Genomic DNA, 72089 nt, shown 5'->3' with positions numbered 1-72089 from the left:
ATATTAAACTAAATAAAAAAAATATTTTGATGGTTGACCCATCGGGTCAACCAAACTATCAACAGACCCACTAAATTGGTTTTCAACCATTACCCAACCCATGTAAATTGGGTCGATAACAGTTTCCAATATTTACCAAAGTTGGTTAGATGGTTGGGTTTGTTTTATGGCTGGTTTTTAACCAACCCAACTAACGCACAACCCTAATAATAGTAATTGAAAGAGTGGAAAAATTTACCTCAACAAGTATCCTGCTGGAATTAATTAAAATTACCTACAACTATTAAAATATAAATAAGCAAAATAAAAATTAAAACAATAATAATTAACAAAAAAAATGAGACAAGAAAACTTACGGTTAGGAAGAAGGGAGCAAGTGTGAAGTGTGAAATGTGTTAAGGGATAAATATATATATTTTCGGCCCAAATCGCAGCCAACCCGTTGGATTGAGATGGATCGAACAATCCTTAAAAGGCGTCACATGAATGACGCGGTCAACTGTCTGACAGGTCATAGCGCGTCATTCAAAACGACGCCTTTTAAGGGCAGATCGATCTTTTGATCTGTTCTGAACCGTCCGATTAAGAAGAAAAAATCGGAGGGATGGCCCTTCATCCAAGCCCAATCCAACGGCCCTTATAAAACGTCATTTGAAATGACACTTTATTGTATTTCTGAAATCAATCCAAAAAACACCTCAATTTTCAAAAAAATTGACTGAAATATATTAGAAAAAAAATGCCCCCACATCTCAACTTGACACATGGCAGTTTTTTAAAAGGCGTGATTACAAATGGCGCATTATTGTATAAGTGAAATATCTTGGAAATGTGTCCTAATTTTGAAAAACATTGTTCCACATGTTGTAGAAAAAAAAAATGGCCCATATTTTGGGTGAAATACAATTTGCACTCATGTACTATCGTCACTATCACATATACCCCCATGTACTATGAAATGCGACAAAACAGCCCATCATCTTACCAGCCAACTCTAGTTTTTGCAGTGTAGTTACATTTTTACCCTTACTCTTATTTGATAGAAATTCAATGTAACATGGGGGAAAAAAATTCGAACACGTACATAAAAACAAAAGTGGTTCCTGAAAAATATGAAATGTAGTGTTTGGACCTAAAATATGAATTTTGAGAATTTTAACCACCAGAAGACATTTTTAAACCGAGTAACTTATTTATAAATTAAAAAATATTTTTTTGTTCAGAAATTTTGGTTAGAAGAAAGGATTGGGAACGAAAATTATGAAGAAATTAGGAAGAAAGTGATCAGTACAAATGAGTGAAGAACTATGCATACTTTTTATACACAATCAAAGGGGTATTTTGGTTATAAATTTTCCTACAGCTATTGAAAGGGACAACTTTTGTGACATGGATGGACGGTCGGGGTTCTTTTGTCGCATTTCATAGTATAGGGGGTATATGCGATAGTGATAATAATACATGGGTGCAAATTGTATTTGACCCTAATATTTTTACAAAAATAATTATTGATATATACATATAGTAAATATATACTATCTATGATTATATCTTCTATTATTATATATTTTTTTATTGGAAATTTGCTAGACACCCCTTATTTTGGACTGATATAGGTGGAGATCCTAGTTGCTAGAGGAATATATGCATAAGTCTTTTGACAAAAAAAAAATCTAAATAAAATAAAATAATTAGTATATAGACGTAAACACCCTCAATAAATAAGAAAACAAATCTCATATCTCTCTCTCCAATCTCACGTTTCACTCTCCTTATATTTAATTCCTAATCTTTCTCTCCCTCTGTATCACACGCCTTTCCCCCTCTCTATCTCGTGGTTCTCTGTTATTTTTTTTTCTTCATTTTTTTTATGAAAAAATATCCTAGAAAATGAAGAAAAAGGGGATCTTTTTAGATTATGAGATGATTTTCTGGTCAAAGAATTAAGAAATCCAAAATTCTAGCCAAAATTCGCATTGTGTCTTCCATATGTAGAACCTTCCGATCGTTTGTTGTTAGCAATTTCCGTTAGCAGGTTGGTTTAACGTTGTTTGTTATTTGAAGAATTGCGTTTGATGATGAGATTCGATTCCTCTAGTTTACAATTTGTAAGGTATGTCTTAAGTTACATTTTTAGAAACACTGTTTAATGTTTTTGTTTTTCCAATGTGTTCCATAAACAAGTTTTTTGTTTATGTTTTTAATGATGCTAATTTTTTTTTAATTTGTTGTTTGCATTTGGCGAAGTCATACGTAGTTTATTGATTGCAATTCAATAATGCAACTTCTGCTGATTTTTTTTTTTTCAGTTTGATGTTTGTATTTGGCAAAGTCCTAGGTAGTTTTTGTTTGCAATTAATAATGCAAATTCTAGAGAAAAAAAAAATCAGTTTGCTATTTGTATTTTGCGAAATCATAGATATTTTGTTGTTTGCAATTCAATCATACAAATTCTAATTTTCAATTTCTTATTTGCAGTTCACGGTTTATTTCGTTTTTAGAGTACGAGTTTGTAAAATAAATAGTATACTTTTTTTACAAATTAATTTAATTTTTTATTTAATATTTGAAAGAGAGACGTTTGGGTATTTGTTTTGATAGAGAAATATTTTGGGATTTGATTTGATTTAATTTAACGATATTTTCGGCATAATAAAATTATTATTTTATTTAAACATGGAGATTTCGGCTTAATCCCATTTTGCACCCTTGAAATATACTATTTTGGCACTTGCGCCCTCGAAATAAATTAATAGCACTTTGCACCCTCGAAACACAATAAATCATGCATAGTGCACACCAAATGAATTTTTAAAGTTAATAAAGGTAATTTAATATTTTTAGAGGTATTTTTTAGGGTGACAAATGTCAAATCCTTTTTTTTATTCATCAATTAGTTTGAAATTATAAAGTGCAAGAATAAAAATACATCTCATCAACATATTTAAAAATTATATCCTTTATGACAAAAATATTTTACGAAAAACAGTCATTCAACTATTTGTTTTATCAAGTTATCTGAAAATCATATTTATTCTACATATTTTTACATGGTATTTCCACCACTTGCAATAAAAGATCCATCAATAAATAATTTAGTGATAAAAGTTTATTTTATTTTATTTTGTAAGAAAATATATTTTTTTAATAAACCGGTGTGATTTTTATTTATTCGCACTTTGTGCGCTCGAAATTAGGTTGGAGGATGAAGAAAATAACAATTTAATTTGTTATTTCGTATTCCAGGAAAAAAAAAAACTAATAGAAAATGAAATTGCCTTTATTATTCAATTCATGGTGCATTGTGAATGATTTACTGTTTTTTAAGGGTGCAAAGTCGTATTATTGTTTTTTAAATGTGCAAAGTGCCAAAATGCTCCATTTGAAGGGTACAAAGTGGGATTAAGCCAAGCAATTCCCAAAACAAAACGTTTGACAATGGACAAATAACAGCTTTCAAAGTACTCTATTTTTATATTAATATATATATATATATATATATATATATATATATATATATATATATATATATATATATATATATATATATATATATATATATATATATATATATATATACATATGTACATATATATATATCCACCTCAGACCCTAGGTCTCGAATGCAACAATCTACTCATCGCCATAATGCACGAACTGGGCGACAAGTCCCACGTTCACCTTCAAAAGGCAACGCCTCTCGCCAACGAGTACCTCCACACAATGCTGGAGATGATGAAATTAACAGTCGGGTATCTCGCTCAAATCACCTCCCCCATATAGGTAATCCTATTGGTGGAAGGGCAATACCTCCAATAAGGCGCAATCCCTTCACTGTCGCAATAATCAATGAGATACTACCCCAACGAGTAAAGGTCTCGAGTCTACCGCAGTTCGATGGAACTAGTGACCCACAAGAGCACCTTGAAAAGTTCTACGCCATAGCAGATCTATATGGCCCAACTGATGCGGCAATGTGCAAGATGTTTCGCACAACGCTCTCCGAACGAGCATTGAGCTGGTTCAACTCCTTGCCCACTGGGTCAATTGAAGCTCTCTCCCAACTAACGGATCGCTTCACCACCATTTCGCTATCAATAAAAAGTACGCTAAGACTCCCGCGTACCTCTTCACTATCACCTAGAGAGAGGGCGAAACCCTCTGCAACTACATTCAACGATTTGTAGAGGCAGTTCACAAAGTTCCTAACGTGGGAGAAAGCATGCTCTCTGGAATCATTCAACAAAACTTGAAGGAAAGTAGATTCAAGGAATCTATTGCAGGAAGACCTCCAACCACTCTGGAAGAGCTACTAAGTCGCGCTGAGAAACACGTGCGCATCGAAGAGGCTTCGGCTCTCCCTCCTCCCAAGAGGAAAAGAGATGAAGATCAATTCAACACCCGACGATGAGATGGCCGACGACAATCGTCGACATCTCATTGACAATCTCCTTCTACATCTCTGGACTTCCAATGATGTCAATGACACTTGGAGTCTCTAGAGCTCGTAACATTGTTAGTGATCGCATCATCCTAAACTAGGGGGCGATCCTACCTTAAGGATGATGCATCCCCTCACCTCTCTACATCAATTGGACGAAACCCCTACATCAGCTACTTAGTACGAGTTTAGTTATTTTGAGCGATTCACTCCTTATTTTTCTAGTCACATTCGCCTCAATATGCTTGTAACCTTCACATTTTCAAGCAATGAATAAAGCTAATTAGTTCCCTTACACTCGGTGTTATTGCTCTGCCTCTACATAATTATTTGCTCAAGTCAACCTTAACCCTAGGAACACTTAGAGATGTTATGATAATCTATATAGCCTGGCCATCTTGATTTCATAAACTTTTCTATCTGTCTTCATTGGGTCCTACATTTAAAATGTGGTCACGGTCTTAACATATTTACGACCCATGAGGTCTAACAAGGGGCGCGATTCCCATCAAAAAATCTTGAGAGTCTGATCCCCTCATCAACTACATCACGCAAAATGCTAAATGTAAACACATACAAGCAACGCGTCAAACCAATGACAATGTCATACAAAATAAACGTCAAATGAAATAGTAACGGGCAAACCCATCTACTCAAAATATGAAGACAAAATGAAGAACCTACAATTCTGCGCCCATCGGGCCACGTGCCATAAAAAAAGTTAGAAAAAGAGAGAAGAAGAAGGAAAAAGAAGAAGGTGGAAAAAAAAAAAAAAAACTGCACTGTACCAGTACCGCCGTCGCGCGGAACCTACCCCCATCCCCACGCGACACGCCCCACCCCACCCCACCCTACCACTCTCTCTTTCCCCCATGTGGGGCAGCCCTCCCTCTCCCTCTCTCTCCTAACCCACGCCCCCTCAATTCCTCTCCCTCTCTCTCTCTCTCTCTCTCTCTTCTTTTCTCTCACCCACTCCCCCCACGTGGCCCGCCCCACCTACCCCTCTACCCCTCTCTCTCTCTCTCTCACTCCCCCCACGTGGCCCGCCCCACCTACCCCTCTACCCCTCTCTCTCTCTCTCTCTGTCTCTCTCTCTCTCTCTCTCCTCTCTCTTGCCCCACACCCCACTCCGTGCTCCGTGCATGGCTCCACCCTCACAAACCGAACGCGCGGCTCCACGTCGGGCGGAGCCAAGCCGCGCGGCTCCTCTCTCATCCTCAAGTCGGGTGGCTTGGTCTACTGGCTCTTGCGCGATTTCTTTCTTCGGTGCAATTTTTTTTTTTACCGAAACAAGATTCCAATCACCTTCCCTACGTCCACGACACAAGCAAGAAGATCGATATACAAGTCTACTCTCGACACGATCCGGTACCTCTCTCCAATTCGCTCCCACATTAATTCGAGAGTGGGGGACTTAATGATATGCCTATTGGCCCAGCCCAATAGACCCATATTTACTGGGCCACATGACTAATTTAATAGATGGAGGTCCAATCACATCCAAATAAGGTTGGGCCCGATAAATTGATCTCGACCCAATCAATAAAGTATAAATATAACTTTAGTTCATTTAATTAAGGTACGCTATTATTATTCAATCAATTCTTTTATTCGAATTCTCTCTACAATTACCGACTATCCGCACGTCTGACTTGAGCGTCGGAGGGGTTTCCACCGGATCAACCCCCAGCCTAGTTCACGTGTTCTTTGTTCGCACGTATCTCAGGGTGATCTAGCACGTGATCAGTGATCCACTTTGCTCTCCCAACTCCCTCAATCTCAACTACTTAAGGTGATATATTTTCAACAACATCAATATATATATATATATATATATATATATATATATATATATATATATATATATATATATATATATAGTAGATATACGTATAAGTGTAAAACTTTGTTAATTTTGAAATCATACAAGGAACTGTAACTTCAGTATAAAATGTAATTGATGCATTAACATGCCATTAAGGGATTTGGTAGACATAATAAATTAGGGCGAATGGCAAAAAGGCCCATCACATGGGACTTAAATGCATTTTGGTCCACGAAAAAAACATTCTCGCAATTAAATTCATCCCCATGTCTTTAGTCTAAAATACCCTCCATAATATAATTCTTATCAATTCCATCCATTATGCTCTAACTTCCTTAATATTACACATTGACCCCGGATTTAAACAAATATATCACATTAACCCCCGAAAATTGTTTTTTTACAGAAATTTTGTTTTCCGACCAAATTCCGGCGTTGACCGCCGGCGGTCTCCGGCGTAGACTTTTTTTTTTGTTTTTTTGAATTTTTTTATCTTAGAAAAAAAATATTTTAATTAATATTACTGTCTTGGCTACTAAATTAATGTCTCGAACAATAATATTATGAATATTATTGTCTAAGATAGTTAAATTACTGTTGGAGACAGTAATTTAGCAGCCAAGACAGTAATATTAATTAAAATATTTTTTTGTAGAAAACAAATTTAAAAAAAAAAAGTCAATTAACAGTTAAATTACTGTCTCCGACAGTTAAATAACTTCTTGAGACAGTAATTTAGCAACGAATACAGTAATATTAATTAAATTTTTTTTTTTAAGAATAAAAAAGTCAATTAGCAGTTAAATTACTGTCTCCGACAGCTAAATAACTGCTGGAGACAATAATTTAGCAACGAATACAATAATATTAATTAAAAATATTTTATTTAAGAATAAAAAAGTCAATTAACAGTTAAATTACTGTCTCCAACAGTTAAATAACTGCTGGAGACAGTATTTTAGCAACAAATACAGTAATATTAATTAAAATATTTTTGAAGAAAAAAAAAGTCAATTAAACGTTAAATTATTGTCTTTGGCAGTTAAATAACTGCCGGAGACAGTAATTTAGCAGCTAAGACAGTAATATTAATTAAATTGTTTTTTTAAGAAAAAAAATTACAAAAAAAAAAAAGAAAATATATTGGGGTTTAAATCATGAAATTAGAGTTGAATTGAGTTTCAATGAATTTGGGGTAATGTTGGTATATTTAAAAGGATTTTGCTTATTTACAAATAAGTTTGAATGAGCTGGATTTAATTGAAAGACAAAAAAGTTGGATGTCCCTTTTTTAATTAAGTACCCTTGTCATGGGCCTTTTTGTGATTTACCCAATAAATTTATCTTAATATATATCTTAATAAATTAATATAATTTGCATCCCTGAACCACGTGGGTTGTCTGAAATACCTCCTTGAACTATAAAATATAACAAAACGCACCCTTGTCATTTCTGATCAACTTTGGAAAACTAACACCGTTAACTTCTATGTAAATTTACTTATTTGCCCTTAAATGCTTTTAAAAATTTTGTACCAGCCCTACCCAACGTTTCTTTCTCCCATCCAAGGACCTCCCCGCATCACACCCATCCAAAATTGATTGACCGGCCACATGATCCACAAATGGAAGCGGCGAAAGTGGCATAAATGCTTGTTGAGGCCCCCTTTGAGAGGCGCCATTTGGGGACGAGGAAAGAGCTGGGGTGGACAACTGAAAATCTGGGCGGGGCAGGGGGCAAATCGTCTGAAAGTGTAGAGTATGTGGCCCAAATTAATTCTTTGTCAATGACCCATTAAAATTCCTCCTTGCAACACTTATGAGCAGCCACACACAATTTGAGCCAAAAATTAAAGTTAGCCCAATCTCACTGGGTTTTCCCTTTTCTCTCCTTTTTCACCGTTTTACTACTCTCGTTTTTCTAGCAGATTCGTTTGCCAATCTGCCCCTTTTTTCTCTCAACAAATCTTTCTTATCCTCAACAAATCTTGGTGATTTGTTGCCTTACTTTTCGTGAGTTTGGTGGAGGATATTGGGCGTATAAGTGCACCCTATTCCTTTTCTGTGTAAGGGGGACAAAAAATAGAGTCGAGAAAAGCGGAGAATACTTCGTGTAATTTTGGGAGGAAAAATTAGAGTGAAAGAGAGAACCTTTTTTGAGAAGCAAAGCTCGATTCTTTCGATGAATTCGAGCTTACTTCTTTAGGGATAAACCGGTAAGATTAGGGTTTGAATTTGGGTTTCATTTTCTTTGTTTTTCGTTGGAATACACTGTGTGTGTGCGTGTGTGTGGCTGCCATGAGTGTCTGGAGGCCCCACGTGGATCATGGACGAGGACTCGGAGATTGAGGGCTGAGCCGGAAATCGACGACCGCCGAAGCAGCCGTCGAAGAATTTTTCGTTTGCAATTCTGTGTGAATTGCTCGGTTTTGTCTCTTACCCTTATTTATTTTTCAGCATTAATTAAATTATGTTTTATTCTAGGTTAATTGAGCATTAATATTTTATTCTTAAAATATTGTGATAGATGATTGCTTCTCATTCTGTTTTCTATTAAGTTACAGATGTTTACGCCTATTGTCTTCTTTAATGTTTTTTCTTAGGATTAATATTTTATTCTTAAATTACTTCCGATAAAATATTATGGCTTTATATTAATTGATTATTTCTATGGCTATGTGTATTGTGTCTTCTCCGGACGGATACCCAACAGTGGTATCAAGCCACGTTAAGGGTCCGTCCTGAGCGGCGTACGAAATCCTGGTCCAGGGGTTTCGCTCAGGTATAAATTTCTACTCTTGGTGAATTGATTGATTCTTTGTGATAATTATACCTGTTATTGGTGAATCTTGGTAATTCTTTTATTTATTGCTTTCCCTAATATTTTGTGTGAATGTGTGTGATTCTTTATCTTTGTGATATTTTAAAATTGGAATCTTTGTGATTCGATTATCTTTGTGATTTTTTTTTAAATTTGTGAGTCTTTGTGATTCGATTTTGCTAAAGAATATTGAATCTTTGTTATTCTCCTGTGTGTTGATCCATATTTGATAATATTTCTGATTTTTGCTATCTTTGTGATACTTGGAATATGGGATCTATGTCTATGTTATCTTTAGCTCCTTTCGATGGAAATGGTGATTTTTCTATTTGGCAACAGAAAATGAAAGGTATTTTAATCCATCAAAAATGTTTTAACGCAATTGCTCTAAGTGAAGAGGTTTTTATAATTGTTGCTAAACGTGAAGAACTTGATGATCTTGCTTATTCTTCTATTATCTTGAATCTAAGTGACTCTGTGATTAGAAAAGTAGGAAAGCATGATTCTGCTAGAAGTTTATGGGATAAATTGGAAGAGCTTTATGTTGAAAATTCTTTGCCCAATAAAATGTTTTTGCTTGAAAAGTTTTTAGGATTTAAATTGGACTCTCGCAAAAATATTGATGCTAATATGGATGTTTTTACCAACTTAGTTCAAGATATTAAATTAACTGGTGATAAGAACATTGAAGAATATACCCCTATTGTGCTCTTGAATGTTATTCCTGCTATTTATAATGATATTAAGTCTGTTATTAAGTATGGTAGAGATAAGATTACTTTAGATAATGTGATTAATACTTTAAAAACAAAGAGGTTGAATTGGGAATTAATAGGGATAAATCATTTGGTGAGGTTAATTTTACTAAAGGAAGTCAGTCTGACCGTTGTCAAAACAACAATGCTTCTTCTAGTCAAATTGATCAAAATAAGAAAAAGGGTGGAGATTGGAGTAAGAAGGCTAATCCTAATAATAGAAGGTGTTTTTATTGCGGTGACCATAATCATTTCATTAGTGATTGTCCCAAGCCTAAGAAAAACCAACATAGAGATCAAGCCAATATGATATCCGACGGTGGTGATGTATTCTAATGTGTTAGAATATTTGCATTACTTTGTGTTTTGCTTGTTATTTGCATTATTTTGTGTTTTGCTTATTATTTGCATTACTTTGTGTTTTTCTTGTTTTTTGCATTACTTTGTGTTTTGTCTTTTAAACTTGTACTAATTTTGTGTTTTAAGTGCAAGTATTGTCATACGGCAATGATGACTTTGTTTCTCCTAAAAGGGTCCCGATGATCCATTTGGGCCAGGTGGAGATTTGTAGAGTATGTGGCCCAAATGAATTCTTTGTGAATGGCCCATTAAAATTCCACCTTGCAACCATCTTATGAGCAGCCCACACACAATTCGAGCCCAAAATTAAAGTCAGCCCAATCTCACTAGGTTTTTCCTTTTCTCTCTTTCTTCACCGTTTTACTACTCTCGTTTTCCCAGCAAATTTGTTTGCCAATCTGGCCATTTTTTCTCTCAACAAATTTTTCTTATCCTCAACAAATCTTGGTGATTTGTTGCCTTACTTTTCGTGAGTTTGGTGGAGGATATTGGGCGTATAACTGCACCCTGTTCCTTTTCTGTGTAAGGGGGACGAAAAAATAGAGTCGAGAAAAGTGGAGAATACTTCGTGTAATTTTGGGAGGAAAAAATAGAGTGAAAGAGAGAACCTTTTTTGAGAAGCAAAGCTCGAATCTATCGATGAATTCAAGCTTACTTCTTAGGATAAACCGGTGAGATTAGGGTTTGAATTTGGGTTTCGTCTTCTTTGTTTTTCGTTGGAATACACTGTGTGTGCCCCACGTGGATCTTGGACGAGGACTCGGAGATTGAGGGCTGAGCCGGAAATCGACGACCGCCGGAGCAGCTGTCAAATAATTTTTCGTTTGCAATTCTGTGTGAATTGCTCGATTTTGTCTCTTACCCTTATTTATTTTTCTGCATTAATTAAATCATGTTTTATTCTAGGTTAATTGAGCATTAATATTTTATTCTTAAATTACTTCCAATAAAATATTATGGCTTTATATAAATTGATTATTTCTATGGCTATGTGTATTGTGTCTTCTCCCGGCGGATACCGCAACAGAAAGCGAGAGGTGGCGGGTCTGCGTATGGTTACAATCGTTGGCAGCGATGGTTTTCGGCAGCGCCGCATATCTGTTGCTTGAATTTCGTATGTGGTGGTTCTACTTTGAAATAATAAATTCACCTCTAAGGACTTTAATAAACTCGATTCTTAAGAGTTCAAAAGTCTCCACTTTTGCTCTTAAGACAATGGATAGAGCTTTCAAAACAATGCAACAACTACTCCTTACATCTCCCTTCTAGACTCTTCTTCTTCTTTTCTTTCGTATTTATTCGAAAAAAAAAATCTTTTTTTTTCAGGGGTGTCCTAGGCGGCCGTCCCACCTTTTGCACTATTTTTGGGACGGTCGTCCCACCAATAGTAGGTTCACAACTCGTAGTAACTTCTTCAGACGACCGTCTGGGGTTTTGGCTTGATTTTCGGACGGCCGTTTGGGCTTTTTGTGTCTGTTTTTCGACCTAAACATTCAAACATGGTTAAATTATTAGATTGCATGCTTATATATATTCTAAGAAAATTAAAAAAAAAAACTAAAAATACGAAAAAATATGAGAAAAAAAAACGATAAATGCTCAGGTTGCCTCCCGAGAAGCGCTAAATTTTAAGTCTTCAGCCGGACTTTGCTTCTTGAAATTGTTATGTCCAATCCAAAGCTTTGTAGATTGCGCATCCATCAATGAGCCTTGTCATTTCAAATGCAACCGATACAGGGATAGGATTGCAATATGTCAGGGTCCACTTTAGCTTGTAATCTTTCTTGTTTGTAATCAATCGATACGAAGCCAAGATTGGATCTTCATCACCCACTCCCTGAAATTGGTACACAAAAATCTCACGTCCGCGTATAACCTCCACTTCAAAAACATTCTTCTTCTCATCAACCTCTATTGATGCCTTCAAAGTCACGTCGTGAACAACAATAATATCCTCAATTTGAATATTTGCACTAACCACATCCATCTCCTTCTTCTCTTGTTCCGAGACATCTTTGGAGTTCAGCTCGATTGCATTCTCAGATTCATCATCCTTAAGCATCTCTGTAAGTTCTTTTTCCTTCCCATCGACACTATTTTCGAGGCCTAAAGGATTTTTCTCACCACAAGTTTCAGACAGATTTTCTTTGTTGTAACCATTCTCGATATTGTCTGAAATATTTTCAAGAGACCTCTTGAGCTTCATCTTTTCCAACATTATTTCCAGTCATCGGATAGATGCTTGAGTGGATTTCATCAAATCTTCAAGGATGGATTTCTTATAACACTCCTCAATAGTGGGTTCTCGTGGCCTTTCATAATAGGTTTGAAAATCATCAAATTGCGGCTCTTCATGTTGAAAATTGTGGAAACCTTGGTTAGTACGTGTTGGTGTATGTGTTCCAATAACCGCCGTTGGTATTATCTATGAAATTATTCGCTTTCGGTGCATACCAACATTGGTTAGTGTAATGATCTCCACCACATATTGAACAAAGTGACGGCATATCATAGGTATTTTCGAGGTATTCGCCAGATAGAAACCATTCATATCCCGTTTGAGTTGCGCGAAAATTGTAACCTGACATGTAACCAAAGAAAAAAAAATATATTAAAAAAACTTAAAAATAAAAAATAAAAATTAATTTGGGTGAATCGTGAAAATTGTTTAAATCTAGAGCTAGAATAAAATAATTAAAATATTTCCCGGCAACGGCGCCAAAAACTTGTTGGTGGTAATACCTACACGCAAGTGCACGTATCGTACAAGTAATATAATGGACAATTAAGTCCGGATATTGAACCCATTGGGAATATGTAATTATTTAATCCTAGACGCTAAATCCTACCAATTATTATTAAGCCTACCCTACACAGTCGAATTTTGAGAGAATTAGCTAAATTAAACTAAATTAAAAAACAAATTAAAAAGACTAGAGCACGAAATCAATTAAAAACGAAGGTTTAGTCAAAGTAAACAAGCCTAGGATTTTATTCTTCCCCCTATGTGATTATTATTCCCCCAATTCCTTCAAGTATGCAAGTAATTAACCCGGATTATTAACCTGAGATGTTAAAATAATCATAACCCGCTTCCGCGTGTATTACGATTCTAATACTCTAGATTCAATTACTATATTATTATGCAATTAATTCTAGAACAAAGCATTAAACATAAATCCCAATAATGGCTACCTAAGAGATTAACTATATTCCTATGTTAATACCACAAAGGCTCTTCTACCACAGTTCTAATTATTAAGCCGATCTTCCGATTCATGCGATTAACAATAACATAAAAGCACATAAGTTGATCAAGTTCATGCACTTAATAAAACAAGTAGAAGAAATTATCCAGAATTAAAACTTGCATAAAATCATAGAAAAGGGTTCATAAGTCCCACATAGGGTTCAAAATAAAATCCTAGAAACTAAAGACTTAGCTACTCGTGATTCTTATGATAAAGAAAATAAAAGAAATAAATTAAATAATAAAAACTATGCTTGAGTCTTCGTTGATCTTCGTTCCTCGCGTTATGTGGTGTATAATTTCGTCCTTATGGTATGGAGACTTGTTGCTTTTATAGGCTTTTGTTGATAAGGAAGTAGTGGAAACCTAATAGGAATCAATTTCCGCCACTTTCACCCATCAGGATTTGTTCTTCGATTTTCGTCATGTTGGAGTCCAAATTTTGGAATGTTGCATGAATAAGAATTGTAGCACTTGAAATTCGCTTTCCAATGCCGCCAAAATCAGTTGATTTGGAGTTCGTATGAGAGAGATATGCTCGAAATGGTGGACACTGCCAAAGCTGTGGCGAGATTCTTTCTTCCAATTTGATTTATTTCCTTATTTGCAACCTTTTCCTTTCTTTTTGATTTTTTATCGTTCATGGACACATAATTCTCCTTTTTGACCTATAAAACACAAAATCAATCAATTAAAGCACAAATATAATTAAATCTAAACAAAAGATACACGTAAAATAAACGTATTGAGCGTAAAATCTACACTTAACAGAGGTCGAGCAATAAGAACAAAAGATAAGAGAGTGTATGTAATGGGAGAAAAGACGCTATGAATAATGGTAATTGGGCGGAGATCTTAAAGCAATTGAGGCATCCAAATTTACAGCCATTGTTGGGGGGTTTGCTTAGTCGAAGATGAAAAAGCTCTATTTACGCTTTTTTTTTTTTTTTGTAAAATTCATTTTTGCTTAATTTAGTGTATTTGTTGAGGATAAAAACGTCAAAAGATATTACAATATAAAAAAGCGATTAAAAGAAAAAGTAAATTTGCCACGTTATTTCAAACAAACGGATTGGAAATGAAGGGGTCGTTTTGTTACGTTTTGTCGTTTAAGGGGGAATTTAGGAGAACCTTCAAAGTATAGGGGTGCAAAATGTACTTTTCCATATATTTTATTATTACATGAATAAAGTATTGACAAGATATTAAATATAAGGTCCATTACAAATAAGTCCATCATGGCATACTTATTCATAAAGGGGTCCAGATAAAAAAAATCTTTTACAAAAAAGTCTACGCATTGCCCTGAGATGTATAAAAGACTCAAATACCCCCTCACATTTTAATATGCTCCAATTTCATCATTTAATTCATTTAACCTCAATTTGACCCCAAATTTCACAAATTATTCAATTTTGATCTAAAACTCAATTTTGAGTACAATTTCGCCCGTCCCCGCCGTTGACTGCCGGTCTCCGACGTTAACCTTTTTATTTTCCTTCTAACTTTTTCGTCTGTCTTCAGCGTTGACTTTTTTAAAAAATAATTCTCCTGATTTTTTCGCCAGTTTCTAGCGTTGACGTTTTCATTTATTTTGTTTTCTTTATGCTGCTGCTGACCAGAGATCAACGCTGGTGTCCGACATCTTTTTTTTCAATGTTTTTTTCTTTAACATCTTTTTGCCCCATTTAAACATCAATATTGTTGTGGTTGACAGTTATATTAACTATATTGCCGTTTAACACATTAACATTTACTATTATAAAGTTTAACACAATAATATTGTTATATTACTCTGTAGCACAGTAATATTAACACAACAAAAATCACTATATGTGTAATAGAGTAATATTAATATGTTAACCGTTCAACAAAGACAAACATAATCAAAAAACCAAAAGAAGTAATATTGATGTGGTTGACAGTAATATTACTGTCATCCACAATAATATTACTGTAACAAAAGTAATATTTGCGTCAACCACAATAATATTATTGTGTTTACAGTAATATTGTAATAGTAGACAATAATATTATTACGTTAATCGTTCAACAAATCAATCAAAACAAAAGGCCAAAAAAAGAAATAATATTGATGTGGTTGATAGTAATATTATTGTGTGTACCGTAATTTTACCATAAATGACAGTAATATAATTACGTTGACTTATCAACAAATCAACCAAAACAAAAAAAACCAAAAAAATAATGATATTGTTGTGGTTGACAGTAATTGTACTGTCAACGAAAATACAATTATGTGAATGTACTGTTACCAACAATATAATTACTGTGAATGATAGTATAATTACAGGCAACGTTCAGCGGTGCACGTAAAAAAACTAATAAATTTTTGCGGGAAAAAAAAAACTTAGAAAAAAAAAAATCAACGCCGGAAACTGGCGGCAAAAAAATATTTTAGACAAAAAAAGAAGTCAAAATAGGATTTTTGTGATCAAAATTGATTAAATTGAAGTTAAATTGCGGTTATAATTAGGAATTGGATTTAAAGGGTTGGAGGTAATTTTGTCATATACATTAATTTTTCTTGTATCTATATAATATATAAATTGAAGCTCTCATAGTCTAGAACTACGACATGTGTCATCCATGTAAGCAGCCACATATGCATCTTACTCATCGGCCATGTGTCATTATATATTATATAGATTGTGTCTATTGAACTAGTTTACCTTATTCATTTCATTTCATTGAATATCATATTCCGTAATGTGATAATACATTTATGGTAATCAATTAATGACATTAGTGCCCGCATGGGTGTAGCTCAACTGGTTCCGGGGTGGTAATTTTGTACAAGGTCCTAGGATCGAATCCTGGCAACCGCAATGTGGGAATTTCAACTCCAACGAGAGTTGGTTCCTTGTGGGCACCAAGTCCGAGTCCGCTAGCCTAACGGGCCGTTGAGTTACCATTATTTACATTTCTCCATCAAATACTTGTCGGGCCAAGGGAAATGGGCCTTGGAGGCAAGGGATTTCGTCTTTTTTCGTACAATTACTTGTTAGGCATTTCGCAGCTATGGCCTCTCTCTCTATCTCTCGATCTCCTAGTGGTTGTTGATTTTTGAATTTTTTATTTTTCTTCAATTTTTTTTATTTGCACTAAAATATATATATTTTTTTATTTTCCAATTGCAGCGTAATGGAAACCATCGATGCTCTCCTTTAAGGTGTCAAACAATTTGGCATTATTATAGATTACTAGTTACATATAGTAACATGTAGTTACATATGCATATATTTATGTATTTTTTATTTGTATTTGTTGGTTATGAGGTGATTTATAATATAAATATTGAAATTGTAAATTTTTGTTGTTGGGGTTTATGAATTTCTTTTGTATAAACCTATATTCGTGTGTGTACACAATTGGTCGACTAAACAATTGGGGTAAAAAGAAAGAACATAACTACAAATGACTATAGTTTACTACAGTTACATGTAGTTATTTTCAGTACAGTAAACATATCGATTTGAAACAAAAGTTCAAAAAAATAAAAAAATAATAATAATACACAAATATATAAATAAAAATAATAAATTAAACAAATAGGTCTTTAAAAAATTAATAAATTTGTGAAAATACTAATTGCAGGTCAGAAATGTTGAATGCAGTGTGGTCGAAAATGCACATGAGGGCATTATAGTACTTTCACCTCTCTAGTGGGTGTGTCCAATGATGGTTTTGCCTTGGGTTTATCCTAATTTATTAGGCACCTAAGGGTGTATGTATATAAAATAAGCCCTTAAACGAATGGGCTTATTATCGAAAAAAAGACTAAACATTAATATTGTTGTTGTTGATAGTATATTAACTATTTTATTGTTTAAGACAATCATATTACTGTTGGGGATCGTGCATGTATACGCAGCGGAATTTAAAAATTTTATATCGAACTAGTTTCGATTACATGCAATACTAATCACATAGTCAACGTACCTTAACGCTTCCGCCATACATATGGTAATTATCGATTTTAATTAAAATTACATAAAACCGAAAATCACGAAACATGCTTATTCATCATTCAATGAAATCGAAACACGTAATCATATATTACTCATAATCGCAAATTATAATTCATACAAACATGCTCGAATTAATTTACGAAAGTTTCGTTTCATTTACCTTTTGTAGCGTGCGATTTCGACGAATCGAATTCTACAACGAGTCACGTACAAGCTGCTATATACCACTCCTAGGGCTGTGAAAACACCACCAAACAGCGGCTGGACCGAAGGTGTGGCGACGACGGCGCGTGCGTGACGACGGCGGCGGCGCGTGGGCGGTGCAGCGGCGCGTGCGGCGGTGCAGCGGCGATGCGGCGATTCCGTCGGGGCAGCAGCTCCTCTCCAATTAGGTTTCACCTCGAATAAACGAATCTCCCCCTACTGTAGCACTAGATACAAAGGGGTTAGATAACAAAGGGAACACGATAGAGAAAGGAGAGGAAGAACCGGCGAATTCCGGCGGTGCAACGGCGGTGGCGCGGCGGAGCAGCAGCGGCCGAAGAGGGGGACGGCCAGGGCTTGAGCGGCTAGGGTTTTGTTGCTGAAAATCTGATCTCAAAACTCCTTTTGAGGTCTATTTATACTTAGGGTTTTAAACCCTAGTGGGCTTAAGTCATTGGGCTTGACCCACTGATGCATTAAGTCCATTCCCTCGTCGGCCTCGTTTCTCATAAACGATCGTCCACAAAAATATAACAAAATTATATTCGTGACGAGCTCAAAGTCCTCGTCGATACGAGTGCCTCTTCGAAATTTCCAATTTCCAAAATTGGAAACTTCCACTTTAGTGAACTTGCTAAATCGGGAAGCTTCCCAATTTAGAAGGTTCACTAAATTCCGCATTTCTCTTTCTCTACGTTTATTCCGACTCGTAATCCACAATCACGAATCTTGGACTCAATCATATTGACCTCCAACTTTGCAAAGATTAACATATTAACCTATGCTCATTGTTATCAAGGATCCATGTTACACGAGAAGTGTGACCCTCAATGGTTCAGGTGTATGCTAGCCGTGGGCTCACAACTCTTTGTGATTCGAACAACACATTGTTCTTATACGAACTCCTCCCAAGAGTCCCGATTAGAGTAAAACTCATTTTACCTAATCCCGATCAAATCGGTGCCCAACGAATCAAGATTGGCGTCTAGCAACTACGCATCATGATTCCCTAGATACAAATGAAGTGCCTGCAAGAACCTTATGATATAGTTAGCGTACAGTACGATCCCTTCGTAGCACATGTCCCGATTGAACTAGAGGCATTGGTTCACCGAGACCTCTTATAAAGTTCAATAACCGTGCGCACGTTCTAGGTATTATAAATCCGTTCGTGTGCGACTTAGGGAAACACATTTCCCTAATCACCCCACTATCAACTCTGGCCAGAGATTCCATGGATTATAAACCGTCAGAACACACAGGACATCCATGACTACTCAAGCGCTCGAATCCCCTACTACAATGCACAGACTTCACACTAGATTTCGGATTGCACGAACGTTGGCCCTTGGAGCGGTCCGCGGTGGGACTCAGGGACAGGTCACGATACAATCGGTCCTCTAGTGAAGTCACGGTGATGTCTGGGTCTTAAGGACTAATGGTGTACAACTATATCTTAGAAACCTATTACTCGATGAATGAGAACCACTTATAGATTTCTAGGGCGAGGGAGTTCAGTGAACTCATCCAGTATGAGCACCCACTCAAGTATGCCGATGTCACAACACCGAGGACTGATGAGACGCAGTACACATACACTAAGTGCTAGTCTCAAAAGGGAAAGGCCGGTATCCTCATTATTGGCGTAACCCATCGACTAGGAACAAGGTTTAACAGTTACATTACATTGCTGAGTTATCTCACGATTCTACTAGATCAACTCACAGTAATAGAGTAACTCGTTAGGACTATATCTATGCTGCTTGCATGGGATAACAGATATAGAATGCCAAATAAGATATTTTATTATTACGAACGAAAAACGATTGTTTTATTACAAAGAAAAGAGAAAGACCACAGCCACAAGTTGGCTTGCCGGTCACCTACTCTAACAATCTCCCACTTGACCTAAAGCCAACTACTCATAAATCTAAGTCCCATCGACTCTCGATGTTTCTCGTGGACTGATCCTGACAATGGCTTGGTGAAGGGATCTGCAATATTGTCCTCCGAGGTGACTCTGTCCAGCTTGACTTCACCTCTCTCTATGATCTCTCGGATCACATGGTATTTTCTCAACACGTGCTTCGACTTCTGATGAGCTCTTGGTTCCTTAGCTTGCGCTACGGCTCCGTTGTTATCGCAGTACAGCCGTACTGGATCGCTAGCGTTCGGAAATACACCCAACTCTTGGATGAATTTCCTAATCCATGACCCTTCCTTTGAAGCATCTGATGCTGCAATATATTCAGCCTCGGTGGTGGAATCAGCCGTCGTGCCTTGTTTGGAACTCTTCCAACACACGGCACCCCCGTTGACTTTGAATATATACCCCGAGTTTGACTTCGAGTCATCCACGTCCGATTGAAAACTAGAATCCGTGAAGCCTTCTAATTTCAACTCGGTATCCCCATAGACCAAAAACAAATCTCGAGTTCTTCGCAAGTACTTGAGAATGTCTTTCACAGCCTTCCAATGGGCTGGGCCGGGGTCGGACTGATATCTGCTTGTGACGCTCACAGCATACGCAATATCAGGTCGTGTACATAGCATGCCATACATTATGCTTCCTATAGCGGATGCATAAGGTGTCCTTTTCATCTCCTCGATTTCCATTTGCGTTTGAGGACGCATGGATTTCGAGAGACGAACCCCATGGGACATTGGCAAGAATCCCTTCTTGGATTCTTCCATGCTAAACCGTTTGAGAACGGTGTCTATGTACATGGATTGGGACAAGCCAAGCAATCTCCTCGATCTATCTCTATAGATCCGTATTCCCAATACGTAGGATGCTTCTCCCAAATCCTTCATCGAGAAACGTGTGGATAACCATACTTTAGTCGACTGCAACATCCCTACATCATTCCCAATGAGTAGTATGTCATCAACATAAAGTACAAGAAAAGTCACTGCACTCCCACTAACCTTCTTGTAGACACAAGGTTCCTCCGGGTTTTTCACAAATTCAAACTCTTTGATAGTTGTGTCGAACCTTTTGTTCCAACTACGGGATGCTTGTTTCAATCCATAAATGGATCGCTGGAGTTTGCAAACCTTTTGCTCATCTCCAGAAGATATGAAGCCTTCCGGCTGCGCCATGTAAATTTCTTCCTCAATGTCCCCATTAAGGAAAGCGGTCTTCACATCCATTTGCCATATCTCGTAGTCATACCACGCAGAGATGGCCAGCAAAATCCTAATGGACTTAAGCATAGCAACTGGAGAGAAGGTTTCCTCATAGTCAACTCCTTGCTTTTGAGTATAACCCTTCGCTACCAATCTAGCCTTGTAGGTCGATACCTTTCCATCTACTCCAATTTTCTTCTTATAGATCCACTTGCAGCCTATGGGAACAATTCCCTCGGGTGGATCTACCAAGGTCCATACCTTGTTGGAGTACATAGAGTCCATTTCGGATTTCATGGCATTAAGCCAATGTCCCTTGTCTGTATCCGATACAGCTTCGTTGAAAGTTCTAGGATCACATCCTTGGTCAACTTCATCAACGAGGAATAACCTATCGGGCGCTCTCCGAACTCTTTCGGATCTACGCAGCGACGGTTCAGGAGGTATGTTAGTGGTTTGTTGAATTGGTTCATTATCTGATTGTTGTGCTTGAACTTCAGATTGTGGTTCTCGAACTTCTTCGAGATCAACTACACTGCCCTTTCTATCCGATAGAAATTCCTTCTCAAGGAACACGGCATTTCTCGAGACGAACACCTTTGCCTCGGAAACATAGTAGAATTCGTATCCCATGGAATCCTCGGGATACCCCACAAAATAGCATAGGTCGGATTTTGTATCCAACTTATCTCCCACTAGCCGCTTCACGTAAGCGGGACAACCCCATATCCTAATATGTTTAAACGTGGGTTTCTTGGAGTGCCAAAGTTCATAAGGTGTGGAGTTAACTGCTTTGGTATTAACCCTATTCAGCAAATACACGGCAGTTAGGAGTGCATGACCCCACAGGTATGCCGGTAGCTCGGTGAACCCCATCATAGATCGAACCATGTCTAACAGTGTTCGATTCCGACGTTCGGAAACTCCATTAAGTTGAGGAGTTCCAGGAGGAGTCCATTGAGAAAGAATCCCATTCTCTTTAAGATAGTCTATAAACTCAGTACTTAAGTATTCGCCACCACGATCGGATCGTAGTTTCTTAATACGTCTACCGAGTTGGTTTTCTACTTGGTGTCTAAAATCTTTGAACCTTTCAAAAGTTTCAGACTTATACTTCATTAAGTACACGAAACCATACCTAGAATAATCGTCGGTAAAGGTAACGAAGTAGTTAAAACCACCCCTAGCACTAACGCTTAGTGGACCACACACGTCTGAATGGATCAAATCCAAAAGACCCTCGGCCCGTTCCATCTTCCCTTTGAAGGGAGTCTTGGTCATTTTTCCTTTAAGGCAGGATACACAAGTTTGAAGTGATTTAACGTCCTCCAAGGAGAACATTCCTTCACTAACAAACTCGTTCATCCTTCTCAAGGAAATGTGACCTAGTCGAGCGTGCCAAAGTTGTGCGGGGTTAAGACTTATATCTTTTCGTTTTGCTGATATAATGTTAATAGGTATTTCACTTGGATTTAGTTCATATAAGTTGTTTATAAGTTGTCCCTTACAAATCATATTTTGTTCCTTTTGTATAATGCAAATCGAATTTCCAAAAACAAAAGTAAAACCTTCATTATCCAAAACAGGAATAGAAATAAGGTTTCGAATAAGTGACGGAACAAATAAACAATTGTTCAAAACAATGGAAAAACTAGAATCCAAAACAGAAAGATAAATTGTCCCAATGGCTTCAGCAGCAACTCTTGCTCCGTTGCCCATTCTTAGGTAGGTCTCACCCACATTAAGCTTCCTACTTCTTGTCATGAGCTGCAAATCATTACAAAGATGTGAGCCACAACCAGTATCCAATACCCAAGCAGAAGATTTAACGGACAAGTTAACTTCAACTAAATACGTACCCTTTTCAGAACGTTTCTGATCGAGGTAAGCCTTGCAGTTGCGTCGCCAATGGCCCTTCTTTCCACAATGATGGCAAGCGTCATCAACTTGCTTGGTGACCTTGTCATTCTTCACTCCGCTCGACTCGCCCTTCTCAAGTTTCTTGCTCGGGCCGAAACTCCTTTCTTTCCTTTTCTTCTGCAAAGAACCTTTCTTCGCAGAAGGAGCAACCAGGAGAACAGATTTCTCCTTCTTGATCGTGGACTCATAGCTGACCAACATGTTCAACAACTCATCCAATGGTGGATCGAGCTTGTTCATGTTGAAGTTCACTATGAACGATTCATAAGAACTAGGAAGGGACAGTAGGATCAAATCCACCGAGAGCTCGGCCGGGAGGGTGACATCAAGGTTCACCAGCTTCTCAAGGAGAGTGATCATCTTGAGACCGTGCTCGTGGACCGAAGCCCCTTCACGCAGCCTCATGGTGATCAACTCCTTGGTAGCTGAGTACCTCGATGCCCTAGTATTCTCACTGTACATGCTTTCAAGATGATGCTTGATATCATAAGCATGCACGTGAGACTCATACTTCCTCGCGAGCTCTGGCACCATGGATGCTAGCATGTAGCACCTCGCATGGAGGTCGTCCTTCTTCCATGCCTCGAAAGTGGCAGTCTCGTCAGCAGTAGCAGTCGCAGGAAGAGCAGCGGGGGGACGTTCATTGAGCACATAGAGACGCTCCTCGACTTGGAGCACAAGTTTCAGATTGCGAAGCCAATCCAAATAGTTTGGACCGGTGAGTTTGTTTTGGTCGAGGATTGAGGAAAGGGGATGTTTGGACATTGTTGCTGAGAAAATTTTAAGAAGACAATAATTAGAGTTTAGTTCGTAATAATCGTTACAATTAAAATTTTGGACTTGTATGTTTTAATTGTTCTCCCACTAATTTTATCGAATTCCACCACCCTCTAGCAGACAATCGAGAAAACTTATTTTTCTTTAATGGGCTTTAGGTCCAATAGCGCTAATGTAACCCGTAGTTAATCTATCCCGATTACATAAGCCTAAAGGTAGAGTACTATCAATCACATCACTATGTGACCCTAAAGATCGATTTACCTCACACTTGATAATGACCTAAGTTAATCTAGCGAATATCAAAATCTTCGTGTGTCAAGTCTAGCCTACCAATATGGGATGTCATAGATCCAACTATATCAAACTAATGCAATCCCTAGTTAATCTAGCCGACCACATTAATCCAACATAATTTTATCTATGACCGTATCTCCATCTAATGTCAATTAAATTACAGCTTATCCCACAATAGCACTCCCCGCTAACACGGCTTACTGCACTATTATGAGAGGCTACACATAATTTAATTGTTGGTAGAAGGAAAGAAAAATTCAACAATTTGGTTTTCCTTTATAGCTTGATAATTATTCTTGATTAAGAATGAGGGATTTTATTTTTTAAATCTTATTAGCTCATCGGAAGTTTTAGGTTATGATCGTTTGTGATTCCTACAACTATGTTCTCTAGGTATGTGGAAAACGCATATTGATCCTAAGAGAGACATACGATCATCATCGTACTTAATCACAATTATTCATCTCATGAATTAATTAATTAATACGATAAATTGCAAATATAATTAACGGACTCCCTTCATTCATAAATCATTCAAATAAGAATGAAGTCCATTAATTATTTGCCATCTAATTTGTGTTCCATTAATTAAACTAATTTAACGATTAAATTAAATAATTAATCCAACACTATTCTTTGAATTCAAATTAAATTAATGGATCAATTATCTAATTGGGTTTAATTGATAAATAATTTCAAAAATTAAAAATCAATTAATTTTAATATTAATCTCAGAAAATCAATAAATTTTTTTTTTTTTTTTTTTTTTTTTTTTTTTTTGTTTGCGCTGACCGGACCGGTCGGACCGGACCGGTTCGGCCAGCTGGAAAAAACAGCAGTGAAAATCCGAATTTTTCAAAAATTAAAAATTTTATATTTTCTGAAATATTCAAAATATTTAATTAATATTAAACCCCCAATTTGATAACACCAAAAATTCAACAATTCAACAAATCGAAGCATGCTTTCGAAAACGATAAACACGTTGACAAGTAAACGATTAACCCGTGGCTCTGATACCACTGTTGGGGATCGTGCATGTATACGCAGCGGAATTTAAAAATTTTATATCGAACTAGTTTCGATTACATGCAATACTAATCACATAGTCAACGTACCTTAACGCTTCCGCCATACATATGGTAATTATCGATTTTAATTAAAATTACATAAAACCGAAAATCACGAAACATGCTTATTCATCATTCAATGAAATCGAAACACGTAATCATATATTACTCATAATCGCAAATTATAATTCATACAAACATGCTCGAATTAATTTACGAAAGTTTCGTTTCATTTACCTTTTGTAGCGTGCGATTTCGACGAATCGAATTCTACAACGAGTCACGTACAAGCTGCTATATACCACTCCTAGGGCTGTGAAAACACCACCAAACAGCGGCTGGACCGAAGGTGTGGCGACGACGGCGCGTGCGTGACGACGGCGGCGGCGCGTGGGCGGTGCAGCGGCGCGTGCGGCGGTGCAGCGGCGATGCGGCGATTCCGTCGGGGCAGCAGCTCCTCTCCAATTAGGTTTCACCTCGAATAAACGAATCTCCCCCTACTGTAGCACTAGATACAAAGGGGTTAGATAACAAAGGGAACACGATAGAGAAAGGAGAGGAAGAACCGGCGAATTCCGGCGGTGCAACGGCGGTGGCGCGGCGGAGCAGCAGCGGCCGAAGAGGGGGACGGCCAGGGCTTGAGCGGCTAGGGTTTTGTTGCTGAAAATCTGATCTCAAAACTCCTTTTGAGGTCTATTTATACTTAGGGTTTTAAACCCTAGTGGGCTTAAGTCATTGGGCTTGACCCACTGATGCATTAAGTCCATTCCCTCGTCGGCCTCGTTTCTCATAAACGATCGTCCACAAAAATATAACAAAATTATATTCGTGACGAGCTCAAAGTCCTCGTCGATACGAGTGCCTCTTCGAAATTTCCAATTTCCAAAATTGGAAACTTCCACTTTAGTGAACTTGCTAAATCGGGAAGCTTCCCAATTTAGAAGGTTCACTAAATTCCGCATTTCTCTTTCTCTACGTTTATTCCGACTCGTAATCCACAATCACGAATCTTGGACTCAATCATATTGACCTCCAACTTTGCAAAGATTAACATATTAACCTATGCTCATTGTTATCAAGGATCCATGTTACACGAGAAGTGTGACCCTCAATGGTTCAGGTGTATGCTAGCCGTGGGCTCACAACTCTTTGTGATTCGAACAACACATTGTTCTTATACGAACTCCTCCCAAGAGTCCCGATTAGAGTAAAACTCATTTTACCTAATCCCGATCAAATCGGTGCCCAACGAATCAAGATTGGCGTCTAGCAACTACGCATCATGATTCCCTAGATACAAATGAAGTGCCTGCAAGAACCTTATGATATAGTTAGCGTACAGTACGATCCCTTCGTAGCACATGTCCCGATTGAACTAGAGGCATTGGTTCACCGAGACCTCTTATAAAGTTCAATAACCGTGCGCACGTTCTAGGTATTATAAATCCGTTCGTGTGCGACTTAGGGAAACACATTTCCCTAATCACCCCACTATCAACTCTGGCCAGAGATTCCACGGATTATAAACCGTCAGAACACACAGGACATCCATGACTACTCAAGCGCTCGAATCCCCTACTACAATGCACAGACTTCACACTAGATTTCGGATTGCACGAACGTTGGCCCTTGGAGCGGTCCGCGGTGGGACTCAGGGACAGGTCACGATACAATCGGTCCTCTAGTGAAGTCACGGTGATGTCTGGGTCTTAAGGACTAATGGTGTACAACTATATCTTAGAAACCTATTACTCGATGAATGAGAACCACTTATAGATTTCTAGGGCGAGGGAGTTCAGTGAACTCATCCAGTATGAGCACCCACTCAAGTATGCCGATGTCACAACACCGAGGACTGATGAGACGCAGTACACATACACTAAGTGCTAGTCTCAAAAGGGAAAGGCCGGTATCCTCATTATTGGCGTAACCCATCGACTAGGAACAAGGTTTAACAGTTACATTACATTGCTGAGTTATCTCACGATTCTACTAGATCAACTCACAGTAATAGAGTAACTCGTTAGGACTATATCTATGCTGCTTGCATGGGATAACAGATATAGAATGCCAAATAAGATATTTTATTATTACGAACGAAAAACGATTGTTTTATTACAAAGAAAAGAGAAAGACCACAGCCACAAGTTGGCTTGCCGGTCACCTACTCTAACAATTACTATATTACTACCTAGCACAGTAAGATTAACACAACAAAATCATGTTACATAATAAATTATCGTGTAATGCGATAATATTATTATGTTGACCGGTCAACAAAGGCAAAAGTAATAAAAAGGCAAAAAAAATATTTTGTTGTGGTAGACTGTAATATTAGTAATATTAATGTCGTTGACAATAATATTGTTGTAACGACAGTAATATTATTGTGTTCATAGTAATTTTAATGGCAACCACAGTAATATTATAATGTAGATAGTAATATTTTAACGTTGACCAGTCAACAAATCAAACAAAATAAAAAAAACCAAAAAATAAGTAAATAAAATTGATGTGATTGACAATAATATTATTGTGTTTAGAGTAATTTTACTGCAAATCACAGTCAGTGTTCTAAAAATCGGCCAAGGCGGCCGATTAATCGGTCTCCGAGGCAAAGGCGGTCCCAAACCTTTACGATTTTAGGTAAAGGTTAGAAAAATCAGTTTTTTGCTTGTGAGGCGGTTAGAGCAACTCCAATGCTAAATATCAAAATTGGATTATCAAATGCTCATTTGATATTTAAGATAATATTTTAAAATACATTTCAAACTCATCAACTCCAACCATGGTTATCAAATTTTATTATCAATTGGAAGTTTTTTAATAATTTTATATGTAATTGCCACTTGTCAATTTGTGAATGGTTGGTTAGGTGGTTATTTTTTTGATAATTCAATCTGCAGGAAGTATTTTTAGATTCAAAGAGGAGAAATATCAAAATACAAACCCATTTTAATAACCCCTTTGGAGAACAAAATTTTTAAATATTAGGAGTCAAATGGTAGTTAAGAGATTTGATAACTCCATTGGAGTTGCTCTTATAGATAGTTTGAGGCAGTCTGAGGCGGTCAAACCTTTAAGGCGGGTCAAACTCGATGCCAAAAATCGGTCAAAATTGGTTTATTTATTTATTTTTTATTCAAAATAAAAGTTGGGATTTTAATAAAAAAAAATATATATGAGTTTATGCTAACTATTATTGTTAAAGAACTAATGAAGTATGGCAGAAATGTTCAAGAATAAATCTAAATTCAAAAAAAAATGTCTTTTTGTTTATATTTTATAAGGATATTTATCAAGAATAAATCTAAATTCAAAAAAATTGTCTTTTTATTTATATTTTATAAGGATATTTATGTATTATGATCTTATTATTATTAAATTTTTATTATGGTATTAGGATATATTCATGATGCATATATAATTATGTTTTATATCTTTTAATACATGTTTTGAGTATTTATAAATAATATCTAGAAATATATTATATTAAATTTTAAAAACCGATTGATTTCCGAATTAATCACAGCCGCACAGATTAATCGTGATTCGGTGTTTGACTTTGCCTCCAACCTAGTTACCGCTTTTTACAACCTTGATCATAGTAATATTGCAATTGTAGAAAATAATATTATTACGTTGACGTTCAACAAATCAAAAAAAATAAAAAGGAAAAAAAATAATAATATTAATGTGTTTACAGTAATAATGTCAACGACTGATATTTCTGTCATCGGTTAGAAGGGGGCGAAAAAAAAAGAGTCCGACACCGAAAATCGGTTGGCTTATTCACATGCATTACAAATAGGATCCCTATGGTCTTTATTGTGGAAATAAAATTGCTGGAAAATAAATGAGACATGACGTGTTTTCTTGGGTGGCCGAGACAATGATGCCAATTGGTGTGAGATGAATGTGCTGAAATGGTGAGTAGAGCAGTGGTAGGTGAAATGGGAGAAGAGACGCCACGGGAATATCGTGCACCAGAGCTATTACACCTCAAGATCTCAACTTGGGTTCAAAGATTCTCACAGGAAAAACCAAACTGGTCAAACTCAACCTAACAAAAGTGTTAGACAACAACCAAAAATGAACATCAAGAGAAATACCATAACCGAAATAAATTTGGCGGTACGGCGGCAGAGTGTAGCGGAGCGGTGGTGGTTAGCCGAGGGAGAGGGTGAAAGCGGCTAGGGTTTCTTAGGATTTGAACGACTCCTCTTAAACATGCTTGGTTATATACTAGGGTTCTCAAAACCTAGTTGGGCTTAAGCTGGACCGGATCCATTAAACAGTTAGGCCCACCTCGTCGTATGCTTCGTTTCTAACAAACGACTGCTCAGAAAAATGTAACAATTACATATTTACTGCGAGCATAAAATTCTCGTCAATACGAGTGCCACTTGAAATTTTCTAATTTCCAAATTTTGAAACTTCCAATTTAGTGCACTTGCTAAATCTGGAAATTTTCCAAATATAGAGAGTTCACTAAATTTCCGCAGATATGTTTCTCTCTATTTATTTCAACCCGTTATCAACAATTACGAACCTTGGATCCAATCTTATTGACTTCCAATTATGCAAGTATTAACAACTTAATCTTAGCTCGTTGTACTTAAGGATCTCTAATACACGAGATGTGTGACCCTTAATCTTTCAGGTATATGCTAGTCGTGGGCTTACAAGTCTTTATGATTCGAACAACACATTGTTCTAATACGGACTTTTTCCTACAGTCCCAGTTGAGATCAAATTCGTTTTAACTTAGCCGATCAGATCGGTGAATGCCTAACGAATCAAGATTGATGTCTAGAAACTAGACATCATGATTCTCTGGTAACGTGTGATATAGTTAAGGTACAATAGATTCCTTCAATGCATATGTGCCGATCAAACAAGACTACAATAGGCATTAGTCCACCGAGACCTCTTATCATCTGTGGCGATTTTCCAAGTCTTACCCAAACTTCATCGTTGTGGACAAGGATTCTTCAAGAGGAGGGGAATGATATAAATACTTCTTATGTACGTGGGACTTGGTCTTGTATCACGTACATGAGTGGATTATATGTGACATAGTCATATTTGTTAGTTGCTAAATAAATGGAGCTATCATGCATAGTGCTCCCTTGTTATCCTTTATTTGTTCCTAATTATTTGTCATTATTTCTCGTAGTTAGTTTGAGCATTAGAATATTTATAGAGTGTTGAACTTCTGAATAAAGAAAGGAAAGAATTAATCAAATAGTTTCCCCTTATTATCATATCAGAATAGTGTCATCACCGAACATGAAGAAGAAAGGACACGACAATGACTAAGGAATGGTGGAGGGTCGGTGACTAGGTTATAGAGTGAGCGCTGATACCATATAGGAAGAATAGAATTGGAGAATGAGCTATTGATGTCTCAAAAATATATTATTGATATATATCGTACATGTAGGAAACCGAAACCAATTACACAAGGAAACTAAGAGTTATTACATGCCAAGATAACAAGACATATTTAGAATAATGTGTGTGTGTGTGTGTATATATATATATATATATATATATATATATATATATATATATATACACGGCTAATACATAGTATCTCTATTCATCGAGGTTATTGGTTTAGTTTCCAATGTACCCCCCAACTTTGTCGACACTAGTCCTTCGAGCTGCCTCTTCTGTAACAAAATGAAACACGCCATTGCTAGCTTAAGCAAAAAGTTCATTTCCTTGTTCATCACATTTTGGACGAGCAATAGCTACTAAGAACACCAACTTTTTCAGTGAAGTTTTTCCTTTTACAAGTGCGAATTGGATCTTCTTCATCAGGTAATAAGTAACAATGCTCTGATCTCTTTGTAGATAGAACCACTTCTTGTCGAATTGAACAATGTTATACATCCCCCTAAAAACCGAATCATCATGTGTATAATCACTATCAATCATTGGTAAGCAAAATTTTTAAACACGATCTCTTGTTTTCCTCATTGAAAATGGCTTTATCGCATTTTAATGTGGTAGTATACCTTAAACGCTTAAATAATGTGCTTTTACTCTAGTTCAAAGAATTGAATTAACTAGCGAAAGGCTTCAGAGTTGTCCTTAGGTTTAGAGGATATCAATGTGAGTTGTTTTTCAACCGCAATGTGTCTACGATTTTGTGATTGTTTCCAAATTCTTTTAATTGGAAATTAAGAGCTGTCAAGACACCATCCTTGTCACTCTTTTATTTTATTTTCCGTTGACACTTTTCCATTGTAACATATTATAAATGGCTCTATGTCTATATCATTGCTTAAATTCTTCCAGTTCCTCGTCTGATCTGCTAGTGCAAGTGATGATTCTTCATTTTCCACATACACGTGTTCATCTACTAGGAAAAGAAACAATGATCAAATATAATCAAAACAAGTTTTGCTTGACCTACTGAGGTGTGAAATTTTGGATTAACAATACTAGCATTTTCTACCCGTGCGATGCACGGGATATTATTTCAAAAGTGAAAAAAATAATCAATTTAATACATAATAAGAAAATATCGTACACTAACATAGTAAAATTTAATAATGTAGTATCATTCATATTTTATATAACATTGATTTTTTTTTTAGTCTTACATATTAAGGTTTATAATCCAAATATATAGAGTAAGATTTAAAAAATCGTATATTATCTTTATCTCTTAAGATTTGAGATATATTGTTGAAAAATCGGAGATTGATAATTGTTAAAATTATAGTTAAAATTTAGTAGAGAAAAAATATTAAAAATAAATAATTACAGAAAAACCATTAGGGTTGTCCAACGTTTCTTTCTTATATATATATATATATATATATATATAAGATGATTTAAAAATAATATTTATGAAATAAAAAATTTGATAAAAATCGAAAATAATATTTAGGAGATAAAACTGGAAAAAAATATATAAAATAATATTTAGGAGATATAAATTTGATAAAATTCTAAAATAATATTCAGGACATAAAAATTTGATACAAATCAAAAATAGTATTTAAAATAACATTTAGAAGATAAAAATTTGATAAAATTTGAAAATAATATTTAGGAGATAAAAATCTGCTAAAAATAAAAAAAATATTTAAATTATATTTAGGAGATATAAATTTGATAAAATTCGAAAAGAATATTTAAAATAATATTTAGGAGATAAAAAATTGATAAAAATCGAAAATAATATTTTAAAGATAAAAATCGAAAATAATATATAGGAGATAAAAATATGATAAAATCAAAAATAATATTTAGGAGATATAAATTTGATAAAATTCAAAAATAACATTTAAAATAATATTTAAGAGATAAAAAATTGATAAAAATCAAAAATAATAAAAAAAAATACAAAAATGACATTAGGGTTTCTTAGGGTTGCCCTAGCGTTTCTTTCTTTTATATATAAGATGAGAAGTTATAAATCAAATAAAATGTAGCGAAAAAACACACAAATATCATGTATTTTTTACTTGGGTTAATGAAATCTTATTCTTATAATGATCAGGAACCATAGTTCATTGGAGAAAATACTTGTTGTTGTTGAATTGAGAACACCCTTTTAAGGCGAGCAATATAGGCATTGAATACAACGCCTACAACAATAAACTCTATACTACTAACAAAACAAGTACAAAAAAACATATTTAATCTAAAAAAAAATTAATTCCAGTTAATGGTGGGAGTGAATGGAAAAGCTATTTTCGGACTAAACTAAGTTACATTACCCACAGTTAAAAAATGATTTAGATAAAGAAGTGAAACAATTGTAATTAAATCATGCCTCGAAGAATCGAAGTTCAATCATGAACTCTTTTTGCGTGGGGGAATACCAAGCTACACCTTTTGCAGAACAAAGAAATTGTAATGCATATTCAACAGCATAAACAAGATCATTTATCACATTCATATACCACCGCTCTTTCTTCTTCGTCATATCAACACTCACCCCACAATCGATTCTAAAGCTCAAAGGTCCACAAATCTGCATTTTTTTTCCGCAAAATGTCACAGGTAAGTGATTATAGAGAATTAATTGAATTTAGAAACTTGAACGATAAAAGACAGTTGAAGAAGCATAAATGAAATGACATGAATCTGCAATTAGTATTAAAGGTCCAACATCTCATTTTACGTAGAAGAAATTACACACATGAATCTCCGATATGCTCTACTATTTTTCATAGTTCATATTTTAAAATTTAAAGAGATAAAGTTTCCCTTATATTGAAAATAGTAATACGGGCTTACGCACGCCCCTTCTAAAACACAAAGCTCCAGTGCTATCTATCTATTTAGCAGTGATATATCAAAGGTACATACATAATACCTGCTGCTGAATTGAAAGGCGGGCAGAAGGACAAATAGCTTGAATTGCTTCAACACTTGATGCTCGACGAGAGTTGTAGAGATCCACAACTAACCGAGAGGCACCAACAATAAATTTAGACACGGAAGGAACATCTACATGTGCATGAATACGTGTAAGGTCCAAAAAGACCTTCTGGAAATTTCCATGTTGAGCGGAGAGTGATGCAGATGCAAAAAGATCTGCTGAAATGGTAGAATTTACTCATTTGGCTTGAAATTCAAACCATCCATCATCTGCCTTGGCTCTAACAGAAGTCTCTCCAATGGATGCATTTATTACAATTCCTAAAGTAGAAAAAAAAAGAAAAGAAAAATGATGTTAGAAAGATCCATGTACTAAGAAGCATGGGAAAGTAGACGTATAACAAAATATGCAATCAAGTGACTCGATTGGTTCAGGATAAGCACCGAAAGTGCATATAATAAACATCCATGCCATGGAATTAGCCAAAGAGTTAAAATGGAAAGGAAAAGCAAATAAAAATACTCCCAAAAAAGTACGTAATTTGTTCTCCTTGGACCAAAAAGCATTCAAAACTAACTATGGTTGCGGATGCTGAAATATGAGGATTAGAGAGAAATATATCATAAAAAAATACATTTAATTTAAAAAAACTAGTTCCTGTTAATGGTGGGAGTGAATGTAAAAGTTATTTTGGACTAAATTAACTTTCATTACCAACAGGAAAAAAAAATTGTTTAGATAAAGAAGTGAACCAATTACAATTAAATCCTATCTCGAAGAATCGGAGTTCAATCATGAACTATCTTTGCGTAGGGGAATACCAAGCTACAGCTTTTGCAGAACCAAGAACTTGTAATGCATATTCAACAGCATAAACAAGATCATTTATCACATTCATATACCACCGCTCTTTCTTCTTCGTCATATCAACACTCACCCCATAATCAATTCTAAAGCTCAAAGGTCGACAAATATGCATTTTTATTTTTGCAAAATGTCACAGGTAAGTGGTTATAGAGGTTTAATTAGATTTAGAAAAGTGAACGATAAAAGGCAGTTGAAGAAGCAAAAATCACATGAATCTGCAATTAGTATTAAAGGTCCAACATTTCATTTTACGTAGAAGAAATCACATACAAGAATCTCCCATATGCTCTACTATTTTTCATAGTTCAAGTTTTAAAAAATTTAAGAGATAAAGTTGCCTTTAGTTTTAAAATAGTACTACAGGCTTACGCACACCCCTTCTAAAACACAAAAATCCAGTGCTATTAATCTATCTAGCAGTGATATGTCAAAGGTACATAAATAATACCTTCTGCTGAATTGAAAGGCTGGCAGAATGACAAATAGCCTGGATTTCTTCAACACTTGGTGCTTGACGAGAGTTGTAGAGATCCATAGCTAACCGAGAGGAACCAACTACAAATTTTGACACGGAAGGAACATCTACACGTGCATTAATACGGGTAAGGTCCAAAAAATATCTTCTGGAAATTTCCATGTTAAGCGGAGAGTGATGCAGATGCAAAAAGATCATTTGAAAGGGCAGAATTTGCTCATTTGGCTTGAAATCCAAATCATCCATCTTATGCCTTGGCTCTAACAGAATTTTTTCCAAGGGATGCAGTTATTACAATTCCTAAAGTAGAAAAAAAAAAGAAAAAAAAAATTGATGTTAGAAAGATCCATGTACTAAGAAACATGGGAAAGTAGACGTATAACAAAATATGCAATCAAGTGACTCCATTGGTTCAGGATAAGCACTGAAAGTGCATATAATAAACATCCATGCCATGGTCTTAGCCAAAGAGTTAAAATGGAATGGAAAAACAAGTAAAAATACTCCCAAAAAAGTAAGTAATTTGTTCTCTTTGAACCAAAAAAACATTCAAAACTACCTATGATTGCAGATGCTGAAATATGAGAATTGGAGAAAAATATATCATAGGGTTGCACCAATTCCGTCTTTGGTGCTTCGCGCTTCCAAATGTCAAAGTTTTTCTTGAAGGAAAAGGCACATTGGAGCACAAACCTGGAAGCAAACTAGGAGGTACAACATATACGGATACAGGGTTCGTATCATACTTATGGGGGGAACCTGAAGTATGGTTGATGCAGAAATGACAGCTCATCCCGATATCAAAAGAATGTAGTGATGAAAACTCCAACCCCAATGTGAAGGGAACATCTCAGTAATTGCCAAGACCATAGAAAAAGAGTATCGGAGAAGCTGCCTCGATAGTGAGATGATGATCGGAGAACTACAACAACAACAACAACCAAGTATCTTATGGTATACTAATAAGTCTCGATAGAAAACAAATATACGCAAGAACAGAAGAGGTATTGCCTTGTGATGAAGTACATCCTTCTTCCTAGGAATGATGTCTTCACTACCGCGTTTTTCGAGGCTGAGTAGGAATGTATCTTCAGGTGTTAACAGCCATTCCGAACAGAAATTGAGAGCATAGAAGCTTGGGTTCAAAACATGTGCCCAAACAGTATGCAAAAAAGATGCATCGGAGTTCTCTTGTTGTTGACTTTGCCTTGTTGGGAGAGAAGATGTGAACTTGTGCACATCAAAGCGTCCAAGCAATGTTGAAAACTTGCATAACTTTTCACATATTATTCGACGTCAATTCATTTTCCCCCAATATTTATATGTATACACAATTTTTTTTTTGAGTAATTGATCATTGAGAGAAGGGGAAGGGCATACCAGCTGTCGCGAGCAAAGGAAGGGCGAGGGAGAGAGATTAGGCGGTGGAAAGAGAGTCCGTTCCAATTGGAGAAAGAGAGAACAAAGGGCATAGACATGAATCTCAGGAAGATATCAATATGCTTGGGACGAGAAAGACTTGTCCCACGCTCAACCCTAAAGGAATGAGGTCCTCCGGTGCCGGCCGAGCAACTCCGTCAACAGTCACAGCCGTGGTTAGCTCAACCTCCCAAAATCTGTCGTGGGTCAAATGTCAACCCTGTTAGAGTAGGTGACCAACAAGCCAACATGTGGCTGTGGTTTTTCGTATTTATTATTGTAATAAACGAACCATTATTCGTATTAATGATAAAACACCTTGGCATTCTATATCTTTGTCCCTTTGTCACAAGCATAGATATAGTCCTTACAGTTATTACAAGTACTAGTAATTGATCGTTAGGATCGTGAGATATTTACTTAAGTATTATAACTGTTAAACGTGTTCCTAGTCGAAGGGTTACGCCACTAATGAGGATATCGGCCTTTCCCATTAAGACTAGCACTTAGTGTATGTGTACTGCATCTCATCAGTAAACGGTATTGTGATATCGGCATGCATAAGTGGGTGCTCGTAAGTTGACGAGTTCACTGAACTCCCTCACCCTAGAAATCTCTAAGTGGTTCCCAATAATCGAGTAGAGATATCTATGGTATAGTTGTACACCATTAGTCCTTATGACCTAGACATCACCGTGACTTCACTAGAGGACCAACTGTATCGTGACCTGTCCCTGAGTTCCACCGAGGACCATCCCAAGGGCCACTGTTCGTGCAGTCCGAAATCTAGTGGGAGGTTTGTGCATTGTAGTCGGGGATTCGATCGCTAGAATAGTCTTGGATGTCCTGTGTGTTCTGAAAGTTTGTAATCATTCTAAGTCTCTGGCCAGAGCTGACTAAGTGATGATTAGAGAATTCGATTCTCTAAGTCATGCACGTAAGGATTACAACACTTAGAACGATCGCACCGTCATCGAACACATAAAGAGGTCTCGATGAACCAATGCCTCTAGTTCGATCGGGACATATGAATCGAAGGGACCGTACTGTACGTTAACTATATCTGAAGGTTCTTGCAGGCACTTCATTTGTATCTAGGGAATCATGACGCGTAGTTGCTAGACGCCAATCTTGATTCGTTGGGTGATTAAGGTGAAACGAGCTTCATCTTAATCGTAACTCGAAGGGGACGAGTTTTGACCACAAAGGGTTGTGGGCCCACGGCTAGCTTACACCTGAACCATCGAGGGTCACACTGCTCGTGCACATGAGATCTTTGAATAAACGGTCAGAGATAAAATAGTTTATCTTTGCATAATTGGAAGTCAATATGATTGAGTCCAACATTCGTAATTTGGAATTATGAATGAGAATAAGAAAAGGAAAAGAATAAGCGAACGTGTTAGTGAACTTTCTAAATCGGGAAGTTTCCAAATTTAGAAAGTCCACTGAACTAGGGTTTCCACTTTTGGAAAGTTGGAAAATAAGAGATGGCACTCGTAATGACGAGAAAATTATAATGACTCGGAAAATGTAATCGTTACAATTTTTCGATCATTGAATTGAGAGATACGAGCGATTAAAGAAACTAACGAGCTTAAGCTGTTGGGCCCAGTCCAACTTAAGCCCGCTAGGGTTTCATGCAAGGGACTATAAATACATGATTTATAACCCTAGCACACACAACAAAAAACCCTAACCCTAAGCGGCCGACCTCTCTCTCTCTCGCCCCTCTCCCGCGCGGCCACCTCCGCCGTTGGCGTCGCTCCGTCGCCGGAAAACGGCCGTTCGTCGGCCGTTCTTGTTCGGTATTCTTTCTCCTTCATTATTCTTTCCGTTTTATTCTAACTATTTCGTGTCTAGTGCCACGATTTAGTAGATCGAAGTATACGAGGTGAAATCCGAGAGGAGGAAGACCGTAGATCGAAGAATTGAGGAGCAACGCACGAGCCGAAGCTGCACGCTGCCCCACGCGCCGCCCCGGAAGACCGCGCGTGCTCTACACGCGCCGCCGTGAGCTGCCACACCGCCGCTGCTGCTGCTCCATTGCTGCCCCGATTCTACGGATTGGATTCCGTAGTAATCACGACGTATCGTTCGCTCCTACCTCACGCGTCAAGAGGTAAATACTCGAAACCCTAGTTTCGTTTTAGGGTTTAAATTTAAACTATGATTTCATGCTTATGTTTGTATGATTTTATGTGATTATGTGTAATCGATTAAATCATTGCAAGCATGTTATTTGGTTTAAATGCGAGCATGTTAATTGATTTAAATTCGGTTAAATTTATTAGCATGTATGTTGTTTTTAATTTCGCTGGAAGCGCAAAGGTACGCAATTAATTGATTTAATTTATCGGGCATGTGCTTGTGTGTTTTAAAGTCGTTTAAATCACGCATAAATTTTTGTTTTCCGCTGCGTATGCGTGCCCGAAACCCAACAGTGGTATCAGAGCTCGTTGCGCAATTAATTGCGTTCGTTTTAATATGCATGTTCGATTTATTAAAGTAGCGATTGTCGTATTATGTAATTGGGAGTTTTCGTAAGTTTAAAATATTTTTGAAATATTGTTTAGAATTTTTCCAGCTTTAAAATTGTTTAAAATTGGAAAATCGGATCTGAAATTATTTTAAAATGTCGGTTTTTAAATTATTCGGATCGAACCGGTCGAACCGGCCGGTTCGATGGTTATGTGCGTTTTGGTTGACCGAATCCAAGTGGATTCGGGTCGGCCAGACCGGTTCTCGGTCCGACTGACCCGGCCCACTGATTTGGGTCAGCTGGACCGAACAGAACCGGTCCGATTCGGTCCGAACCGGTCAGACCGGTTGGGCCGAACCGGTCCACTGAAAAAAAAAAAAAAAAAAAAAACATTTTTATTTCAGATTTCTAAAATTAAACTTAAAACAAATTGATTTTAATTTTTGGAAAATTATTTTCAATTAATCCCAATTAGATAATTGGATCGACAATCATCTATTTTAGTAAATAGGTGTTAGATTAATTAATTAATTTAAATTGTTAAATTGATTTCAATTAATAGAACATATTTATAATATTGATTATAAGTTCAACTTAATTAGTAGTACCTCAACATTATTTGAATGATTTATGCTAGTTGAGGTTCTATAATTATTTTGAAAATCCGATAATTAATTAATGTAATTAATTATGAAATTAGGTCGTATGTTCCTCTTAGGACAATATGCGTTTTCCATATACCTTTAGAGAACATAGATGTAGGAATCACATAGACCAATCCAAAACCTTCTGATGAGATAAAACATTTTAATTAAAATCCCTCATTCTTTTAATTAAGAATCATTTCAAGCTATAAAGAAAAACCCAATCTGTTGAGTTATTTCTTTCCTTCTGCCAACGGTTGGATTATGTGTAGCCCTTTACTATAGTGCAGTAAGCCGTGTTAGCGGGGAGTGCTATGGTAGAGTAAGCTGTAATTCAATTGACATATTGATGAAGGTAGCCATAGAAAAGGGTTATGTTGAATTAACGTGGTCGGCTAGATTAACTAGGGACTGTATTAGTTTGGCATAATCGAGTTCTATGAGCATCTTTGATTGGTAGGTTAGACTTGACACACAACGATTTTGATATTCGCGAGATTAACTTAGGTCATTATCAAGTGTGAGGAAAATTAATTTAGGGTCATATTGTGGATATGATTGATTGTGATCTACCTTTGGGCAAATATAATCGGGCTAGATTAACTACGGGTTATATTTGTCTATTGGACCTAAAGCCCATTAAGAAAAATCAGTTTTCTCGTTTGTCTACTAGAGGGAAGTGGAACTCGATAAAATTAGTGGGAGAACAATTAAATAACACAAGTCCAAACATTTAATTGTAACAATCATTTAACGCGAATCTCTAATAATCCTCTTCTCTATATGTCTCAGATAATCATGTCTAAGAATCCCATAATGTCAATCCTCGACAATAAACTCAATGGCCCTAATTACCTAGATTGGTTGCGTAGTCTTAAGCTTGTGCTAACTGTTGAGGGGCGTCTCTACGTTTTGAACGAGAGGCTTCCCGCCACTATACCTGCCACAGCGACTGATGCTGAAAAGGAAACTTATGAAGTTTGGAAGAAAGATGACACCCATGCTAGGTGCTATATGATAGCCGCCATGGAGCCCGCGCTAGCGAGGAAATATGAGTCTCACTTGCATGCTTTCGATATAAAGGCTCATCTCGATAGCATGTATAGTGAGAATATTAGGGCATCGAGATACGCTGCTACAAAGGAGTTGATCACAGCGAGATTGCGCGAAGGGGTTTCGGTCCACGAGCACTGTCTCAAAATGATCACTCTCCTTGAAAAGCTAGTGAATCTTGATGTCACCCTCCCGGCCGAGCTCTCGTTGGATTTGATCCTGTTGTCTCTTCCTAGTTCCTATGAATCATTCATAGTGAACTTCAACATGAACAAACTAGATCCTCCCTTGGATGAGTTAATGAACATGTTGGTCAGCTTCGAGTCCACCATTAAGAAAGAGAAGTCTGTTCTCGTTGCTGCCACTTCTGGAAAGAAGAGTTCTTTCCAAAAGAAGAGAAAAGAAAGAGTTCTTTTCCCTAACAGCAAGTTCGAAGTGGGTGAAGGTAGTGGGGGCCCCAAAGCAAAGGTTAGCAAACAAGTTGATGATGCTTGCCATCACTGTGGAAAGAAAGGACATTGGCGCCGCAACTGCAAGGCTTACCTAAAGCAGAAAGGTTCTGAAAAGGGTACGTATTTCATTGACGTAAATTTGTCTGTCAACTCTTCTTCTTGGGTATTGGATACGGGCTGTGGCTCACATTTGTGCAATGATTTGCAGCTAATGACAAGAAGTCGAAGACTTAGAGCGGGTGAGACCTACCTAAGGATGGGGAATGGAGCAAGAGTTGCTGCTGAAGCCATTGGCACTATTTACTTAAATGTTTTGGATTCTAGTTTTCCTATTGTTTTGAACGATTGTTTATTTGTTCCGTCGCTCATTAGAAACCTTATTTCTATTCCTGTATTAGATATTGAAGGTTTTACTTTTGTTTTTGGAAATTCGATTTGCATTATACAAAAGAATGAGAATTTAATTTGCAAAGGACGGCTATTAAACAACTTATATGAACTAAATCCAAGTGAAATACCTATTAACGTTATATCAGCAAAACGTAAGGAGATAGATCAAAACCCCGCACAACTTTGGCACGCTAGATTAGGTCATGTCTCTTTAAGAAGGATGAACGATTTTGTTAGTGAAGGATTGTTCTCTTTGGAGGACGTGAAATCACTACAAACTTGTGAATCTTGCCTTAAAGGGAAAATGACCAAGTCACCCTACAAAGGGGTAATGGAACGAGCCGAAGGTCTTTTGGATTTGATCCATACAGACGTATGTGGTCCACTAAGTGTTAGTGCGAAGGGTGGATATAACTACTTCGCTACCTTTACCGACGATTATTCTAGGTATGGGTATGTGTACTTGATGAAGTACAAGTCTGAAACATTTGAAAAATTCAAAGATTTTAGACATGAAGTAGAAAAGCAACTCGGACGAAGTATTAAGAAGCTGCGATCCGATCGTGGTGGGGAATACTTGAGCATCGAGTTCATTGACTATCTAAAAGAAAATGGGATACAGTCCCAATGGACTCCACCGGGAACTCCTCAACTTAATGGAGTATCCGAACGTCGGAATCGAACTCTATTAGATATGGTTCGATCAATGATGGGGTTCACAAACTTACCGGCATACTTATGGGGTCATGCACTCCGTACTGCCGCGTATTTGCTGAATAGAGTTAACACCAAAGCAGTTAAATCCACACCTTATGAACTTTGGCATTCCCGGAAACCCAACTACAAACATATTAGGATATGGGGTTGTCCCGCTTATGTGAAGCGATTAGTGGGAGATAAGTTGGATAGTAAATCCGACTTGTGCTATTTTGTGGGGTATCCCGAAGACTCGATGGGATACGAGTTCTACTATGTCAAAGAAGCAAAGACGTTTGTTTCGAGAAATGCCACCTTTTTGGAAAGGGAGTTTCTATCCGATAGAAAGGGCAGCATGATAGAACTTGAAGTAGTTCAAGAACCACAAAGTGAAGTTCAAACACAAGATCAAGCAATCGAACCAATACAACAAACCACTAATATACCTCCTGAACCTACGGTACGTAGATCCGAAAGAGTTCGGAAAATGCCGGATAGGTTATTCCTCCTCGAAAATGATGAAGATCATGTTGATCTTGGACGAGATCCAAGAACATACAATGAGGCCGTATCGGATGCGGATATGGGACATTGGCTAACTGCCATGAAATCCGAAATGGACTCCATGTACTCCAACAAGGTGTGGACCTTGGTAGATCCACCTAAGGGAATCGTTCCTATAGGCTGCTAGTGGATCTATAAGAAGAAAATTGGAGTGGATGGAAAGGTATCGACCTATAAAGCTAGATTGGTAGCGAAAGGTTACACTCAAAGGCAAGGCGTTGACTATGAGGAAACTTTTTCGCCAGTCGCGATGCTGAAGTCCATTAGGATTTTGCTAGCCATAGCTGCGTGGTACGACTACGAGATATGGCAAATGGATGTGAAGACCGCCTTCCTTAATGGAGACATTGAGGAAGAAATTTACATGGCGCAGCCGGAAGGCTTCATATCTTCTGGAAGTGAGCAAAAGGTTTGCAAGCTCCAGCGATCCATTTATGGATTGAAGCAAGCATCCCGTAGTTGGAACATTAGGTTCGACTCAACTATCAAAGAGTTTGATTTTGAGAAGAATCCGGAGGAACCTTGTGTATACAAGGAGGTTAGTGGGAGGGCAGTAATATTTTTAGTGCTTTACGTTGACGACATTCTACTCATTGGGAATGATGTAGGAATGTTGCAGCAAACGAAAGCATGGTTGTCCACACGTTTCTCAATGAAGGATTTGGGAGAAGCATCTTATGTATTAGGAATACGCATCTATAGAGATAGAACAAGAAAGATGCTTGGCTTATCCCAAAGCCTGTACATAGACACCGTTATGAAACGGTTTAGCATGGAAGAATCCAAGAAGGGATTCTTGCCAATGTCCCATGGGGTTCGTCTCTCGAAATCTATGTGTCCCCAAACACCTAGTGAAATCGAGGAGATGAAAAGGACGCCCTATGCTTCTGCCATAGGAAGCATAATGTATGGCATGCTATGTACGAGACCCGATATTGCGTATGCTGTGAGTGTCACAAGCAGATATCAGTCTAACCCCGGCCCGGCTCACTGGAAAGCCGTGAAAGATATCCTCAAGTACTTGCGAAGGACTAAGGATATATTTTTGGTCTATGGGGGTGCCGAGTTGAAATTAGAGGGTTTCACTGACTCTAGTTTTCAATCGGACGTGGACGACTCAAAGTCGAATTCTGGATTTGTATTCACGCTTAATGGTGGTGCCGTGTGTTGGAAGAGTTCCAAGCAAAGCACGACGGCCGATTCCACTACCGAAGCGGAATACATTGCAGCGTCCGAAGCTGCAAAGGAAGGGACTTGGATAAGGAAGTTCATCCAAGAGTTGGGTGTCATTCCTGATGCTAGTGATCCAGTACCGTTGTACTGTGATAACACCGGAGCCGTGGCACAAGCTAAGGAGCCGCGATCTCATCAGAAGTCGAAGCATATTCTGAGGAAGTATCACGTGATCCGAGAGATCATTGATAGAGGTGAAGTTAAGGTAGAACGAGTCACCTCGGAAGAGAACGTTGCAGACCCCTTCACGAAGCCTTTACCAAGATCGGTCCATGAGAAACATCGAGAGTCGATGGGAATGCGGTTTATGGGTAGTTGGCTTTAGGTCAAGTGGGAGATTGTTAGAGTAGGTGACCAACAAGCCAACATGTGGCTGTGGTTTTTCGTATTTATTATTGTAATAAACGAACCATTATTCGTATTAATGATAAAACACCTTGGCATTCTATATCTTTGTCCCTTTGTCACAAGCATAGATATAGTCCTTACAGTTATTACAAGTACTAGTAATTGATCGTTAGGATCGTGAGATATTTACTTAAGTATTATAACTGTTAAACGTGTTCCTAGTCGAAGGGTTACGCCACTAATGAGGATATCGGCCTTTCCCATTAAGACTAGCACTTAGTGTATGTGTACTGCATCTCATCAGTAAACGGTATTGTGATATCGGCATGCATAAGTGGGTGCTCGTAAGTTGACGAGTTCACTGAACTCCCTCACCCTAGAAATCTCTAAGTGGTTCCCAATAATCGAGTAGAGATATCTATGGTATAGTTGTACACCATTAGTCCTTATGACCTAGACATCACCGTGACTTCACTAGAGGACCAGCTGTATCGTGACCTGTCCCTGAGTTCCACCGAGGACCATCCCAAGGGCCAGTGTTCGTGCAGTCCGAAATCTAGTGGGAGGTCTGTGCATTGTAGTCGGGGATTCGATCGCTAGAATAGTCTTGGATGTCCTGTGTGTTCTGAAAGTTTGTAATCATTCTAAGTCTCTGGCCAGAGCTGACTAAGTGATGATTAGAGAATTCGATTCTCTAAGTCATGCACGTAAGGATTACAACACTTAGAACGATCGCACCGTCATCGAACATATAAAGAGGTCTCGATGAACCAATGCCTCTAGTTCGATCGGGACATATGAATCGAAGGGACCGTACTGTACGTTAACTATATCTGAAGGTTCTTGCAGGCACTTCATTTGTATCTAGGGAATCATGACGCGTAGTTGCTAGACGCCAATCTTGATTCGTTGGGTGATTAAGGTGAAACGAGCTTCATCTTAATCGTAACTCGAAGGGGACGAGTTTTGACCACAAAGGGTTGTGGGCCCACGGCTAGCTTACACCTGAACCATCGAGGGTCACACTGCTCGTGCACATGAGATCTTTGAATAAACGGTCAGAGATAAAATAGTTTATCTTTGCATAATTGGAAGTCAATATGATTGAGTCCAACATTCGTAATTTGGAATTATGAATGAGAATAAGAAAAGGAAAAGAATAAGCGAACGTGTTAGTGAACTTTCTAAATCGGGAAGTTTCCAAATTTAGAAAGTCCACTGAACTAGGGTTTCCACTTTTGGAAAATTGGAAAATAAGAGATGGCACTCGTAATGACGAGAAAATTATAATGACTCGGAAAATGTAATCGTTACAATTTTTCGATCATTGAATTGAGAGATACGAGCGATTAAAGAAACTAACGAGCTTAAGCTGTTGGGCCCAGTCCAACTTAAGCCCGCTAGGGTTTCATGCAAGGGACTATAAATACATGATTTATAACCCTAGAACACACAACAAAAAACCCTAACCCTAAGCGGCCGACCTCTCTCTCTCTCGCCCCTCTCCCGCGCGGCCACCTCCGCCGTTGGCGTCGCTCCGTCGCCGGAAAACGGCCGTTCGTCGGCCGTTCTTGTTCGGTATTCTTTCTCCTTCATTATTCTTTATGTTTTATTCTAACTATTTCGTGTCTAGTGCCACGATTTAGTAGATCGAAGTATACGAGGTGAAATCCGAGAGGAGGAAGACCGTAGATCGAAGAATCGAGGAGCAACGCACGAGCCGAAGCTGCACGCTGCCCCACGCGCCGCCCCGGAAGACCGCGCGTGCTCTACACGCGCCGCCGTGAGCTGCCACACCGCCGCTGCTGCTGCTCCATTGCTGCCCCGATTCTACGGATTGGATTCCGTAGTAATCACGACGTATCGTTCGCTCCTACCTCACGCGTCAAGAGGTAAATACTCGAAACCCTAGTTTCGTTTTAGGGTTTAAATTTAAACTATGATTTCATGCTTATGTTTGTATGATTTTATGTGATTATGTGTAATCGATTAAATCATTGCAAGCATGTTATTTGGTTTAAATGCGAGCATGTTAATTGATTTAAATTCGGTTAAATTTATTAGCATGTATGTTGTTTTTAATTTCGCTGGAAGCGCAAAGGTACGCAATTAATTGATTTAATTTATCGGGCATGTGCTTGTGTGTTTTAAAGTCGTTTAAATCACGCATAAATTTTTGTTTTCCGCTGCGTATGCGTGCCCGAAACCCAACAAACCCATCATTTTCTATTTAATTTATCTCTTAATAAAGGTCATTTTAGTCGCCAAAAAAGGAAAAAAAAAAGTAAAAAAAAAAAAAAAAAAAAACAACAACCTCATTCAAGATTTAAATAAACAATATTGAATTAAGTAATTAATTATAACTGATTGTTGCAGCAGCACAAGTATGTATAATATATGTTGTAACAATACTAAAATCAATTATTATTGGTCGTACTAAAAATATAAGAAGAATACATGCATGAATGTTTTAGATACATACATACATACAACAACGAGTACGGGTCGTGTGCAACAATCAGCACAATTAGAAATTGCAGAATACGAGAACCAACATTCATCATTTTATCGACATAACATACTTACATACATCGACTACTAACATTACCTGTTCTTGGGCTAGGAAATACATGAATGGGGTATAATGCAGGAAATTTTAAACCCTGGACGTATATATATCTGCGTAGCTGCATGCATTTTGTTTCTTTCACGAGTTAATTATCTTTCTTTCTTTTTACAACTACTACATTACTACTTTAAGTATGTAAAAGAGTGACATGATGACATGAGCGGATTAGTAACTACTGGAAGGACATACTTCTCAATCTACATCGTTACATGAAATCATCCGACCACGGTTGGCACCTGGTAAAACATGATATGGTACTATATACATATATTGTGCTTTATCACCTACTCGTGTCATGGAACAACATTGTCAGCTTATGCCGAGCGGCGAGCAACATTAAGCATCCAATGCAAAACCTACAAGAATCAACTCTATACTACTAACAAAACAATTACAAAAAAATACATTTAATCTAAAAAAAATTAGTTCCAGTTAATGGTGGGAGTGAATGTAAAAGTTATTTTGGACTAAAGTAACTTTCATTACCAACAGGAAAAAAAATTGTTTAGATAAAGAAGTGAACCAATTGCAATTAAATCATGTCTCGAAGAATCGGAGTTCAATCATGAACTCTCTTTGCGTGGGGGAATACCAAGCTACAGCTTTTGCAGAACCAAGAACTTGTAATGCATATTCAACAGCATAAACAAGATCATTTATCACATTCATATACCACCGCTCTTTCTTCTTCGTCATATCAACACTCACCCCACAATCAATTCTAATTCTCAAAGGTCCACAAATCTGCATTTTTATTTTCGCAAAATGTCATAGGTAAGTGGTTATATAGGTTTAATTAGATTTAGAAACGTGAACGATAAAAGGCAGTTGAAGAAGCAAAAATCACATGAATCTGCAATTAGTATTAAAGGTCCAACACTTCATTTGATATTGAAGAAATCACATACAAGAATCTCCCATATGTTGTACTATTTTTCATAGTTCATATACTTAAAATTTTAAGAGATAAAGTTGCCCTTAGTTTGAAAATAGTACTACAGGCTTACGCACACCCATTCTAAAATACAAAAATCCAGTGCTATTAATATATCTAGCAGTGACATATCAAAGGTACAGAAATAATACCTTATGCTGAATTGAAAGGTTGGCAGAATGACAAATAGCCTGGATTTCTTCAACACTTGGTGCTTGACGAGAGTTGTAGAGATCCATAGCTAACCGAGAGGCACCAACTACAAATTTTGACATGGAAGGAACATCTACACGTGCATTAATATGGGTAAGGTCCAAAAAAGACCTTCTCGAAATTTCCATGTTATGCGGAGAGTGATGCAGATGCAAAAAGATTAGCTGAAAGGGCAGAATTTGCTCATTTGGCTTGAAATCCAAACCATCCACCTTCTGCCTTGGCTCTAACAGATTTTTTTCCAAGGGATGCATTTATTACAATTCATAAATTAGAAAAAAGAAAGAAAAAAAAATTGATGTTAGAAAGATCCATGTACTAAGAAGCATGGGAATGTAGACGTATAACAAAATATGCAATCAAGTGACTCCATTGGTTCAGGATAAGCACCGAAAGTGCATATAATAAACATCCATGCCATAGTCTTAACCAAAGAGTTAAAATGGAATGGAAAAGCAAGTCAAAATACTCCCAAAAAAGTAAGTGATTTGTTCTCCTTGGACCAAAAAGCATTAAAAACTACCAATGATTGCAGATGCTGAAATATGAGGATTGGAGAAAAATATATCATAGGGTTGCACCAATTTCGTCTTTGGTATTTCGCTCCTCCAAGTGTCAAAGTTTTTCTTGAAGGAGAAGGCACATTAGGCGCACAAACCAGGAAACAGACTAGGAGGTACAACATGTATGGATACAAGGTTCGTATCATACTTATGGGGGAACCTGAAGTATGGTTGATGTAGAAATGACAGCTCATCCCAGAATCAGAAGAATGTAGTGATGAAAACTCCAACCCCAATGTGAAGGGAACATCTCAGTAATTGCCAAGACCATAGAAAAAGAGTATCGGAGAAGGTGCCACGATAGTGAGATTATGATCGGAGAACTGCAATAACAACAACAACCAAGTATCTTATTGTATACTAATAAGTCTCGATGGAAAACAAATATATGCAAGAACAGAAGAGGTATTGCCTTGTGATGAAGTACATCCTTCTTCCTAGGAATGATGTCTTCACTACCGCGTTTTTCGAGGCTGAGTAGGAATGTATCTTCAGGTGTTAACAGCCATTCCGAACAGAAATTGAGAGCAAAGAAGCTTGGGTTCAAAACATGTGCCCAAACAGTATGCAAAAAAGATGCATCGGAGTTCTCTTGTTGTTGACTTTGCCTTGTTGGGAGAGAAGATGTGAACTTGTGCACATCAAAGCCTCCAAGCAATGTTGAAAACGTGCATAACTTTTAACATATTATTCGACGTCAATTCATTTTCCCCCAATATTTATATGTATACACAATTTGTTTTTGAGTAATTGATCATGGAGAGAAGGGGAAGGGCATACCAGCTGTCGCGAGCAAAGGAAGGGCGAGGGAGAGAGATTAGGCGGTGGAAAGAGAGTCCGTTACAATTGGAGAAAGAGGGAACAAAGGGCATAGACATGAATCTCAGGAAGATATCAATATGCTTGGGACGATAAAGACTTGTCCCACGCTCAACCCTAAAGGAATGAGGTCCTCCGGTGCCGGCCGAGCAACTTCGTCAACAGTCAGAGCCGTGGTTAGTTCAACCTCCCAAAATCTGTCGTGGTTCAAATGTCAACCCATCATTTTTATTTTATTTATCTCTTAATAAAGGTCATTTTAGTCGCCAACAAAGGAAAACGAAAAGTAAAAAAAAAAAAAAAAACAACAACATCATTCAAGGTTTAAATAAACAATATTGAATTATTTAATTAATTATTACTGATTGCTGTAGTAGCACAAGTATGTATAATATATGTTGTAACAATACTAAAATCAATTATTATTGGTCGTACTAAAAATATAAGAAGAATACATTTTACAACTACTACATTACTACTTTAAGTTTGTAAAAGAGTGACATGATGACATGAGCGGATTAATAATTACTGGAAAGACATACTCAATCTGCATCGTTACATGAAATCGTCCGTCCACGGTTGGCATCAGATAACACATGCTATGGTACTATATACATGTTTTGTGCTCTATCACCTACTCATGTCCTGGAACAACATTGTCAGCATATGCCGAGCGAGCAACATTAGGCATTGAATAAACCACCTACAACAATCAACTCCATACTACTAACAAAACAATTACAAAAAAATACAAGTAATCTAAAAAACATTAAGTCCAGTTAATGGCGGGAGTAAATGTAAAAGTTATTTTGGGCTAAAATAACTTACATTACCAACAGTAAAAAAATGGTTTAGATAAAGAAGTGAAACAATTGCAATTAAATCATGTCTTGAAGAATCGGAGTTCAATCATGTCTTTGCGTGGGGGAACATAAAGGTACAGCCTTTGCAAAACAAAGAACTTGTAATGCATATTCAACAGCATAAACAGGATCATTTATCACATTTATATACCACCGCTCTTTCTTCTTCATCATATCAACACTCACCCCACCATCAATTCTAATGCTCAAAGGTCCACAAATCTGCATTTTTATTTTCGCAAAATGTCACAGGTAAGTGGTTGTAGAGGTTTAATTGGATTTAGAAACTTGAACGATAAAAGACAGTTGAAGAAGCAGAAATCACATGAATCTGCAATTAGTATTAAAGGTCCAACATCTCATTTTACGTAAAAGAAATCACACATAGAAATGTCTCATATGCTCTACTATTTTTCATAGTCCATATTTTAAAATTTGAAAAGATAAAGTTGCCTTTATTTTGAAAATAGTACTATGGGCTTACGCACACCCCTTCTAAAACACAAAGCTCTAGTGATATCTATCTATCTAGCAGCGACATATCAAAGGTAGGTAAATAATATCTTCTACTGAATTGAAAGGCTGGCAGAATGACAAATAGCCTGGATTGCTTCAACACTTGGTGCTTGACTAGAGTTGTAAATATCCACAGCTAACCGAGAGGCACCAACTACTAAATTTGACACGAAAGAAACATCTACACATGCATTAATACGGGTAAGGTTCAAAAAGACCTCATAGAAATTCCATGTTGAGCGGAGAGTGATGCAGATGCAAAAAGATCAGCTGAAAGGGCATAATTGACTCATTTGGCTTGAAATCCAAACCATCCATCTTCTGCCTTGGCACTAACAGAATTATGTCCAAGGAATACAGTTATTAAAATTCCTAAAGTAGAAAAAAAATTGATGTTAGAAAGATCCATGTACTAAGAAGCATGGGAAAGTAGACGTATTACAAAATATGTAATCAAGTTACTCGATTGGTTCAAGATAAGCACCGAAAGTGCATATAATAAACATCCATGCCATGGTCTTAGCCAAAGAGTTAAAATGGAATGGAAAAGAAAATAAAAATACTCCCAAACAAGTAAGTAATTCGTTCTCCTTGGACCAAAAAGCATTCAAAACTACCTATGATTGTGGATGCTGAAATATGAGGATTAGAGAGAAATATATCATAGGGTTGCACCATATTCGTCTTTTTCTTGAAGGAAAAGGCACATTTGGCTCACAAACCAGAAAGAAAATTAGGACTTAGGAGGTACATGTACGGATACGGGGTTCGTATCATACTTATGGGGGGGAACCTGAAGTATGGTTGATGCAGAAATGACAGCTCATCCCAGAATCAAAAGAAAGTAGTGATGAAAAATCCAACCCCAATGTGAAGGGAACATCCCAGTAATTGCCAAGACCATCGACAAAGAGTGTCGGAGAAGCTGCCTCGATAGTGAGATTATGATCGCATAACTGCAACAACAACAACAAACATGTATCGTATGTTATAATAATAAGTCTCGATGGAAAACAGATATATGCAAGAACAGAAGAGGTTTTGCCTTTTGATGAAGTACAACCTTCTTCCTAGGAATAATATCGTCACTACCGCATTTTTCAAGGCTGAGTAGCAATGTATCTTCAGGTATTAAAAACCATTCCGAACAGAAATTGAGAGCATAGAAGCTTGGGTTCAAAACATGTGTCCAAATAGTATACAAAAAAGATGCATCGGAGTTCTCTTGTTGTTGACTTTGCCTTGGTGGGAGAGAAGATGTGAACTTGTGCACATCAAAGCGTCCAAGCAATGTTGGAAACCCGCATACCTTTTCACATATTATTCGACGTCAATTCATTTTAATTTTAATTTTCCCCCAAAAGTTATATGTATACACAATTGGTTTTTGAGTAATTGAACATGGAGAGGATGGGAAGGGCATACCAGGTGTTGCGAGCAAAGAGAGGGAGATGGAGAGAGATTAGGCGGTGGAAAGAGAGTCCGTTAGAATTGGAGAAAGAGGGGACAAATGGCATAGACATGAATCTCTGGAGGAAATCAATCTGCTTGGGACGAGAAACCCTTGTCCCACGGCTCAACCCTAAAGAAATGAGGTCCTCCGGTGCCGGCCGAGCAACTCCGTCAACAGTCACCGCCGTGGTTAGGTCAACCTCCCAGAATATGCTGTCCATCGCCCATCTCAGCTTCTACATTATTCCTTTTTGGACGTACAAGGAAAGGAAAGTGTGAGTGTAAGTGATAAAATAAGAATGAAGTTTTATGATGAGATAATATGAAATTAGCCATCCATCACCAGATCATCAGAAATATATATATATATATATATATATATATATATATATATATATATTCTCATGGTTATGTTACTTATGTTAGATGAAATTTACAGTGTTAAATCACCTAATTATTATTGGGTCAAATGTCAACCCATCATTTTTTAATTTTTTTATCTCTAAATAAATTGCATTTTAGTCCCCAAAAAAAAGAAAAAAGAAAAGAAAAAAAAAACAACAACAACAACAACAACAACAACAACAACATCATTCAAGCTTTAAATAAACAACACTGAATTAATTAATTAATTATTACTGATAGCAGCAGCAGCACAAGTATGTATAATATATGTTGTAACAATACTAAAATCAATTATTATTTGCCGTAATAAAAATATAAGAAGAATACATGCATGAATGTTGTAGATACATACATACATACAACAATGACAAATATATATATATATATATATATATATATATATATATATATATATATATATATATATATATATATATATATATATATATATATATATATATATATATATATATATATATGTGTGTGTGTGTGTGTGTGTGTGTGTGTGTATTGACAACAACACAAAGAAAAGGCATGCATCATCACATGACATCTAAATCTAATGTACATAACACCACTTGAAACTAACTAAACTAAGAAAGTATACAATGGCCATTGCTTGCAGCAGATTTACTATTCTTCATCTTCATTGTCTGCATCTCTGCGGTTGGGGTGGTGGAACGAGTACGAGTCGTGTGCAAGAGTCAGCACCAATTACAAATTGCAGAATACGAGAACCATCATTAATCATTTGATCGACATAACATATTTACATACATCGACTACTAACATTACATATTCTTGGGCTCGGAATTACATGAATGGGGTATAATGCAGGAATTTAAAAACCTTGACGTATATGTATCTGCATACCTGCATGCATTTTGTTTCTTTCACAAGTTAATTATATTTTTTTCTTTCACAAGTTAATTATATTTTTTTCTTTTTGCAACAACTACATTACTACTTTAAGTATGTAAAAGAGTGACATGATGACATGAGCGGATTAATAATTACTGGAAAGACATACTTCTCAATCTGCATCGTTACAAGAAATTGTTCGTCCACGGTTGGCACCTGATAACACATGATATGGTACTATATACATATATTGTGCTTTATCACCTACTCGTGTCATGGAACAACATTGTCAGCATATGCCGAGCGGCGAGCAACATGAAGCACCCAATGCAAAATCTACAACAATCAACTCTATACTAGTAACAAAACAATTACAAAAAAAATACATTTAATCTAAAAAAAATTAGTTCCTGTTAATGGCGGGAGTGAATGTAAAAGTTATTTTGGACTAAAATAACTTACATAACCAATAGTAAAAAAATGGTTTAGATAAAGAAGTGAACCAATTGCAATTAAATCATGTCTCGAAGAATCGGAGTTCAATCATGAACTCTCTTTGCGTGGAGGAATACCAAGCTACAGCTTTTGCAGAACCAATAACTTGTAATGCATATTCAACAACATAAACAAGATCATTTATCACATTCATATACCACCGCTCTTTCTTCTTCTTCATATCGACACTCACCCCACAATCAATTCTAAAGCTCAAAGGTCCACAAATTTGCATTTTTTTTTTCGCAAAATGTCACAGGTAAGTGGTTATAGAGGTTTGATTGGATTTAGAAAGATGAACGATAAAAGGCAGTTGAAGAAGAAAAAATCACATGAATCTGCAATTAGTATGAAAGGTCCAACATCTCATTTTACGTAGAAGAAATCACATACAGGAATCTCCCATATGCTCTACTATTTTTAATAGTTCATATTTTTAAAATTATAAGAGATAAAGTTGCCCTTAGTTTGAAAATAGTTCTACGGGCTTACGCACACCCCTTCTAAAACACAAAGCTCCAGTGCTATTTATTTATCTAGCAGTGATATATCAAAAGGTACATAAATAATACCTTATGCTGAATTGAAAGGCTGGCAGATGGACAAATAGCCTGGATTTCATCAATACTTGGTGCTTGACGAGTGTTGTAAAGATCCATAGCTAACCGAGAGGCACCAACTACGAATTTTGACAAGGAAGGAATATCTACACGTGCATTAATACGGGTAAGGTCCAAAGAGACCTTCTGGAAATTTCCATGTTAAGAGGAGAGTGATGCTGATGCAAAAAGATCAGCTACAAGGGCAGAATTTTCTCATTTGGCTTGAAATCCAAACCATCCATCTTCTGCCTTGGCTCTAACAGAATTCTCTCCAAGGGATGCAGTTATTAGAATTCCTAAAGTAGAAAAAAAAATTGATGTTAGAAAGATCCATGTACTAAGAAGCATGGGAAAGTAGACGTATAACTAAATATGCAATCAAGTGACTCGATTGGATCAGGATAAGCACCGAAATTGCATATAATAAACATCCATGTCATGGTCTTAGCGAAAGAGTTAAAATGGAATGGGAAAGCAAATAAAAATACTCCCAAAAAAGTAAGTAATTTGTTCTCCTTGGACCAAAAAGCATTCAAAACTACCTAAGGTTGCGGATGCTGAAATATGAAGATTATAGAGAAATATATCATAGGGTTGCTCCAATTTTGTCTTTGGTGCTTGGCTCCTCCAAATGTCAAAGTTTTTATTGAAGGAAAAGGCACATTTAGCGCACAAACCAGGAAGCAAACTAGGAGGTACAACATGTACGGATACAAGGCTCGTATCATACTTATGGAAGGAACCTGAAGTATGGTTGATGCAGAAATGACAGCTCATCCCAGAATCAGAAGAACGTAGTGATGAAAAATCCAACCCCAGTGTGAAGAGAACATCCCAGTAATTGCCAAGACCATCGACAAAGAGTGTCGGGGAAGCTGCCTCGATAGTGAGATTATGATCGCATAACTGCAACAACAACAACAAACATGTATCGTATGTTATAATAATAAGTCTCGATGGAAAACAGATATATGCAAGAACAGAAGAGGTTTTGCCTTTTGATGAAGTACAACCTTCTTCCTAGGAATAATATCGTCACTACCGCATTTTTCAAGGCTGAGTAGCAATGTATCTTCAGGTATTAAAAACCATTCCAAACAGAAATTCAGAGCATAGAAGCTTGGGTTCAAAACATGTGTCCAAATAGTATGCAAAAAAGATGCATCGGAGTTCTCTTGTTGTTGACTTTGCCTTGGTGGGAGAGTAGATGTGAACTTGTGCACATCAAAGCGTCCAAGTAATGTTGGAAAGCTCCATAACTTTTCACATATTATTCGACGTCAATTCATTTTTCCCCAAAATTTATATGTATACACAATTTGTTATTGAGTAATTGATCATGGAGAGGAGGGGAAGGGCATACCAGGTGTCGCGAGCAAAGGGAGGGAGAGGGAGAGAGATTAGGCGGTGGAAAGAGAGTCCGTTGCAATTGGAGAAAGAGGGAACAAAGGGCATAGATATGAATCTCCGGAAGAAATCAATATGCTTGGGACGAGAAAGACTTGTCCCACGGCTCAACCCGAAAGGAATGAGGTCCTCCAGTGTCGGCCGAGCAACTCTGTCAACAGTCACAGCCGTGGTTAGGTCAACCTCCCAAAATCTGCCGTCCATCGCCCATTTGAGCTTCTTCATTATTTGTATTTTGCCGTACAAGGAAAGGAGAGGGTGAGTGTAAGTGATAAAATAAGAATGAAGTTTAATGATGAGATAATGGATATATATATATATATATATATATATATATATATATATATATATATATATATATATATATATATATATATATATATATATATATATATATATATATATATTCTCATGGGTATGTTACTCATGTTAGATGAAAATTTACAGTGTTAAATGACTTAATTATTACTTGGTCAACTGTTCCCCCATCATTTTTTATTTTATTTATCTCTGAATAAATTGCATTGTAGTCCCAAAAAAAAGGAAAAAGAAAAGAAAAAAAAAAAGAAACAAAAACAACATCATTCAAGCTTTAAATAAACAACATTGAATTAATTAATTAATTATTACTGGTAGCAGCAGCAGCACAAGTATGTATAATATATGTTATAACAATACTAAAATCAATTATTATTGGCCGTACTAAAAATATAAGAAGAATACATCCATGAATGTTTAGATACATACATTCATACAACAATGATATATATATATATATATATATATATATATATATATATATATACAACGACACAAAGAAACGCCATGCATCATCACATGACATCTAAATCCGTAACAGCATTGGAAACTAACTAGACTAATGCTATGTTTTAATTGCCAACATGGACTGGAGAAGACTTAGTCATTGTTGTTAATTAGTTGCTAAATAAATGGAACTCACGTGATTAGTGGTTCCCTATTCTTTTGGATTTGTTTCCTTTTTAATCGCCATTATTTCTCATGGTTAGTTTACTAGTAGATTGTATATATAGCTTGGGACATATACAATACTGGATATGAATAAAAATACCTTCCTACTCAATTACTCTTCTTCTTGATTCTTCTATTCTCCTATTCTTCTACTTCTTATCTAATCTCACAAATTAACATATCAGTGGTATCAGAACCATCAGAACCAGGCTCCATGGAGACACGCAACAAATCGAAGTTCTAACTTCGTAATGAAGTTGGCGAGATACTAGCCAATCACGAGTCTCGATTTGAGCGAATTCTTAATGAAATAAAAGCCTTACGATTGGAACAAACCCAATCATCTGCTGAAACCAATCTATTCTCATATGGAGAAACATCCAACCGCCGCAACCTAACGAACACCATCATCGAGCAAAACACTCACCACGTTAAGTTATTCTTTCCGAAATTTATCGGAGAAGATCCAACGGGGTGGATCTACAAGGCTGAGCAGTATTTCGAGTTCCAAAACATTTCCTCGGAACAACAAGTTCAGCTTGCTTCGTTTCATCTTGGAGGGATTGCCTTGCAGTGGCATCGATGGTTGACAAAGTTTCGAGGGCCCTTGACGTGGGACGAATTTTCCAAGGCTGTTATCCGCCGCTTTGGACCAACGGATTATGAAAATCCCTCTGAAGCTTTAACCCGCCTTAGACAAACTACAACGGTGGCAGCATATCAAGAAGCTTTTGAAAAACTATCTGATCAAGTAGATGGTCTTCCCGAAACATATTTAATCGGTTGTTTTATTGCAGGTCTGTCCGATGAGATCCGCCTTGATGTTAAAATTAAACAACCTAAATCCCTAGTTCATGCAATAGGTGTAGCAAGACTTGTGGAGGAAAGGAACATGTTACATCGAAAAATTCCCCATAGCTTCCGCCTGCAAACGACACAAGCAATTCCTAAAGCCAAAAGCAATCCCACGACGAGCATCCTAGGCCCTCCACCCAATCAACGAGGAAAACTAAATCTTGCTGCCCAAATTCCCGTTCGTCGAATCACCAACGAAGAGGCACGAGAGCGACGTGAAAAGGGATTATGCTACTATTGTGACGAGAAATTTGTACCTGGTCATCGATGTGAGCGGCCCCAGTTATTTATGATCGAGGATAACCCATATCCTGAAGACTCGAGCTACAATGAGGATCTCACTCCCATTGAACCCGATCTCTTTGAAGCACTTCCAGAAATTGCTTTTCATGCTATGGCAGGCCCGGAACACCCACAAACCATTCGTGTCGTCGGTAAACTAAAGAACAAGGATATTACCGTACTCATTGGTGGAGGTAGTACTCACAATTTAATTGATCATAGTGTGGTGTCTCAATTTAAATTACCGGTAAGCCGCGATAAGAAGTTTCAGGTGATAGTTGCAAATCGTGAGAAAATAGACTGTGCAGGCCAATGCCAAGCCCTTACACTGAGCATTCAAGGTCAAGCCGTCACAGCCGATTACTACGTTCTTCCGGTCGCAGCTTGTCAAATGGTTCTCGGTGTACAATGGCTAGAAACTCTTGGACCCATTGAAACCGACTATAAACGGCTAACGATGACTTTCAAGGTTAAAGGAGTTCCACACACCTTTCAAGGCCTAAGGCGAACAAATGCTACAGCTCTTACCGATAAAGAATTTTATAGCATGCGAGGTAATGGATTTCTGCTTCAGATTGAGTCAATGGAAACTAATAGTGGAAGAAATATATACCCATATGAATTGCAGGGGATTCTTGATCCATTTGCACAAGTATTTGCACTCCCTACTGAGCCACCACATAAACGATCACATGACCATCGTATTACCTTACAAGCCAATGCTGAACCAATCAGTGTGCGACCTTATCGCTACCCTTATTACCAGAAGGCTGAGATTGAAAAATTAGTGAAAGAACTCTTGCAAGGGGGGCTGATCCGACCAAGCACCAGCCCGTTCTCCTCGCCGGTATTGTTGGTTAATAAAGCTGACGGGACATGGCGTTTTTATGTGGATTACAGGGCACTAAATTCCATCACAATCAAAGATCGCTATCCAATTCCGGTCATTGACGAATTGCTAGATGAATTATATGGGGCAAAATTCTTCTCAAAATTGGATTTACGATCCGGATATCATCAAATTCGAGTTAAGTCGGAAGACATTTCAAAAACGGCATTTCGGACACATGAAGGGCATTATGAATTTACGGTCATGCCCTTTGGGATCACTAATGCACCCGCCACATTTCAGAGTTTGATGAACGATCTATTTCGACCATATCTACGGATGTTTATTTTGGTTTTTTTTGACGATATATTGATTTATTCCAAATCTTGGGCTGATCATCTTTCACATTTGCAGATTGCACTCAAAATTTTATATACAAATAAATTATTTGCAAAGCAATCAAAATGTAGATTTGGCGTAACACAAGTCGATTACTTGGGACACATTATTTCAGAGAAAGGAGTGGTTGTCGATCCTGCCAAGATACAAGTTGTTCTCAATTGGCCTACACCGACGACAATCAAGGCACTCCGTGGATTCTTAGACCTGGCGGGATATTATTGAAAATTTATCCAACACTTTGGAACACTACTAGAAAATTGTGATTTTGCGACGAGCATTAGCGACGGATAAGAGATTCGTTTCTAAACTAAGCAACTAGCGACGACATTAGCAACGGAACACAAAATCGTCCCTTTGTTTATAAAATTTATTTAATAGCGATAGAAAGTAGCGACGGATGACAAATCGGTTACTGAAATAAATATTTTGTAATGGAATTTGCAACATATAACATGTTTATGGCTAATGTAGTATGATTAATTATTAATTAATTTATTTATTTATCTCCCATTACTTTTCAGTTTTCACTTTTCTCTTCCAACATCCCAAGACTAATCTCGATTCAGCCCCTCGCCGTCGATCCTGGCGTCCATGATCCGTCCATTGATCGTCCTACATCGTCGTTTATGTCCCATCTTCTCCGGTCTTCGAAAATGCCAAAGATGCAAAGGTCCCGAAAATTTTTAGTTATACACCTGCGGCCTGCTTCGTCGCCCTCTACATCGTCTCTCTAATCCCCACCAGACACCGCCGCAACGATGCTATCCAACGGTAAGCCCTAAAGCCGCCTGTTAACATATGAAAAAACCCTCTCACTTTGAATTAGATTTATTTTTATTCTTTGATTATTTTATTATTGGAATGATAAAAGCCCTAATACTTAATTGGGTATTCAGATTTCATATTGCTTTTAATAACCCTGCCTATTCCATTCAGGTACTTCCATAATACCTTACCTAATATGCTCGATTTATTGTTCTTATGTTTAAAGAATTGTTTATGTGCCACTTATGATAATGATTTCCTATTTTGCAGAGAATAACATATCGAAGTCAATCAGAGTATAAGACTTGAGTTTCAATTTTGATTTCACTTTCTGGATTTCAAATGGATTACTTTGGAGAATCAATATTATATTTTAGTTTTAGTTTTGAATTTCTTTGGATAATGAATATTGTTTTTATGTTTCAGATACAATTTTAGATTGCTTTGGAGAATGAATATTCTGTCTCAAATGACTATCAAATTGAATTTCGGACTTCAGATTGATGGTACCGACCATTCTCATCTCCTCGAAATGATTGAGTAGGCATACCATATGATTTTTATGTACTTTCTTTATGTTTTGCTTGATTGGGTATTGACATAAGAGTTTCATATGCCATTTTTCTCTCTCTGTTTTTTTTTTTTTTTTTTTTTTTAATTTAAGATCATGTGATTGACCAAGTGAATGAAAGTTTTCATTTTAGTATTTTATTTTTATGGTTTTGTCAAGATTACTTCAGTAGTCATATTTCTTACATGTTATTTAGTCTCATTTCTTTAGTTTAAAATTGTACCTTTGGAGTATTACTTGATCAATAACTCAGATAATACATTTGGAATCTTTTTTTTTTCTTTTTTGTGTGTGCAGAAACACATAACTGGTGTTCAAAAACTTGATGCTATTGAGGAGGTAAGTAATCTGACATATTAATTAATTGCTCACAAGATGTATTTTATTGTGTCATTTTATATTTCTATATAATTTAATTTTAGTGTTAGTAATGATATAAGGTTTCGTATTAACAACTAGTTATTGGGGGTGCTAATGATAATTCAGGGGAATGTAGGTGTTTGGTTTATATGCGACTATGTTTTCTTTGTTTTCATTTTTCTTTATTTTATTCATCTAATTGCTTCTTTTAGAGCACTACCAATTGCCCTCCATATTGTTTGATATCAATGGTCTTAGGAGCACGAAAGTTTTCTTTAAATTCTGATGTCTTTCAACATCATAATATATATAATTCAATTTATGTTATGTATATTTATTACTCAATTTATATGGTATCAGGTGAAACATAGAGGCACCGTTTATATAACACATCGAAGACACACAAGATTGATGAAGAAGGAAATTAAGATTCAAGAATATAAGTGCAATGAGAAGAATGTGCTAGCTAGTGGAGATGAGGCTTTCATGACAACGACATTTGCGCTACTTAATGAAGATGTTGGCAGTGTTTGGCTCCAAGCTAGCTTGTCTGCAGACTTTCATTGAAGCGATTCATCAAAGTCGACAGCGAGGGTTAGCTAGAGACGTTTAATGCACATGTTCGACACGCTACGGTGAAAATGTATAGTTAGTATTATCTTGTAGACTTTTAGGAGATGTTTAATGCACAATTGTATTCATGCTGTTGAGCTCTAAATAGGATTTTTTTCATTAATAAAATTATTTATGATCATTCGTAAAGTGTTCTCTTTGTTTTATGAGTTATTTAAATAAGTATATTGTAAATTTAAATATGTAAAAAAATATTGTATTGAAAAATTAATTAGGATTTGAAAAAATAATTACATATTGCAACAGAATTAGTATCAGATAAAAGTATCCATAATTAGCACCGCAACAGACTGTTTGCAACGAAAGTAGCGACGGACTTTGCGATAGAGTATTTGCAGCAACTAGCGACAGACTTGAGACGGAATATTATGTGGCTAAAGTTAGCGACGGATATATACTCGTCGTAGCTAAATTTAGCGACACGCTGTTTAGCGAAGGACTGAGCGACGGGTGTAATCCGTTGCAAAAGGATGGTTAGAGACGGAATAGTGTTGTTTAGCGTCGGATTTGTCCGTTGCTAAACTGCGATTTTCTAGTAGTGGAAGTATTGCGGCACCATTGACACAATTGCTAACGAAAGAAGGCTTTCGATGGAGTCCAGAAGCGACCAAGGCATTAAATCGGTTGAAGCAAGCCTTGACCTCACCGTCGAGAATCTTCCTGACTTCTCAAAGCCATTTGTTATAGAATGTGATGCAAGTGGACTTGGAATAGGTGCCATCTTGTCACAAAATAATCGGCCAATTGCATATTTCGGTGAAGCTCTTAAAGGGTCAGCACTCACATTGTCCACGTACGAGAAGGAGATGATTGCTATTGTTAAATCAGTCCGTAAGTGGCGACCTTATTTACTCGGCAAGCCATTCATCGTTCGAACAGACCAAAGAAGTCTCAAGTATTTGTTGGAGCAGCGGATAACAACTCCAGCTCAAACACGTTGGCTGCCCAAAATTCTTGGATATGACTACGTCATTGAATACAAAAAAGGCCAGGAAAATCAAGCTGATTGTCACTCGTCTCCAGTAGGTGGTCATTTTGGGTTTCATAAGACCTTAGCTAGAGTTAAGCGTTCTTTCGTTTGGTCTAATATGAGTCGTGCAGTAAAGCAATACTTACAAACATGTGAGACTTGTCAACGCTTTAAAACGGATTGCATGAGGCGTGCCGGATTGTTACAACCATTGTCTATTCCAGATCGCATATGGACGGAAGTATCCATGGATTTTGTAGAGGGGCTGCCCCCCTCAAATGGGTTTACTGTAATCATGGTCGTGGTGGATAGACTTTCTAAATATGCTCATTTCATTCCGTTGAAACACACATATACAGCTCTTAAAGTAGCTAAGGTTTTCATTGACAATATCGTTCGACTTCACGGGATTCCAACTTCCATAGTTAGTGATCGTGACAAGGTATTCGTGAGTTCTTTTTGGCAGACTTTGTTTCGACTCCAAGGTACTACACTCGACATGACTTCTAGTTATCATCCACAAACCGACGGCCAAACCAAAGTGGTAAATCGCACCTTAGAACAATATCTTCGTTGCTTCGCTGGAGACCAGCCACGAAAATGGGTTGAGTGGATTCTGTGGGCTGAGTTTAGTTACAATACATCGGTCCATGCATCGACCAAAGTAACACCATTTGAGGCAGTGTATGGCATTCCCCCTCCCAGCGTGGGATCATATATTCCAGGCACTTCACGGATTGAGGCGGTAGATGAGTATCTACGCGATAGGGACTCTATTTTGCGTGACTTGCGTTATAATCTATTGCAAGTGTTAAGTGTATTTTTTTACACTTTATCGTATCTTTTTATTTGAGCTTTTGGTGTGTTTTAACGATAATTGGTGCTTAAAAAGTTGATTTATTGTATTTTAGGTACAAATTGAAGAATTGGAAAAGTATAGGGTCAAAACTGCAAATTTGGAGAAAATATGGGCCAAAAGTGAAAAAACTAAAATCTGGAGATTTAAAGCTCGGACGGCCGTCCGAGTTTTAGTTCAAATTATGGGACGGCCGTCCGAGACCCCGAAACAGCGCAGTAAAAGGATTTTAATTGCACAAGGGAACTGCCTTCTTCCCCAAGTTCTTCACCCTATATAAGACCAAGCCAAGCACACAATTAGGGATCTTTTTACGCAATTTGGAGAGCAACAAAGCAATAACGAAGACGAAGAATTCGAAGACTCTAAGCATAGATTTATCGTTTATGACTTATTTTATTTGTGTTTTTCCTTTAATCATGAGTAGCTAATTTTCTTATTTCTAGGATTTTATTTGGAACCCTATGTGGGATTTATGAACCCTTTTCTATGATTTTATGCAAGTTTTAATTCCGGATTATTTCTTCTACTTGTTTTATTAAGTTCATGAAACTGGCCACTTTATGCGCTTTTATGTTATTGTTAATCGCATGAATCGGAAGATCGGGTTAATAATTAGAACTGTGGTAGAAGAGCCTTTGTGGTATTAACATAGGAATATAGTTAATCTCTTAGGTAGCCATTATTGAGATTTGTGCTTAATGCTGTGTTCTAGAATTAATTGCATAGGAATATAGTAATTGAATCTAGAGTATTAGAATCGTAATACACGCGGAAGCGGGTTATGATTAAATTAGCATCTCAGGTTAATAATCCGGATTAATTGCTTGTATAATTGAAGGAATTGGGGGAATAATAATCACATAGGGGGAAGAATAAAATCCTAGGCTTGTCTACTTTGATTAATCTTCGTTTTTAAATTGCTTTCGTGTTCTTGTCTTTTTAATTTACTTTTTAATTTATTTTAATTTAGTTAATTCTCTCTGAATTCGACTGTGTAGGGTGAGCTTGATAATAATTGGTAGAATTTAGCGTCTAGGATTAGATAATTAAATATTCCCTGTGGGTTCGATATCCGGACTTAATTGTCCACTATATTACTTGTACGATACGTGCACTTGCGTGTAGGTTTTCGACCAACAAGTTTTTGGTGCCGTTGCCGGGGAATATTTTAATTATTTATTTTATTCTAGCTCTAGATTTGAACAATTTTCACGATTCACCCATTTAATTTTTGTTTTATTTTATTTTTGTTTTAGGTACGGTGTATGCCTAGGAGACTCGATCTTGCCAGAGAACCGTTTGATCCCGAAATCGAACGCACTTTTCGAGCCGCTAGGAGACTTCAACGCGCAAACAATATAATGGAGGACGAAGAACGCAGAGCAGCGGGTAATTTACTCGAGGCCAACGGAAACCAAGTCCAAGACCCACCCCCTCAACTTCCAGTACAGCCAGCAGTTAGGCCACGGGCACTTCAAGATTACATAATCCCGACTCATGACGGATTCCGTCCTAGCATCCAATATCCACCCATTGAGGCGCACAATTTTGAGATCAAGCAAGGCCTTTTGACGATGCTCCAAAATAACGGGCTATTTAGTGGGTTGGCAGGTGAAGATCCCCATCTTCACATTGTCAATTTTCTAGATACCTGTAATTCCCACCGTCAAAACGGCGTTTCCCAAGAGGCGCTTCAATTAATTCTCTTCAAGCACTCCCTACAAGGAAGAGCTCGCCAGTGGTTGATGTCCCAAGCCCCCCACTCTATCTCGTCGTGGTCTCAACTCCTCAACCTCTTCATGAAAGTTTACAGCTCACCCGAGAAGGACGAGAGAATCCGACGAGAAATTCACAATTTTCTCCAAGAGCAAGGCGAGCAATTATACGAGGCATGGGAGAGATTTAAAACTCTTTTGCGGCAGTGTCCAACACATGGAGTCGAACAATGGCGGCAAATCCACATCTTCTACCAAGGGATTAACAAGAATGCACGAACGGTCTTGGATGCATCAACCGGGGGAAATTTTATGAGTCAATCGATACCGGATGCATTTATCATGTTAGATCAAATTGCTCAAAATCGGTTTGCCAAGTCAAGCGAGAGGACGGTTAGTGGATCCAAGAAAGTTCCCGGAGTGTTGGAGTTAGATGCAATTACGGCTCTTCAAGCTCAAGTGACCCAAATTGCTCAACAAAATCAACTCCTTCTGCAGCACATCAAAGCAAGTCCACCACAACAAGTCCAAGCCGTTGAGTCTCCATGTGAAATTTGCGGTGGAAGTCACTACACGCTCCAATGCCAACAAGATGCGGAGTCGCTCAACTACGTCAACAATGCGCCTCGCCAATTCCAAAATCAAGGGTGGAGATCACAAGGGCAATATGGAGGAAATCAACAAGGCCAAGGGTATCAAAGACCTCAAGGTAAATTCCAAAATCAAGCCCCTCCTCAACAAATCTATCAAGGCAACAATCCACCGGCCCAAAAATCAAGCACGGAGGAGATATTGGCCCAATTCATGACTGCCACCCAAGCCTCGCTGCGGAACTTGGAGAATCAATTCGCCCAATTTGCTTTGAATCAAGAGAATCGTCCGCAAGGGGCATTGCCATCAAACACGGATGACCCAAGAAAAAGGCAAAACGAGCAAGTACAAGCGGTGAGCCTACGTAACGGACGCCAATTGGATGAAGCCCCTAGAAAGGAGAAAAATAATGAAAAAACAAAGGCGACCGAGGCGGCGGAAAAGGACACAAACGTTCAAGGCAAAACTTCAAGGGCGAAGGTTACACCGGTTCCTCCCATCCCATACCCACAAAGGTTCCAACCACCGAAGTTAAATGCCGAATACCAAAGCTTTGTTGACAAGATGAAGGAAATCCGTATCAATATCCCTCTCATCGAAGCACTCCAACAAATGCCGAAGTGGGTGAAGTTTGTCAAAGAACTCGTAACAAAGGGACGAAAATTGCAAGGAAACGAGATGATTCAACTCACCGAACAGTGTAGTGCAATCCTTACGAGACCTCTTCCTCAAAAACTCGGCGACCCAGGTAAGTTTACTATCCCTTGCACAATAGGAGATAAATTTTTTCGATCACTCATTGATTTAGGGGCTAGCATCAACCTTATGCCTTTTTCGACATATAAGAGTCTTGTGTTGGGTGAAATTGAACCAACGGCTATAACACTCCAATTAGCCGATAGGTCGCTAGTCTACCCAAAGGGGGTTTTAGAAGATTTCTTAGTGAAGGTTGACGAATTTATGCTTCCTGCTGATTTTGTGATTCTTGATATGGATGAAGATAGAGAAATCCCAATTATTTTGGGAAGGCCGTTTTTAGCTACTTCACGTACTGTTATTGATTGTGCTAGTGGGGATCTCACCATGACGGTGCATGACCAAACTATTAAATTTAACGTTTTTAATGCAATTAAGCGTCCGCACAACTCTAATGAATGTTTTTCTATCGATGTAGTGGATTCTTGTTCTTTTGAAAATTTTGATTCGTTACACTTGGATTCTTTGGAAGCATCTTTGGTTGTAGGTAACGATTGTGGAGATGAAAGAGTGGAGGAGCAAATTTGTTGGTTAGATTCCGGCGATTTTCTCGCTCGGCAAAAGTTTGAAAGTTTGGATTTGGCCACCCTCACCACCCCCAAGGCATTCGAAACATCATTGGAGGAACCACCACAGCTTGAGATGAAAGAATTGCCCGCACACCTCAAATATGCCTACCTCGGTAAGAATGATACTTTGCCGGTAATTATCTCACAATCTCTATCTACTTTGCAGGAACAAAGGCTATTGGAGGTACTGCGGGAACACAAGACGGCACTTGGATGGAAAATTGCGGATATCAAGGGAATTAGCCCTTCATTGTGTATGCACAAAATCATCTTGGATGATCAACAACATCCGTCAGTAGAACAGCAAAGGCGTCTCAACCCCATTATGAAAGAGGTAGTCAAGAAGGAAATTCTCAAGTGGCTCGACGCAGGTATCATTTATCCGATTTCTTATAGCGCATGGGTAAGCCCCGTTCAATGTGTTCCTAAGAAAGGAGGTATGACAGTTATCCGTAATGCAAATAATGAATTAATTCCATCTAGAACAACAACGGGTTGGCGAATTTGCATGGACTATAGGACATTAAATAAAGCCACTAAAAAGGATCACTTTCCTTTACCTTTCATTGATCAAATGCTTGATAGATTGGCAGGTAAAGAATTTTATTGTTTTTTAGATGGATATTCGGGATATAATCAAATAGCCATTGCACCGGATGATCAACACAAAACCACATTTACATGCCCTTATGGTACTTTTGCATTTAGACGCATGCCTTTTGGTTTATGTAATGCACCTGCTACTTTTCAGCGGTGCATGATGGCTATTTTCACCGATATGGTAGAGAACGGTTTAGAAGTATTTATGGATGACTTCTCTATTTTCGGTGATACTTTTGACACTTGTCTTTGCATGTTGGCTAAGGTTTTGCGCAGGTGTGAAGAAACCAACTTGGTGCTAAATTGGGAGAAGTGCCACTTCATGGTGCACGAAGGAATTGTGCTTGGGCATAAAATCTCGCGAGAAGGCTTGGAAGTGGACAAAGCAAAGATCTCCACAATTGAAAATCTTCCGCCACCTATTTCGGTCAAAGGCATTAGGAGTTTTCTTGGACATGCGGGCTTTTATCGGCGTTTTATCAAAGATTTTTCAAAAGTTGCCAAGCCCCTTTGTAACCTTCTCGAAAAGGAGACAAAATTCAATTTTGATGGTGAGTGTCTTCAAGCTTTCAACGAGCTTAAGCAAAGGTTAGTATCCGCTCCTATTATTTGCGTACCGAATTGGGATGAACCGTTTGAGCTTATGTGCGATGCTAGTGATTTTGCGGTTGGCGCCGTTTTAGGTCAAAGGAAAGAGAAAATTTTTCGATCAATTTATTATGCTAGTAAAACTCTTAATGATGCACAATTAAATTACACCACTACGGAAAAAGAGTTATTAGCTGTTGTTTTTGCTTTCGAAAAATTTCGCTCTTACTTGTTAGGACCCAAAGTTGTTGTTTTTACTGATCACGCTGCCCTCAAATATTTGTTTACTAAAAAGGATGCAAAACCTAGACTCATTAGGTGGATTTTAATGTTGCAAGAATTTGATATTGAAATTCGTGATCGAAAGGGTAGTGAAAATCAAATAGCCGATCATCTATCTCGACTTGAGAAAGATGTAGACGAAAGCGATAGAATTTGCATTAATGAAAATTTTCCTGATGAACAGTTGCTTGCTTTTGATAATAAGGTACCTTGGTTTGCCGATTATGTAAATTATTTGGTTAGTCAAGTACTTCCACCGAATCTCAATTATCATCAAAAGAGGAAATTTTTGCATGATGTAAAATTTTATTTTTGGGAAAAGCCTTTTCTTTTTAGACAATGCAGTGATTTGTTGGTGCGAAGATGTGTCCCGGAACATGAGCAGCAAGACATACTCTTTCACTGCCATGGTTCGGATTATGGAGGACATTATGGAGGCGAAAGAATAGCACGTAAGGTTCTTCAATCAGGTTTTTTTTGGCCCACTCTTTTTAAAGATTCGTATAAATTTGCTATTACTTGTGATCGGTGCCAACGCACGGGCAATATTTCGGCGCGCCATGAACTCCCATTGAACACGATGATCGAAGTCGAGCCTTTTGATGTTTGGGGTATTGACTTTATGGGACCTTTTGTCCCTTCATTCAATAACCAATACATCTTAGTGGCCGTCGATTACGTTACTAAGTGGGTAGAGGCAATAGCCGCCCCTACTAATGATGCATCTGTAGTGTGTGCTTTCTTGAAGAAACAGATTTTCACTAGGTTTGGAGCACCACGGGCAATTATCAGTGATGGTGGATCGCATTTCGTGAATAAGCAATTTGACAACTTGATGGGCATATATGGTGTAAAGCACAAGGTTGCACTCGCGTATCATCCACAAACAAATGGGCAAGCCGAAGTTACGAACCGCGAAATCAAGAATATCTTGGAAAAAGTGGTAGGCCCAACAAGAAAGGATTGGTCAAAAAAACTCGATGATGCACTATGGGCATATCGCACAGCTTTTAAAACGCCATTGGGAATGACCCCTTACCGTGCGGTGTTCGGTAAAGCATGCCACTTACCGTTGGAGTTGGAGCATTGTTCTTATTGGGCGCTAAAAAAGATGAATTTCGATTACAAAGAATGCAAGGAAAGAAGGTTATTGCAACTCAATGAGTTGGACGAATTACGAGAGCAAGCGTACGAGAGCAATTGGTTGTACAAAGGCAAAGTCAAAAGGTGGCATGACAACAACATCTTGCACCGTCAATTTCAAAAAGGGCAAGAAGTTCTCTTGTTCAATTCACGGCTTAGGTTATTCCCGGGAAAGCTTAAATCAAGATGGTCGGGGCCGTTCATCGTTCAACAAGTCTTTCCACATGGAGCTATAGAAATCAAGGACCGTGAACTGGAACGAGTATTCAAAGTGAATGGAAATCGACTGAAACACTATTGGGGAGATGGTGGCGAACGTCAAGTGGCCTTGGTCACCTTTGCTTAAAAAAATAAAGAGACAAAGTCCGGCTGAAGACTGTAAACTTAGCGCTTCTCGGGAGGCAACCCGAGCTTTCGTTTTTTTCTTATTTTATGTTAATTTTTAGTTTGTTTTTATTTTATTTTTTTGAAAAAAAAAAAAAAAAAAGTTTCAGGGGCACTAATAAGAAGTTTTTATTTTGCAGGGACCTAAATGCAATTATTCACACGGCCGTGCAAGAAAAAGGGAGGAATCTCACACGGCCGTGTGAGATTTCGGGAGGCTACTGTACAAAATCCGGAAATGGGACGGCCGTGCGGATTTTGCCCTTAAATTTCACACGGCCGTCCGAAAATTCAAGGGGCTACTGCCCAAAAACGCAAAAGGGCACGGCTGTGCGGATTTTGCCCTTAAATTTCGCACGGCCGTGCGAAACTTGAAGAGGCTTCTGCCCAATTTTGAGAAAGGGCACGGCCGTGCGGATTTTTCACCTAAATTTCGCACGGCCGTGCGAAAAAAAAAAAAAAAAAAAAAAAAAAAAAAACAATTTCCATAATTTCAAATCCTCTCTCTCCCCCACTTCGAACCCTAGCCTTCCTTTTTCGAAATTTTCCCTTTTCTTTGACAAATTTCACCGAAAATTTACCAACTACACACATATAATATGTAATCAAGGTGGTTTGTTGTTGATTTGCGCCGGTACCCGAGCTTTCAGATGATGAAGAAGATGGTGACGCTCATGCGCAAGGTGGAGTTGGTGAGCAACCCGACGATGGTCCCGACGCTTAAACAGGTGTTTTCTATCCTTAAACTCCGGGCGAATCACATTGAGGGCAAGGTGAATTTTAAGTTTGGGGGTGGTTAACTATTGTTTTCTTTTATGTGCGCCCTATTTATGTTTTATTTTTTTTTCTCTTTGTTAGTTGCATGCTTTTGTTTTAGTTATCGTTTTATTTATTCCCGTTTTTTATTATTTGCTTTGAACAAAAAAAAAAAAAAAAAATATTGCTTGAGTCGAATGCATCTATGATTTATGATGATGAGAGATGATCAATGTTTGATGATGAAATTGCTTGTTTTTATGTGATAAGGATTTGATGTTTGTTTAGCTTTCGATTCAACGGGACTTAGAAGTGAATTATTGCTAGGAATCACATTTTGTGCATTGCTTTTGTTGAATGTTTTGTATTTTAAATTTGGAATTAATTTGTGCTAGATCATGCTATATTCGGTTTTAAGACTCACCTTATGAAATTTATGATATGAAGTATTGAGTAGTGAGTGATTTGGGATATGATTTGGGCCTTCTTTGAACCGTTTGAGCCTTTCAAGCCGACCTTTTTATCGAAATTCCTTAGAACCTTGATTTGAGCCTCGGAGAAAAGGTGTTCTTTCTTTTAGCCATGTGTATAAGGTAGAAAAGTGGAGACTCTTGAAAAATTAACCTTTGAAGTTCGGTTGAAAATTTTTATAAGGTCCTTCTTCTTCTTCGAAAAAAAAAAAAGAAAAAAAAAAAGAAAAAAAAAAGAGATAAATATATATATGCTTCTATATATATATATATATATATATACATATATATATATATATATATATATATATATATATATATATATATATATTATAAAAAAAAAAAAAAAAAAAAAAAAAAAAAAAAAAAATGAGAGAGAAGAGGAAGAGACTAGAAGGGAGAAATAAGGACTAGTTGTTGAATTGTTTTGAAGGCTCGACCCATTGTCTTAAGAGCAAAAGTGGAGACTTTTGAACTCTTAAGAATCGAGTTTATTAAAGTCCGTAGAGGTGAATTCATTGTTTCAAGCGCCTATCTTTCAAATTTTGGCGTAATCACCTAAATTCAAGAAAAATAGCCACATATACCCATATTTCCCACCTCGAACCAAAGAGCCTAATTATTGAAAGCCACAAAGCCCCAATGATCCCAATAGCTTAATGTTCGATATTAGTAGAGTAGAATAATTTGGTGAGTATTTGGAGTCAAGCATATGCATGTAAGTATAAATTCTTTCTATCTTTAATTTATAAATATTGGATGCTTGAAGCAATTGTATGAATTGTGGTTTTTGGTAATGGTGAGTGACTAAGTGTTGTTGAATTTTGAGCTTGCGAATGCCTAAGAATTGTCATTATAATTACAAGTTCTGAAAACGTGAAGTTGACCATTGATCTATGTGATGAGATGTTATCGTTGAGTTATTTGCTTATTGGTAGATTTTGCTTGAGGACAAGCAAAAGTTCAAGTTTGGCGGTGTGTTAAGTGTATTTTTTTACACTTTATCGTATCTTTTTATTTGAGCTTTTGGTGTGTTTTAACGATAATTGGTGCTTAAAAAGTTGATTTATTGTATTTTAGGTACAAATTGAAGAATTGAAAAAGTATGGGGTCAAAACTGCAAATTTGGAGAAAATATGGGCCAAA

At 37.3% G+C, this 72089-nt stretch overlaps 1 protein-coding gene, 1 long non-coding RNA gene and 3 pseudogenes across 6 annotated transcripts; 2 read left to right on the top strand and 3 right to left on the bottom strand.

Moving 5' to 3' along the window:
• Positions 1 to 32466: 32466 nt before the first annotated feature.
• On the bottom strand, positions 32467 to 46378 carry LOC148771667 (protein TRIGALACTOSYLDIACYLGLYCEROL 4, chloroplastic-like; annotated as a pseudogene). The gene is made up of 6 exons (XR_016030158.1): positions 46305 to 46378; positions 36053 to 36149; positions 35545 to 35808; positions 35093 to 35455; positions 33186 to 33511; positions 32467 to 32840 (listed from the first exon to the last, which is right to left on the bottom strand). The product of XR_016030158.1 is annotated as a protein TRIGALACTOSYLDIACYLGLYCEROL 4, chloroplastic-like (transcript).
• Positions 46379 to 46795: 417 nt separating this feature from the next.
• LOC148771666 (protein TRIGALACTOSYLDIACYLGLYCEROL 4, chloroplastic-like) lies at positions 46796 to 52024 on the bottom strand (annotated as a pseudogene). The gene is made up of 12 exons (XR_016030157.1): positions 51777 to 52024; positions 51593 to 51660; positions 51415 to 51473; positions 51145 to 51307; positions 50438 to 50532; positions 49914 to 50057; positions 49611 to 49675; positions 49073 to 49169; positions 48566 to 48829; positions 48110 to 48476; positions 47530 to 47852; positions 46796 to 47187 (listed from the first exon to the last, which is right to left on the bottom strand). The product of XR_016030157.1 is annotated as a protein TRIGALACTOSYLDIACYLGLYCEROL 4, chloroplastic-like (transcript).
• Positions 52025 to 53495: 1471 nt separating this feature from the next.
• Positions 53496 to 55798, bottom strand: LOC148771665 (protein TRIGALACTOSYLDIACYLGLYCEROL 4, chloroplastic-like; annotated as a pseudogene).
• Positions 55799 to 55984: 186 nt separating this feature from the next.
• On the top strand, positions 55985 to 59153 carry LOC148771664 (uncharacterized). The gene is made up of 2 exons (XM_088815167.1): positions 55985 to 55988; positions 56836 to 59153. Exons 1-2 carry the CDS (start codon positions 55985 to 55987, stop codon positions 59151 to 59153), a joined length of 2322 nt encoding a protein of 773 aa, XP_088671293.1.
• A 395-nt stretch (positions 59154 to 59548) lies between these two features.
• LOC148771663 (uncharacterized) lies at positions 59549 to 61408 on the top strand. Of its 3 annotated transcripts, XR_016030505.1 has the most exons (5): positions 59549 to 59702; positions 59967 to 59992; positions 60123 to 60202; positions 60565 to 60606; positions 60988 to 61408. It is a non-coding gene; the product is annotated as an uncharacterized LOC148771663 (long non-coding RNA). The 3 variants fall into 3 exon arrangements; XR_016030504.1 differs by lacking the exon at positions 59967 to 59992; XR_016030503.1 differs by having other exon boundaries at positions 59967 to 60202.
• The last annotated feature ends 10681 nt before the right edge of the window (positions 61409 to 72089 follow it).

The sequence above is a fragment of the Erythranthe guttata genome, chromosome 3 (genome assembly GCF_056151865.1).
Source record: "Erythranthe guttata isolate IM_541 chromosome 3, IM_541, whole genome shotgun sequence".
Taxonomy (NCBI): Eukaryota; Viridiplantae; Streptophyta; class Magnoliopsida; order Lamiales; family Phrymaceae; genus Erythranthe; species Erythranthe guttata.
The sequence above is the reverse complement of the archived record's forward strand: the minus strand, read 5'-3'. Positions and strand labels throughout refer to the sequence as shown.